Source organism: Stegastes partitus, unplaced genomic scaffold (genome assembly GCF_000690725.1).
Source record: "Stegastes partitus isolate 25-593 unplaced genomic scaffold, Stegastes_partitus-1.0.2 Scaffold224, whole genome shotgun sequence".
Classification (NCBI taxonomy): domain Eukaryota; kingdom Metazoa; phylum Chordata; class Actinopteri; family Pomacentridae; genus Stegastes; species Stegastes partitus.
Window position 1 is genome coordinate 305,053 of NW_007577955.1, and position 56,504 is coordinate 361,556.

At 40.3% G+C, this 56,504-nt stretch overlaps 2 protein-coding genes across 3 annotated transcripts in view; one reads left to right on the plus strand and one right to left on the minus strand.

Annotated features, from left to right (window-relative positions):
* The first annotated feature begins 17,266 nt into the window (after positions 1 to 17,266).
* On the plus strand, positions 17,267 to 50,046 carry LOC103356839 (chromodomain-helicase-DNA-binding protein 4-like). 2 transcript variants are annotated; one of them, XM_008281138.1, is made up of 41 exons: positions 17,267 to 17,597; positions 17,996 to 18,153; positions 21,399 to 21,508; positions 21,850 to 22,080; positions 26,221 to 26,339; positions 27,073 to 27,338; positions 27,471 to 27,601; positions 27,714 to 27,852; positions 29,477 to 29,646; positions 30,504 to 30,737; positions 32,502 to 32,705; positions 32,794 to 33,002; positions 34,140 to 34,271; positions 34,354 to 34,453; positions 34,952 to 35,143; positions 36,046 to 36,246; positions 36,368 to 36,505; positions 36,817 to 36,938; positions 37,639 to 37,812; positions 37,923 to 38,064; positions 38,379 to 38,510; positions 38,607 to 38,724; positions 38,902 to 39,026; positions 39,125 to 39,217; positions 39,824 to 39,962; positions 40,049 to 40,218; positions 40,315 to 40,492; positions 42,010 to 42,099; positions 42,457 to 42,548; positions 42,789 to 42,922; positions 43,164 to 43,308; positions 44,424 to 44,577; positions 44,722 to 44,828; positions 44,919 to 45,168; positions 46,041 to 46,106; positions 46,217 to 46,393; positions 46,479 to 46,587; positions 46,697 to 46,829; positions 47,577 to 47,772; positions 48,299 to 48,468; positions 49,707 to 50,046. In XM_008281138.1, the coding sequence occupies exons 2-41, from the start codon at positions 18,093 to 18,095 to the stop codon at positions 49,719 to 49,721; spliced, it is 5,868 nt and encodes a 1,955-aa protein (XP_008279360.1). In that variant the 5' UTR covers positions 17,267 to 17,597; positions 17,996 to 18,092; the 3' UTR covers positions 49,722 to 50,046. The 2 variants fall into 2 exon arrangements, with proteins under 2 accessions (XP_008279360.1, XP_008279361.1); XM_008281139.1 differs by having other exon boundaries at positions 29,480 to 29,646.
* Positions 50,047 to 53,561: 3,515 nt separating this feature from the next.
* Positions 53,562 to 56,504, minus strand: part of LOC103356840 (vesicle-associated membrane protein 2-like) — an 8,200-nt gene continuing 5,257 nt past the window's right edge. The window contains exons 4-5 of the mRNA XM_008281140.1: positions 55,637 to 55,688; positions 53,562 to 54,218 (exon numbers count right to left, since the gene is read on the minus strand). Coding sequence (XP_008279362.1) covers positions 54,202 to 54,218; positions 55,637 to 55,688 — 69 coding nt within the window. The 3' untranslated portion in view covers positions 53,562 to 54,201. The remainder of the gene's footprint in view (positions 54,219 to 55,636; positions 55,689 to 56,504) is intronic.

The window sequence follows — 56,504 nt, forward strand, 5'->3', positions numbered from 1 at the left end:
TTTTTTTTTCTTTTCCCCTGCTCTCGAAGGACACACACGTGCACAATTGCACATGTGTACACGTGCACACAAGCAGCGACACGTACACACACACACGCAGTTTGCCTAAACAAAGATATATTAGAGAGAAGGAGGAACAGCACGTCGGGCCTCTTGGCCATGAACAACACGTCTGTTTGTATCTGAATGTTAAAAAAAAAGCACAACAACAACATGCAGGCCCACACACTGGACAGTATTGTTCAAGAAAACCAACAGTGTGTGTGACACTGTGTGTTTATGTGTGGTAAAAGAGTTTGCAAGTTTGTCATTTTAACTATAAAAAATGTGCTAAAAAAAAATAGCTGAAACCAAATATAACAGAAATGAGTTTACCCCTGTGCAATGTCACTTAGAAGTCACATGATTCTAATTTGTATCACCTTACAGTAATCAGATTACTTCTAAGTTGAGCAGTAGAGTGTTTGCTCTGATGTGAAATTGAAAAAAAACCCCAAAAACATCAGTTTAGGTTTACTATGGTGAAAATACTGACACCACAAAAGTCAATACACCTTACTTTACTGAGATTCTAATCTTTCATTTTTTAAAACCCTTCATTAAAACCTTGTTTTTTGATGACAAACTCAATCCTCCCCATCATGGAGGATGCAAGTGTTGCACAAAGTTCTGGAAAAATGTTGTGCCAATTCCTCAGAGACTGTTTTTTCAGTTGCTCTTTACTGGAAGGGTTGTGTTGTTCTGCGTAATCCTAAAATACCCCAAAGGTTTTCAATTGGATTCAAATCAAGCGACAGACTTGTCCAGGTCGTATTTTGGATTTTGTTGTTCTTTAGAAACTCTTGTGTAATTTTGGCAGCGTATTTTGGGTCATTATCATGCTGAAATGTCCCTTTTCTGCCAAACTTCTGCAGACTGGGAGTCATCTTGTCTGCCAGTGTTTTGATCAATCAACATGCATTTATGGTGCCATCTGTAAATTCGATCTCCCTAACACTTTGTGTACTCATGCTACCTCGTATCATCACACTCCAACCTGTGGGCTTCACTGACAGGATTATGCATTCACTGTGGTAGCTCTGATCAGGTTTACACCAAACACACTGGACTTCATTTGAGCTCAACAACTTTATCTTGGTCTTGTTTGATCAAAGAATGTGCTCCAGTTCGTGTTCTTTACCAGTGTTTCATCTTACAGTTTTGTACTACAGGTATCATTCAAGCTAATTTGTGAGAGTAATCCATGGCATCATTTTAGGAGTGGTGTTTAGTGGTACTATGGCTCATTCTATACCTCCTGATAATGGCTGCAACTGTGTTTCCAGTGATTTTTTCCAACTTCCTGTGTCCTTTTCCATCTTTGGTAAGTCTCACTGTCAGATTTTTTCAGTTCCCCTGGCAGTTCTTTTCCGTGTGGAGACATGAAGTAAACATGCAGATCGGCACAGGCCATAGGTCTAATACAAGGAAAGTTCTGCTTTATTAGAAATCACAGGTGTACTCGGTTTAGTTTCAGTTTTCACAGATGTATTCACTGTTGTTGCATTTAGTACTTTGTGGCCTGGATTTTCAATTTAGCCTTACCAAAGTGTTTGTTTTTGACTGTTTTTAAGAGGAAATATTCTTCACCTCAGGAAAACTGCAGATATTAAGAGGTAATACAGTTTAGAACCGTTTGGCAATTAAGTGATATTCCACAGGGTTTTGCTCACTTCTGCTGTACTGTTTTTTTTTAAAATTCAGATGAAGTGTTTAAAGCAGTGCAAAAACACATATAAATGCACTGCTTAAATATATATACTGTGTTGTCCCAATTGTTGTGCTACTAATAAAATTTAAGTCTGCATTTGTGTTTTAAATTTTCTCATTTAAAGAGTTTAGCACAACATGGTGTGATTTTGTGTGTCCATAACAACCAAAAACATTTGTGGTACACTTTGTAACCGTGACAGATAGTTCAGAACACCTTGTCAGTTCTGTGTTGTGCGGTTGTAGCCACACAGTGTGTTTATGCAGGTCTGTGTGCTGGTTCATTTAGTGTATTCGTGTCATTAATGTTGTGTGTATGATTTGCTTAAGTCACTACGTTTCTGTCAGTGTATGTCTGTCTGTGTGTTCGTTGTTCATCCTTTAATTAAATGTAAATCAAATAAAGATAAGATGTTGCGGACCCCTGAGGGGAACTTTGTGTGTGTCTGTGTTTGCTCAGTTTAGTGTTGGAGTTTTATGTCCATATCATGAATGCTGTGTGTTTGTTTTGATGGTTATCTCGTGTGCGAATTGTGTTTTCTTTTGTCATTTTCTGTCCCCGCATTATCATGAGGCCATGTTTGTGTTAGAATTAGTTTGTGTTGTTGTGTGTTAAATTTAAAGTTCTGTGTCTTCCTCTGAGTGTGCGTTCATATTTTTTTAATGTGTTTGTTTTTATATTTCTGACAGTGTTGTGTTTTTGTTATTTTTCATTTTGTGGTTGTTGTGTGTCCATGCATCGGTCATACTGTATGTTGTAGTTTCCCCATGTTGTGTGTCAGAGACGTTTGTGTTTTCTTTCTTTCTTAAAATGACGTGTGTTTGATTTTGTGCACCCAACTCCCGTTGTTGTGTTTAATGTTTTAGTGCACTCGTGTAAATACAATATATTTCCAATTGTGTGTTTTCGTGTACTATTTCTGAGGTGTATACTTCAGTGTTTATATCTTTCCTCATGTCTGTGTGTTTACCTTTTTGCTCATGCAGTGTGTTTGCATTGTGTGTCTTTGTATGCATTATATTTGTCCCTTTTGTTGTGTGTGCTCGCTTCCCGTCTGTGTGTTTGCTTATGTGTTTATTTCCTGAATGGTAATGGTCTGGGGTTTTGTTTCTACTCATTTTATGTCTAATTTCTCCCTTTTTTTTTGCACTAGGTCTTGTGTCTCTCTTTGTGTGCGTTGTGCACTTTCTTCTGCCTCCATGTTCTTGTTCATGTGTGTCATTATTTATGCAGGGTGTACTTTTCTGTGTGTCTGAGTGTGTACGTGTGCGTGCACACTTGTGTTTGTCTGTGTGTGTGTGTGTGTGTGTGTATGTGCGTGCATGCCCGTTAGCCTGTAATTTTGTGCGTCTTGTAAGTTCTTGTGTATGTGGGAGTTGTATATATGTGGGCTTGTGGAATGTTTGTGTGTAATTTAGTGTGTTTATTTATGTATGAACTGAGCATTATCTGCAGTCACACAGCTGTATGTGTGTGGGTCTGTGTGTGTGTGTGTGTGTGTGTGTGTGTGTGTTCATATATACAGTGAAACACACAGTGCCTTCATCTCTGACATAACTGGTTACCATGCATACTGTGCGACTGACTATTATGGGGTGTTCTTTGTTTTGTCACGACGTGCCCTGGTATGGAATGGGAGGGGGGAGGGGAACAGGGTGTGTGTGTGTGTGTGCGCGTGAATGTTTGTGCGTGGAGGGGGGGTGCATACGTGTTTGAGGGGGAGGTATATGTGTGTTTTGGTGTGTGTGTCTGCGAGGGGGGGTACGGCTGCGCTGCAGGGAAAAGGGTGCATGTCTGTGTCGAGCAGGGGATTGGGTGGGGGTTGGGTGTGTGTGTCTGCGCGGACGTGCGAGCATATAATGTGTGCATGAGAGAGAGTGAGCGAAAGCATGCATGTGCGTGTTTTTTTTTTTTTTTTTTGAGGAGGTAAGATAAAATGGCGGCTGGTGTGTGCGTGCATACAGGCCTCTCAGGTTGATTGTAAAGTTTACTTTGGCTCTTTATTCACCAGCAGTGAACTCACACTGTCAGAATCACAATGTTCAAGACTTGATCTGCTCCTTTTGTCATTTTAACTCGCCATGACCACAGCTGGGAGGAATTATCGGTGTCATAATGGCAAAACTTTAAGGCCCTCAGAGCAAAATCTGCCGATGCTGCAATCTTGAAAGTGTTAAAAACATCATGTAGAGTAACTTCAGCCTGAGGCTCAAGTGATTCTTCGAGTCTACTGTCACTTCAAAAGGCCGTACTGGTGATTTTGCACTTTTATTAAAAGATATGAATACAGCACTGCTGACAGTCTTGTACCTGACGCTGTGGTGTTTTAGAGTTTAGACTCCTGAACATCAGCAGACTGTTGACGCTCGGTCTGGTTTTCTCCGTTATGAAAAATTACTGGAATTTCACCTTAATTAAAGACTGACCTGAAGTCAGAGCATCTCCTTGAAACTAATTATAGATAAAATTGTATTCATCATGCCTCACTTGCTAAACATCTGCTTATAAATAGACACTACAGATAGTCCCTGAACACCTCATATGCAGACTACAGTAGATGCTTTTAGGCAGCTGTGCAGTGAGAAGCCTCTAGTCTCCACCAGTTACTGCAGTGCAGCAGCACAGACAGCTCTGGGATGGAAAATAATTTTAAAAAGAGTATTGAAGCAAAGCGTTCTGATATCAGGTTTACTCGGTGATTTTAGCTACATGGACTGTTTTCAATGTGTGTGGCAATTTAAATGTCAATAACACAGTTGATTGTGTTCATTTAATTGGGAGACACTAAAATCCTGCCTGTGATTAATGCTCCATTACCTGTGCAGCCCTACGACTGATGCTTTGTCTCATTTTGAACCAAATCTTCCTTGTCAGTGTTTCTCTCCTGTTCTTCGCTCATTTTATTGTGCACATGTTGAGCCTGCATGGCAACAAATTTTGTCTTTTAAAGATAACAAAACACTGTATTCAACAACCCTTAAATTGGAGTAAATTCTGTTCTATTAGAGAGGATCATGTCATGGAAAATAAGAAGTATCTAAATTTTGTTTTTTCATTAGGCTGCAAAAAAAAGTTGCAGCATGATGTGTTTTGAGTTAATTAACACAAAATAATACATTTCGAAGTTCTAAACTGAACCAAGTGTCAAAAGTGTTCGCATTGATCTGTATACTGTATGAACATATTGCTACAAGGTAGCAGCAAAATTACTGAATCAGCTGCACATTGTAAAAACACAAGTCTGTTCTCTAAAGTTTAGAATCTGACATTAAGCTGCTGTTAATTGTTACAGCTTTGGCCCAGAAATAATAACATATAAAATAAAATGTATTTATTCAGGACATTTTCAAACAATAAGACTCATAAAACACAACAAACACATGCACAAATGTGAATAACAGTGACAGCACAACAAGAGATAAAGTCATGGCATCGAGCTCCAGCGAATATCAAAGAGAAGAGGTGGGTCTTTGGCTGTGCCTTAAAGGTTTCTAGGGTCTGTGCATTTCTTAAAATGAAAAGGTAAAGTGTTGCAGTGATTACGAGCAGCCACTGTGAAGACTCTATCACATCTATTTTGGTGCCTGGATATCAGAACATCAGGGGGTCTCTATAGATCTCTAACTGGGTGAGATGATGCAAAAGTTAAGCTAAATAAGGTGGCGCCGACCCGTTCAAAACCCGAAATACAAACAATAACGGAGAAAATCTTGTGAGTCAGTCACTACAAATCCCCCTTAAAAAAAAAAAATAATAAATTGGCCTGAGGCTAATATGTTCACAAAGTATAATGCACATGAAACTTTGCTGAACACTCAATAAAAAGCAGATGTATGAATTTGCTTCCTTTTTTAATACCACTCTGTCAACGTCCCTGCATTAACAACTTGGATGTCTGATCAATGATCTCCTACCTGTGCTTCTCGCTTGAACGATTATACTGATTTATTTCAACCTGCTGTATTAATCAATTAATATGGCTCCTGTGGCTTCATGGCTCATGCTAACTTCTTCCCCTCTATTGTAGACAAACGGCAGTATGTATGATTATGTCAGTGATTTGGTCATCTGACAAACATCCCTGGAGGTAGATACTTAATGGAGTTAGCAAAATGGCTGTTAAAGGCAGGTATTTTTTCTTTCAGTCAAAATTAAAATAAACCTTTATAATGATTCATTGAAGGACATGTTTTTTTTTTGTTTTGTTTTTTAAAACTGCAGGAAGCTTGTGCTTATCGCCCCAATATAAATCATTTGCACATTGTTTTGTTCAACTCCTTTGGTTTCCCTAAATCTCTACAAACGTCAGACTGAAATAAACTGGAGGGATCCTTTAAGGATGATGGTTTGCATAAAACAGGACTCTCTGGCAATGTCTTTATGCACTGCTAAACTGTATAAATATTGCAATACACTTCTAATGGATCTCTCTGAACTGGAATACATGTCTACACTCTCCAGCTGATGGACAGATGAGATTTAACCTCTTTGATACTTGACAACAGGAGTTTCCACAACTGGCAGGAGAGAAGCATCCAAATGGATTTTGGCTTTTTCCCTGCTGCCTCGGGTCGATTCATGTTCTGAGAAGTCACGTCTCTGTCAAACATGCTTCTTGCTTTGTCTGCAAACAGCAGAATTGGGATTCCGTCAAAACGGAAATTATAGTAGGTGATGTCCCTGCTTAGCGTAAAGGCTGCATGAGGCTTTAAAGCCAAAAATGTACATCAAGCCTTAAGTCTGAACAGACCTAAAACACTGCGAAACCTTGCTGCTGAAGCCAAAATGCATTTTTCCACCAACTAAAATGGAAATACATTGGATTGTTGTTGAGCTAACTGGCTGACTGCTGGGAAATAAAGCTGCATTTTTAAACACAAGCTGTAAGCTGGAGTTCCCTATAACCTAACTTAAGGAGGACTATTAAGGTTTTGTTTTCCAGTGCTTTTACAGTCGTGGAAGGATCTGACGTATACCATTATAAAAGGCAGGATAGATGTCATCATAAGAAACATCTTCTGTGCAGTAGGAGAACATTAGAATACCATAAATAATAAAACAGAAAAAAAGTTGGGTTACTTATTATACAAAAATTGAAAAAACAGGGACTCAACATGTACAAAATATGCAATAGATATTCAGCTATTTGCAATCTTTGCTTCCACACTTTGTCCTCTCCATTCATTGTAAACAGTTCAGCCATAAAAAACTGTCACAACTGTTCACAGCTGAGTCAGTCATACCTACAGTTCTACCGAAGATTGCAGAATTTTTTCTTTTTACAGTGTCTAGTGCAAAAGGCTAGTTTTTAAATGACACAAGTGATTTTGACTAAACATCACCATGTCACAGATGAGTACTTCAAGTACTATCAAAAGTTTTAAATCCAATAATTTCATTTGTTTTTAGAGTTTCTGGCTGATAAATGTAATTTTGTCAACTTTTATTTAAGATGACATGCTTTTTAAACCTGCTGATCTGTTTTGGAGTTTTGGAGGATTTAAAACAGTATGTTAGCAATTGAATTTTAAACAATATATCTCAGTGACAAGACATGTCAATGAGGTGACAGTTGAGGCTAATTATGCAGATGAGGCCCAGAAAATCAGAAAAAGAGTAAAAAAATGTGATTCCTGAATGACACAACAAATGATGCACAGTGGAATTCGATGCCTCACAGATGACAGGCTGTTGGATGAACACAGGCATTTGTGACAAACCAGTGGGACCAACATCCATTTGGCTGCGAGTGTGTAAGAATATGACTAAAGCATCACGTTCTCAGACGACACTACTCTTGGATTTAGAGCGAAGGAGGCCTTAACACTGGCTTGTCCTTCGGTTGTTGTGCACCATCACGTTTAAATACGCTCTGCCATCGACCTGCTCCGTGATCAGTGTGTACACCTCCGTATGTCCTTGCACCATGACTTTAATGTTTTGATGTAGCTGCAAACACATGATTGAGTCACAGAGTGTTTACTGCTCACGGACTATACATGCAGTTATCATCAAGTGAAGGATGGCCGTTTAATAGCTTATGGATGTCATGAATGTTTGCTTCCAAAAGGATCGCATGTGACAGAGGGCGGTTTGGTAAAGAAATAAGAACCACGGATGAGTCTGGAATGAAAATGTCTGAATGTTGAGGAATCTGCTTTTAGGTTTGGAGTTTATTGGAACTTTGACTCCTTCAGTGTGGTCTATTAGTGCGGTCTATTAGTGCAGATTGGGTTCTCCTCCACAATAAATGTACAAAAAGCATCTCATCTGAATGGATCATGGGTGGACACTTTGATGCAAATGTGCCTAACAGTAGCCGTGTTTCCGCTATGTATATTTATGTGTAATTTGAAGTATCGCGTTAGAAAAAGTTCACAGAAACGGCAAAATTTGAAAAACACTTCCCCAGTTTTTCTAAAATCTTTTTCCACACCCTTGAGTTGGTGGTGTTTTTTTTTTTTTCTAAAAAAAGTTAATGAGCTTCTTAGGAGATGGAAACACATTTTCTGAGTACGTTCTGACCGTTTAACTCACACAACGGATCAGCTGTCTCCACTTCTTTGTTGTTTTTGTCGGCGGACAGCATGAAACATGACTGATACTGTTGACGTGACAGATTAATTACAACTTTTCCGACTGAAAACAGTTCCTGAAGACTTGTCACTGTTTTTCTCGATAGATGGACAAAGTTTTGTTTCTTCTTGGTTTTCAGGAGTTTTTTTAGTGGCTGGTAAACATCTGTTTCCAGCTTGTTCTACTGTTACAGCTGCATTCTGGTAACACTGTGCAGGCTAATTTGTTCACTCCATGCAGCTAATAAGAACATAACTAATTTCCTTTTTCTTTGTTGTTTTTTCCCCACAACATTTAAAAAGTTTGCCGCAAATTCCAATTATATGAAAACACATGTCGGCATCCAATCAGGAAACCTATTTGTAATCAAGGCTTTCGTCATTTTAGCAATAACTGAGCTCATGAGACACAACTTTAATCAGCAGACTCTGGATCAGCTACATTGTGACAGTCTTCAAGGTCCTGAGTTCTGCATGCATCCATAATCAGAAACAATCTTTTTGTCATCCCTTAATTAGGATAATAGAATTCCCATTAGTCTAAAACAATAACTGTGGAACATTTACAGAGGTAGGCCTGAGCGTTGCATCTGCAGTGCCAAGTCAGACATTCATATGTAACTCCGCTGTGTGTTGTCATGAATGTTAAGGTTATGGTGTGGGGCTGATTGTTCTTGTTGCTCTATCTGCTGCAGTTGGTTTTTAGATTGTTCCTGTATATTATTGTGCTTCTACATGCAAAATATTAATTTGTTTTCCATCTTTAAAAGCAGTCAGACAGTACCTGCACAGCTGAGACCAAAACTTAGCACATCTGAACTTTGTGTGCAGTGTTGGTCTGCATGCTGATTAACTGAGCGCAGGACTGTCGCAACACATCACGTACGCAATAATAGAGGAGGCACATGTTTATATCATGTGAACACAGCTTAACACCATTGTTCCCAACTCCTTTGGCTGGTGGAAAACCCCAAGTGTTTTTTCCCCCTCCTTTAACCCTTTAAAGTCCAACCATGTCTAGTAGTAGAGCAACTTAAGAGCATCTTCTGTTTAGAATGACACAGCTAAAATGCCAAAATTCTTAACAATTAACGTACAATATTTTTACAAGTGTTCACATAAATAAGGGGACTCCACATGCTTTAGATATATAGAACAACCATTCACATTTTCAATTTGTTTCCCTTCTGCTCTATGCAAACACAACCTGCAGTTCAATCAAAAATCCCAAACCACATTACTGTTGGTTTGCTTGTCAGTTGTGCAGAGGAGTGCAGAAATGTATGTTTACCCGGTTTATTTATGCCAACTCTTTAAATGAGACATGTAGAATGAAGTGATTTTAAAGAAATATCCCAATTTTAAGCTTGGATTTGTTGGTTTTGCTAATGGAGTAGTTCAAGGACCTTAGGAAAGTTGTGAATCCAACAATTCTTTCTGTTTTTACAGCTTCAGGCTGATAAATGGTGGATACTTTTTGAAGATAACTTGCCTTTCAAACCAACCGGTTGGTTTAGGGGTTCAAAGGGATTAAGTTAATTATTTTAGGGATTTTTTAAAAGTTATTTTGCAAGAAAAAAAGACTTATTTAAAGGAAAGTCATTTTTTCTCATTTGACCCACTTCATGGCTGTCTTTTAGACTATACTAGATGATCCTTGTATTATTTTTTTGAGCATGTTGTCGGCTTAAATTGCTCAGAAAACTTGAAACTTTAACCACCTACACGCCAGAACTGAGCAAACCCCACGACTAACATGACAAAGATCCAACACAATCATAGATCTATCAAAAACAGGATGGTATGTTACCAACGTCAACAAAACACTGATGTGAGTCACTTTTTTTTGTTGTCTGATTTCAGTGAACTTTCCCCTCTGCGGTTTGGACCAGATAAACAGGCTGTTTGTGTGTTTATCTGTGATGATCTGCAGTGCTGTGGGAGAGAGAGGAACCCCGGTCTGACGGCGTGCAATGAGGACGTCACAGATGGGAAGGCTGGGTATTCTGAACCTCTGTGTAAGTGGCTGCTGCTTGCAAAGACATACTGTACTGTGCACTTGAGGAACCTATAAGACAGGAAGTGATGATGGTGGTGGCAGAGGAGGGAGGGAGGCGAATTAGCCGTGTGATTATTATGGAGTGGCAGGCCGAGCAGTGAAGAAAGGAGGAGGAGGAAGTGGTGGTGGTGGTGAGGGGGGGCAGGCAAATGCATATTATGGGATGTCTCTGTTGTCAGGTGGGGGGAGGGGGTATTATGGTCTGGCCTAGGCCTGTTTTTTTGTGTGCGGTGGTTACCCCCCCCACCCCGCCCCCGCCCCGCCCCCACCACCAGCAGCAGCAGCAGCAGCACCCCTCCACGTTGACATCACAGCCTGACGTGCACAGACTGAGCGTGTCGGTGGAAATAGTCTCTGTCTTCGCAAAGGTAGCGAGACCCGAGAGAGAAGGCAGCACAAAGGCAGTGAGGCAGACTGGCAGCTGGGAATTCATCAGAAACTTCACTGGCAAACTCTCTGAGCAGCACACTGAGCACAATACACCCCCTGTCCCCTGTAATGTAAATTACTAAGGCAGCCGTGGAGCCATCAGTGGGCTTGTGTGCAGTCGTTTGCCTTGTTTACTGCCCCGACTACTGTAGATCCTCTGCACTGTCCCTTTGAGCTTGAAATTCATTATATTCACCGCAGCTGGCCGTCAAACCTCTTCAGTTACACAGCGAGGACGTGATGTGTTGCTTTCTTGATCAGTATCGATTCAAAACTGCACAAAAAAAAATAAAAAATGAGTGGAAATTCATTTGTCACAGCTGGATTTTGGATTTCAGCCCAGCTGTTCCCACACTGGAAGCAGTCAGACTGTGACCAGCAGGGACAGGCGTGCTCCAGCCATCAACAGTAAAATATTACAACACACTGGTGAATAGGAAAATTTCTGTCTATGTGTAATTTGGCAACAAATGACAAATACCCGGAGAAGCAATCTGCAGATTTATAGGTTATAGTAAGCGGGAAAAGGTTTTGGCATTTGTAAGACTTTTCGGCGGGTTTGAATAGCATGTTATTTCTTTAAAAAGTGACTAAAATAGAAAAAAGAATCATTGAAATCGTGACACACTGAACAAAGTATTTGTGTCTCTACAACAGAACAGACATTATGAAACAACCAAGCACAGCTATTATGGGATAGATAATGGCCAGATGTAGGGTGGGGTCATAGACCAAGAGTCAGCAATGCGTCACACGTCTGCAATTTATAAAGCTAATGAGGTTGTTGATGCTGCTTGTGTTGTCCCACTCTTCTTGAAGGGCTCAGAGAAGTCGGTGGACATTTTGAGTGACTGGATCACGTTGACAGACATGTCCATGCAGAGTGTCCCACAGATGTGGGGTTGGTGACATGGTTGGAGAGTCTGTAGGCCGTGGTAGGACTTGAACACAGCTCCTGGAAGGACAGTGCAAAGACACAAGGATGAGTGTTGTTGAACCCTCAAGTCATGGTGGTGAACGAAGAAGATAACCATGGCTGTTAGGATTTCATCTCCATGTTGGTGGACATTGAAGTTGCCATAAGTAAAAGACAGACATTTTCGTCGTCTGTGGAAGTTCTAAATTCTCCAGAAGTCCTGTGCTATGTTTAGTCACTGTGCTCAACATCATCAGCACAGTTATACAGTCCAATTTGTAACCAGCTGTTGTATGCTGTAAAATGTAAAAAGTCAAAGCTGTTCAGAAACATCCATGAGCCCTGTGTGTTTTTCAGTGTTTCATACGAGAGGCAGAATATCTCCTACCTATCGTAGTATGAATAGAATGACATGTGCATCATTTTGTGCACACAGATGCAGAAAGCATGAATGATCCCTTCGTCTTATCTGATTAATCACTCGAGCAATTAAGCAATTATCAAAGTTATCTGTCAGTTTTCTGTCAACTGCTTGTTTAAGCAGCACACAAAGCAATATTGGAAAAATAACAGAAAGACACAAAGTTAAACTCCACACCGTCATTGTCACATTATCATTGAATAATCCATCTATATTATTATATATTAAAAATATATAAAAAATTCTGTTCTATGTTTGAAAACCAAAAATGGAAAAACTGCTTCAGATTTCAGAATCAGGACAACAAATGAACCAATCAATATGGCCCATTTTGATCGCTGACAAATCCTGTCTTCATTTCTCATTTGGAACCAAAAAAAAAGGTCACATGGCTTTGTTGTTTATTCTTTTTAAACCAAAAGTCACGTGGTTTATTTGTTTTTATTTTCCAGATGAGAAATGAAAGAAGGATTTGTCAAAGGTCAAAAATTGGCCGTGTTGATTGGTTTGCTCGTTCTGAAAATGTTCTGAAACGTGAAATGTTACAGATAGTTTTTTAGTTTTGTTTTTTTTCATGTTGACAAAATGGATTGCAAAAAAAAAACAAAATCAGAGCCATTTTTTAAGTCTAATTTTGATGTCATGTGACTTTTGGTTTTGATTTTCAAATAAAAGGGACAAAATGAACTGGTAAAAGACAAAAACTGACAGTTTTTGATTGATTTTTATTCCCTTCAATTGTTTTTTTTTTTTTTTTTGTCTTTGAATCACGAATTAATCCCGGATTTTCCAGTGATACTCAGATTCGGCACATCGGAGCCTCGTGGGACGTCCAGACGACCGTGATGCACCGGTATCTCGTGTCCACGTTTTGTTTTGTGCGTCCATCTGCCAGCCTCCCGCTGCTGTGCGTTATCTCATATGGCAGACATGTTGGGGCTGATCAGATCCATTTGCACTTTGTTATCTGGTGCAGCTTCACAGCGTGGACTGCAGGGCCGGATAGGTGGAGCAGAGCTGGGGGGGGGGGGGGCAGCCAAGAAGTATTATGGTATGCATTTTGACTTACATGGTAATCTGACCCCGCCTGTAACCCTCCTCCCTCCGCCGCCACCACCACTGCTGCCACCCCTCTGCTTATCTCCATGACGACCAGCAGCACAGGAGCACTATTATGGGCTGTAGTCTCCCCCTCCACCTCCCCTCCACCTCCCCCGCTCTCCTTTTTCTTTTTTTGCCTCAGAAATGATATTATTATCATTATGAGATATGCAACTCTGCGAGCGTGGTGGCGGTGCGGGGTGGGAGGGGCGTCAAGAGCCGTGCACGAGGTTTCTATGACAACTGCCCCCAGTTTCCTTCTGATTGGTGATTATGGGATGTTACCCCTACACCCTCATCACCCCCCCCACCCCCCACCTCCACCACCACCACCTCTCCTGTACACATGAACACTGTGTCCATAGTCAAGGAAAAGGAGTAGTGTGGGGGAGGGGGGAAAGATGCAAAAGCACAGGAGCGAGAGAGAGAGAGACAGAGAGAGAAAAGAGGCACAAATGGAAAAAGAAAAGAAAGACGAAGAAGTTGTTTATTCGCTCTTTGTGTAGGCCGGCGTATGAGGGAGTAAAGAGTACGGGGACAAAAGGAAAGACCGAGTCAAAACGAAGGTGTGCTGAGTCAGAGGAAAGAAAAGACACCGGAGGGGAGAGAGAGAGGCCTCTGGATAAAGAAGCAGAGGAGACGGACAGCTTGAAGAGGGTTAAAAGCCAAAGAGTCGGGGCGCTGCGACAATATGCCGACATGAATAATTTGTGAGACAATTCGTAAACCCTCCCCAGATTAAAGCAGCCTCATAATGGGGTTTGATTTTCCCATTTCAACCAAAAAAAAAAGAAAAAGAATGATGCAAGGATATTTGATGCGTTGCAACATTGTGATTAATCCTTTATCCCGCTGCAGTGGTCACCAGTGAACAACACACTCTTTTATTCCTGCACAATAAGTCATTCATTATGAGTGAATAATGCACACTCACCTAGGGAAATTACCACCAGCTGTCATCTTTGCTCGCCCGCAGGTTTCCCTCCAAACCAGTTTTTCTCCTCTATATTCTACAACTTAGGCTATATGATCAAAAGTATGTGGACACCAACGCTTTTATTTAAGTTCTGAGGCAGGTTGTCATGGTTTGGCCAAAATAATTTGGTTCTAACTAAGCAAAAATGGCAATGCTTTCTATGAAAAACTACATTTTCATTTGTGGTACAGAAAGGTCGCAAAGCCAGGATGGTGGTGAAATTTCTTGCATCAACTTTGTGCGTACAGGAATTCCTGGGCTCTTAGCAACTATCAGTTTTAAACTGTTGAGTCTTGGGTTGCAACAGTAAAACCTGAGACGTATTCACTAGTAAAGCTTCAGTTATGAGCAAAAGCGTTACAAAGTGAAATCTGCAGCACTCAGAAGGTGTTCAACAATGTAAACAAGTATGTCAACTGCAACATCATGCATTATCAAAAGATTTGAAAAGGCTTAATTTAAGGCCCCCTATGGTGAAAATCTGTTTTTATTGTGTTTTGTTCTTAAAAACTTGGAGGTGGAAATTAAAAACTGTAAGAAGATGAAGATGCCTACTGCTGCCTTCCTCTAAGCCCCTCAACTAATGGCCTCCCAGCTTTACAATCTGTTTAGAGTTTTGTTTCACTTTCTAGGAACTGAGAAAGCAATAGTTGTCCAGCTCCAACTTTGTTAAAAAGAAAACAATGTCCTGGGTAAAGTGTCTCGGGCATGAGCAAAACACACCAAATGTTCTGCTGTTTGCTGCAAGAGTGAACACAAGAGTCTTCATGCACTAACAGCATCTGAGAAGCAGATTTTTAATGGCAATGTCACCACAATAATAGTACAATACTTAGTGTTAGCATGTGCAGCTAAAGAGGCTAATGCTACTATTAGCTTTGATCGTATGCCCGCAGGTTGAAGCGCTGTGGAAACTGTGAAGCTGAGGGTCATTCAGAGATGGTGGAAACTTAAAAGAGCAATATGAAACCAATAAACAAGGACTGGGTGCATTACTGTTTTTTGTTCCTTGTTGTGCTTCAGAGCAACCTAAATTTAGCCTATTTACATCTGTTTACTTCTCTCCTGCCCTCTGTGCTCACACATGCTGCTTCCTTATTCAGCCAAGTTCTCGACAAAGCTGTTCTTATTTACATGTTTTTCTGTTTTTGTTGTCAGACAACAGAACGACTTTGAAACAGTAGCTGAAAGGCATCCTATTAGGACTCCATGTTAACCAGCAGCCTATGCAGAGCTATTTTCAAGCTGCTGCTCTGCACCAACAGACTACTAATTTTTAGAACCGCAATGCCATCAGACAAAGTCACCATTGCATGACTTAAAAACAATGGCTGTGCTGCACATTTTGCAATATTTCAGTGTAAGGTGACTGCTCAGGGAGAAAGTTTAAAATGATAGAAAGTCCAGATCTCACACACTCATTCATGTCAGCAGCCATTTGTTTAACTGTTTTGCTCCGTGCCGTCAATCACAGTCACAGGGAGAGTCTTCTTCTTGAAGTGGGCGTAGACAGCAGCAGGTCATAAAAAGCTGCAGACTCTAAAACAGTGGGTTTAGAACAATGCTCAAACCAGGAGCTACAGTTTCATGGTGAAATGAACTGAATATTTTGTGGAGAATACTAAATGACTCTCTCTGGAGATGTGAATTTATTATTCATTTGCTGAAAAGGGGCACAAAGAGGGACCTTTAATTCAGGAAATGACCAAAACATGTGCGTATGGTTCCAATTTGTGTGTGACAACAGGGACTTCTAGGGAAGTAAAATCACCTCCCTGGAACTGATTTTGGATCATCAGGCCTCTGGTGGTTACGCAGGTAGGGTTCATCCAAAAGGTTTTGGGAAAAAGAGCGATAGAGTGTCCACATATGTTTGTCCACATGTTGCATTATGGTTGGTAAAAAAGTTTTTCAGATTTTTTTTTCTTTGACAGACTTGTGGGTGACTAAAGTAGCATCTGCAGAGCAGACTTGTCCCACAGTCCTAGAATAACAACACGTAACTCATGCTGATGCTTCGCAGGCCCCCAAAACAGAATTCCCCGTTAGCTGGCGTGCACGCGGCGGGTTTTCCACATGGTGAAACGTCATTGAGAAGCTTCTCTGCCACAGTAAGCACAAACAGCTCTGCATTCTGCCCTACAGTCTAAATGGAATACAGTCAGTCAATGGTGGGAAAAAGCTGTCTAGGACCCAGACGTTTTTCCCACCATTGACTGCAATGCATTTCCAAGCAGCCTGTGGAGCGAGCCAGCGTGTATGTGTGCAGACAGCTTAACTCAGCTGCTGGCTTGCACTTCTGGGCTCTCTGCTCCAAGTTTTGAGGGGGGCTTAGAGCTGCACACTTGAAGGTTTTGACTACAGTTTGACCCCTGTGACCTTTTTCTGTTGAGGGGCCCAGCGTGACTTTTTAACCTCACTTTAACCTGCTAAGATTTGGTTTTTTTATTTTCAACTTTCTCGGGCCTCCACTGTGAGTTTACCCTCATGGTAGCGAGTCATGCATATGAAGAAGTGTTATATTTCAGCTCATCTTGCTTCATATTTTTTTTGGGGGGGGGTTGGGGTAACACCTGGGCTACCTGGTGTCGCCCCACTTTTAGTGCCCCCGGGGTGCTTTCGAGGTGCTCCTCGGCCTTGCATTGCATCTGCATCCTGTGCACAGTCTCCAGCAGCCGGGCTCATGTATAGTACAGTGCCTGCGCATACATGCAAACATGCACGCTCAACTTAAGCAGTCATGTGGCGCACACAGTTGCCATGTGACGCCTTTTCCTTTTTTTTTTTTTTCTTCCTATCTCTCTCTTTTTGGAGTTATGCTTATTGTGGGATGTCAGTGACTGCGCTCATTACTATTATGGGATGGCACACGGGGGTGGGAGGGGGGTCTCCATGGCAACCCCGGTTGCTAAGGGAGGGGTGGAGGTGTTTGTGAGTGTGTGTGAGTGTGTGCGTGTGTGCGGGGGGGGGGGGGGGTGTGCATGGAGGAATGGGGAAGAGACTGTAGAAGAGGGAGGGGGTGAGTTGACTATTATGGTCTGTACGTTGCAAGGTAACTATGCAGAGTGGGGGAGGGGTGAGTGAAGTGTGTGTGTATGTGTGTGTGGAGGGGGGGATATTATGGGATGCCTGCCCCCTGATCTCTTTGTGTGTGTGTGCGCGCGCGCGGGGTGTGTGTAGTGTGCGAGGAAGAGAAAGAGGAGACGGAGAGGAGTCGTGCGCACACGCTGCCCACAAAAAGACACGGAAATATATTTAAATTGTGTGTGTATACATCGTTGGCGCAACACAAAATTAAAAGAGCCGCCAAGAAGTGTTGACTTGACACACAAACTGAGGCCGGAGTTACTGGTTTTGGATGAATCAAGTTGTGAGTATATCAGTTCTTTTTTGTTTTCTTTTGTTTTTTTTATAGTTGGCCGGGGGTGAGGAGGGCTCGGATGCCGGTTTGTAACACCGCGTTTGTGGGTAGATAGCAGCGTGGTTCGGTTCTTTTTTTCTCAAATCTGAACCGGTCCAGCTCGGCTAGCACGCATGCTAATGAAACTAGTGGCAAGATGTCAGCTGAAGGCAGGGATGGAGTGAGAGAGTGAGAGCTAATCTTTGTGAACTTGCAGCCGGGTAAAGTTAGATTTATCGTCCATGCGGTGAGTGTTTATGCTGCTGTGTTTTCAATGCTGCTCGGTGCTGAATGTTCACTTCTGTTTTTGTTCTTATTTGTCTTGGTGAAACCTGGCCGGCTTACTCCAACAACACACTCTTGGACAGACTCAAGACTGGGTCACAACTCTGGATTATCCCACAAACTATTATTTAGTTGGCTGAACTGTTAGCTAACTAAATACAAAGTTTTCGGCTGTTCGCTATGTCTGGAAGCGAGGACGAAAGAGATGACTACGGAGCCCCGGAGGAGCGGTTAATGCACGGTAAGACAAGGCTCATTTGTTAGCCCGGGTTGCTAATGTTCACATTGGTTACATGCTAGCATGAGCAGATGTTTTTGACGTTCACATCAATCATGTTCTGTTAGCATAAGCTAGTCGATGCTAGTCGCGGCTAACTACCGGTTAGCAAAGCGGCTCTCTTTTCGATTGCGCTGCTGTTGAACACCTTTTTCAAAGCAATCGACGTTTTTTAGCCCCCAAATCCACTACCAGAGCGCTGATAGTTGCGTTGTAGTGAAGTCACGCCGACAGACCGGCATGTTCCCGGGGCCTACCGTTTGCCAGCTACCGGTATTATTTTACGTGTCGATGACAAGATGGAGGCAGCCAGTTAGCTTGAAAGCTGGCGGATGACGTTCCGTAGCATTCCCCTCCTCATGGCCGGCGCCTTCGGTTTGAGTGTGGAGAAAAAAAGTAAAAATAATACCCCGGAGTAAGGCTATTTTCAGCATCTTAACGAACCCTTTCCTATGTCATATCTCCGTTGTAATTTTCAGGCTGAGCGTCGCTTTGTTTACCGTTTGTTTGATACCGACGAGAACGCGCGGCGCTCACGGTGGAGCCATTGAGAACAAATAGTCCTGCAAGTTAGCTGCAAGTGCTAAAAATTAGCACAAAACCCGCATTTTCCCCCACCAAACAGCGCAAATGTCGCATAAATCTGGTGAGCAATGTTGCATAATGAAAATACTATGCCACAGAAACCGAACCTCGTGTGGAAAACTGTTTCCTGATTGTTTTTTTGCACAGTCCATGATTATTCTTTATCTTATGATAATACCTACTGCAACTGGAAAATGCATATGAGTCTTTGTTTGAAACAACTGCAACCAAGCAGTATTCTCATTGTCAACCAATCTGATTATTTCCCGGATGTATCGATTCATTGTTTATTCTATAAAATTTCAGGAAATGATGAAAAATGGAGATTATTTCCCAAATCCCAGCATGACAAATATGTACTTTTGTCCACTACAAGATATTCCATTTTCTGTCACAGAGGAGGAAATAAACCAGAAAATACTCACATTTAAGAGGCTGCAATCAGACAATTAAGATTTTTTTTTCTTCTCTTGAAAATGACTCAAAACGATTGATTATCAAAATAGTTGATGATTCATTTATCAGTTTGCACCTAATCGATTAGTTGTTGCAGCTCCAAACCTAGAAGTGTTGTTAATATTCACTGATCTTCCCAATTATTTTCCTGTTTTCTCAATTAATCATGCAGTTTACAAGATGCAGAGCTGCAGTAATTAGTCTGTTAATTGAGTAGCTGATCTGCAGGACACTAATTGACAACTGTTTTGATAATTAGCTTATTATTTCAGTTGCTATTAGGGCAAAGATGCCTGAAGACAGTACTGGACAAAATGGAGACATTCTAGTGGTCTCTGAGAAATTGTGGATGTAATTGTTTAGCTTTTAATGTTTCGTTTATTTACGTAACAAGAAAATAATTATAATTGTAGTCATAGAAAATGAGAAAAGAGACAAAACACAATGATGTAAATAAGTAACATTTGCATTTTGCTTTTTAATTAGGACATTTCCTTTATTACTTTTAGCTCTACTCACATTTTTTAAACAAATGCAAATCTGTTGTTCTGGTGTCCAAATATTGACCAATAAGATTACAAAGTATTTGAGCATTTGCCTTTTGTTGCTTTGTTCATTTCCTTTTTTTTTTAACGCACAGCTCAGAATAAAGGCAGGTTTTATTTTTTCTCCAGGATTTATTTTGCTAGAAACTTCAAACTTGAACATTATGTGCATTAAAAGCTCAGATCTCAAGCTGCTAAAACCCCAGAGCACCTACTATTAGTCTAAATCCCTTTTTATTGTGAGATGCACTCCTTTCCATTAATCTGATGGCATCTGAATGTGTTGGCCTCTTGTCTGAATCAGCACCCTGCTAAGTTTTCTATAAAAGTCGCGACGACAGTCTAACAAGGTCTGATCTTGTAATATTTATGTTTCACCTTCAACATGGCACAAGCCTGAACTTCATGCAGTCACACGAACACGCACAAGGTTACACAGTACTGACACGGGACTTTGTTATACATTGTGGGTGACACAACAGTCTAAGAGGTACTGTCCAATCTAATTCTGTGGACACACTGTGTCTGAATGAAGCTGGGATCAACATTAAAAGTGACCTATGTCTGAACAACAGAATGCCGTCACTTTAACAGACTGATGAAGCAGCAGTGTTGCATATCCCATGTCTGTGATGGCTTAAGTGAAGGTGCAAGTACATGTTTTTGTTGCTTAAGCATGACTAGGCTATCTCAAGTCTACAGCTCTAGGCCACATTTCCCAAAAGCATCTCTAAATCCATCCACAAAGATCATCTTAGTCTTAAGATGCTGCTGGAAAACTAACCATTGCTTTTGTACACAACACTCTCCATGCTCAGAATTTGCCTCAAGTAGAAAATGCTGCCACAGTGTTTACAAGGATGCGTGTGTGGATTTTTTTGCATCTGCCTGCGTACACACAGCCTAGTCTCCTTTATATGACCTAAAAAACCCATCACATTAATCCCGCTTCCTTACCAGGTGCATCTTAATGGCGGCTTGCCATTTTCTTTTTTACCATAGTCAATTACATTAATAGGGTCTGAGTGGCAGAGAGGCAGTGCCAGATACTGGACTGAGATCCTCTCTGTCATAAGGCCTGCAAGAGTGAGCTAAATCATAATGACTGTATGTTACTGCTTTAACCAACAGAGCTGAACTTGTGGATCAGCTCCCCTTAGAGTAACTCGTAAAATGTGGTAGTAAGTCTGACCACTAGCTTATTCTTTACCAGTCCTGGTTCTCAACACTCCTGCTGGTTTTTATTTCGTCATCTAATCGTGATACTGTTTAAAACCAGGTGAGTGTGGTTTCTGTTTGGCAGCAGTAAATTGAGCGCTAAATGATCCCACCCTGGTAGAAGTTTTGTGGACAAAAAAAGGGAAATGTAGTAGCCTGATGTTAATTACTTGTATTTGAACTTTCCCTCTTTAAGTGATGGGATTCCAATGATTCATTAAATGGTAAACAGGGGTGATAAACGTAGTCTACCAGCCATTTCACTGATTGAAGAAGCAAGCTTGGTGTTTTGTTTCTAGCCGGATCTGCATGCTATCTTCACAGCTTGCTGTAAAGCACTGTTATCAAACAGTCACAACTCTGTGAACCTCAACCATTAAATGTCCCGTCTGGCTTGATTTGCAGATGACGAGGAAGAGGAGATCTCTGAGAATGAGACTCCGAAGGTAAAGAAGAAGAAGAAGGCCAAGAAGAGCAGAGAGAGCAAAGGCAGCAAGAGGCGGTCGCGCAGAGAGGTAAGAAAGCAGGGTATTGTATATACGTGATTATTTACTGTAAATCCACTTCTGGTAACATAGGAGCAAGTTTCTTGGGTGGCTTAGAAAATAGAAACAACACAACTTGATGCTGGAAATAAAGCAAGAAAAGAAGCATGTTAAAAGTTGTCATTAGTTTAATTTTCAACTTGAGAGCTCTGTTTTATCATTACCAGATTCATTCACAAATGTGCTCTAACTTCACGAATAGTGTAGCCAAATTCCAGGGAGAAATTAGTTTCTCTGTCTTGTTTCCTTGTATTTCTTTGACATTTTGGTCTCCATTTGCTGACCACCATCCCTTCTCCTCCTTGTTCTAGGAGTTAGCCATCAGCTCCCCAGAGCCCATGGACATGGGTGGAGCGGAAGAGGCAGAAGACGGTGGCCCTGCCCAGCGCTCTGACAGTGAGGGCAGCGACTACACTCCAGGACGCAAGAAGAAGAAGAGGGCCAGCACCGGCAAAGAAAAGAAGAGGAGCAGTGCTGGAGCATCTAAAAAGAAAGATCCGGAGCCAGAGGAGGATGAGGACGACGATGATGATGATATGTCGGTAAGGATGGATTTTTGAGGAGGTGAAAGTGATTTAGTGAGGCTTCTCTCAAAGAATCAGATGGGAAGTATTCATGTATTGCTTGTCGGGGCTGAAGGGTAAAGAGCAGTTAAATCCTAATCAGACAGAAAAGTGCCTGCTTAACCCCAGAAAAATATAGCATTTTAATAACATTCATTTTAAAATTTGCATGCAGTTGTGAAATTTAATCACACTGTTGCATTAAAAATGACTTGAGTTCAAGTTGAGGGTCTGCCATAAGCAGCTTGTGTGTTGATCTATGTTCAGTTGGTCAAACTTGATCATGTCAGATAATTGAATAGAAGAAGTTTCATTCCAAAATGAGATAGGTGGTAAAAATCACTAAGTTTTATTTGATGCCGTTTTTCAAAACACCCAAGCACCATACAATACATCAGGCATAATAAGACACGATGTCCATTATGTTTATCACACAATAAAATGTAGTTTGGTGCTTTTCTAAGAGCAGTTGGTAAATCTCCTACTAACTGATCTGCAAATGTTGTTTTTCTGTCGCTGCACAGGTGTGATTCTGTGTGTGTAGGTGTGAAAAATCTTGAACGGTGCTTTTTAGAAACCACAAGTGTATTTCCAATTTGCAGGTTTTATATCTAAAAATATAAATTGTGCATGGATTTGTGGTCAAAATTTTTGATGTTTGGATTTTCCTGCATAGAGGCATTTTTATAATAGACATTTTTGTTCCGAAATGTTCACAAAAGACGAGAAAAAGGACAGATTTCTCTCAAATCCAGTAGTACAGACTCATTGCCTGTACTGCAGGGGAACTGATAATGCTTACTGTTGGGCATAGTCACCCCCAAAAGACCACTTTGAGCCAGGAAAAACCCTGGATGCTATGCAGTTCAAGATTTGTGATGTGCTTTTCCCCAGTTGCTCTATAGATAATCTAACTTTACCACAGAGGAACACTGTGTTGATGTTCTCTGTGATGGATTGCACAACTACAGCATGGATCTGCTAATAAATCTTATAATGTGCAGAAATGAATGCACTCCACTATGCTGACTGAATTATTTAAAATTGCGTAGATTCAATTTTCTTGCATTATTTGCAGGTGTATTTATATTCATGGCTCATGTTAAGTATGTGCTAGTTGAAGTAAAGGGGCCAAAGCATTAAAAAAACACTTGCACAGTTGTTTGTAAAGTGTGCACAAACGTAGGAACTGTAGAGATATGGTGGGGTGCAGCGCTAATGTTACTGAAAGTAGGGTACATGCACCTTTTTTTGTTGTTTGTTTGAAATGTCAAGCATCTAGCATGTGGTCCAATTCCAGAAGCTGCTCTTTTGTTGGAAAATAACTTTTGTAACAGCCCTTTCTTTGCACCGGGATGAGCACCTATTGACTGCGTACCTGTAATGGAGTTGGCCGTGGTTTGACAAAACAGAGACGTGATATGAGAGATGGTTAAACAAAGAGCTGCGTCTGGTGGAGTCGCAGCCCGTCGGCCAATAGGGGGCCTTGTAGTTAATGAGACTTGCGCAAGGGGGGTGGGTGGTGGTGGGGGTGTGTGTGTGTTTGTGTGTCTGGGACGGGTGTGCAAGGCATATATGCTGTTACCATGGCAACCCCGCACTGCACTGCGCACTTGACCCTTTTCTTTTTGGTTAGATAAACACATTTTGATTCATTGGCAGAGCCGCCCTCAATCCGGTCTGCAGGCCGCTCTGCGAGGCGACGAGATGGGAAGCAGAGGAAGGTGCAGGGTGGCACAGTGCAGGAAACCAGGTGTCTTTATCAAACTGATAGGAGCTGAAATAAACTCCTCTCTGCTCACCCTCTGAAGGGAATTTAGCCTTTGGAGACGGGGGGGAAAGCTGCAGTTCAAAAGAAACTTTTAATTTTTTGCCAAGAGAAAAATGGCAGTTTAGACTGTATGAAGGCAGCCACTCTGAAGCAAGTTTGGTACAGAGCTAAAAGGAAATACCTGATAGAAATGTTTGATAAATAAACCTAATTGTTGAAGTGATTTTTCAGGCAAAGATGATAAATAGTTATCGGTTCAAGTTATTTAATTGTGAAGATTTGGTGCTTTTCTTTGTCTAATGTTACAGTGAACTGAAAGCGTTTTGTGTTTTGGACAGTTAGTCGTCATTATGTAGGCGTTAACTTGTTGTGTTTTCACTATATTCTGGCATTTTGTATACCAAATGAATAATTATTTACTCATAATTAGTAATCGACTGAAAATAATTGCTAGTTGTAGTGTGCTTTGATATAAATTGGCTTGTGGTCAGAGGTGAGAGTTGGACAGCAGGGACGAAGGTTTGACAGAGTTAGGCGGTTTACAAATGACTATTTATACTGTCAGTTAATTGGTTTTTTTAAATGTATCATTAAATATTAGAACAAATTTCTGTTCGAATGTCAGCATTTTGATCAAGGAAAATGAAAGCTTACCAGGGTCATGCCTTCATCACAACGGGCCTTTGGGACGTGACTATGCATGATCGCTCTGCATACAGTAAAGACATTGAGTCTGTATTACGTTATTTGACAAAAATCTTTACAATTTCCTGTTATTTCTGGATTTTTAATTAATAGCTGAGATTAACATTCTTGAGTAAACAAACCCCCAATTAAACCTAGTTTTTAGTCTTATCATTTTAGTGCTGGTGATTTTCTATTGGCGCTGCCTAAAACCTCTTTGAAAAGCACCAAAAATGTCTGTGTGTGCTGGAGAAATACTGCTTACAATTAGCAGAGACACAAATTGAGGCCATCGTCAAATCTTCACCATGTAAAAACCAGATGCTCCTGATAAATGACTAATCATTCATATTAATTATCAATAACAAATCAACTCTACTGGCACTAAATTAGTAACTGTATCACCAAGCAATCTAATGCAATTATCTCTAGAAACACAGTGGTCAGTGTCAATTTGCTTCGCTGCAGGATGCTAATTTTAGAGCCTCTTCACTCGCCACTCAAACCTCTCAACCGTGCAAACGTGGTCTGCTGGTGTAGTTATGTCAAATGAAATCCAGTTGTTAGGAAACGCTGTAATTCCACTGATAAGGTAAGCGTCCGCGGCTAAGTAATTTTGTTTATTGTGAGGTAAAAATAAGGCCACTGTAGGAGGCTCCTGCTGATGTGCACAGAGGGAACAAAAGTGTTTTTGTAAGAAGTGGCTTTTTTGCTGCACAGGGACACAGCAACACTTTATTAAAAAAAAAAAATAAAAAAATCACAATGAAAAGATGCAGTGTGGTTTTATGCCACAGATTCACATGAAAAGTCACAGCTTGTCCCACGTGTTGGTCACTTAGTTTGTGTATGATCAGTCAGTGGTGTAATCATGCAGCCAGAGTGTGTTACGTATACCTCTTGAGCTGATTTTGAATTATGGCAGAGTGGCTTTGCACCTGTTGGGTCACGTTTGCTTAACCAGGTTCTCCATCACTCCATTTTGTGGTCATCCAATCAATTGATAACACCTCAAAGAGAAAAACAACAAAAAACAAAACTGCCAGTTGAGTGTTTTTTAGACACTTTAGATGTGAATCGTTTTGCGCTCCATGACCTGACGCTGGGGACATGTTTTTTGTGTCTTCTTAATGTCTTTTTTTTTTCCCAGTAGTTGATAAAGATATACATCTAAGCACTGTTTTTTTACGATAAAGAATAATTCAGTCTTGGTTAGGGCCGGACGGTTCATCGAAATATTATTGCAATATGGCTATGTGCAATATCCATAAAATGGAAAACATATCTGAGACATGCTGCCTTATAAATCATATCCCCACACATAAGGAAACATGCTTGTTTGGGGCAGACTGCGGTAAAAATCATATAAATCTTTATTATTAAATTAATTTTTGGTCTAAAAGAAAGAAAGAAAACAAAATTATCACTCTCACTAAAATCCGTATATCACAATTGCAAATATCTGTCAACATGGTGTTTTTTTGTATATCCTTAGGCCCTTTACGTGTACAGAGTGACTAACAGCACAGATGCACCTAAACCCAGGCCTTTGGTGGCTTTTTATGGATTTCTTGCAGTGTTCATGTTTTATCTATGAAACCATTGTTGCACATTTTTAGAGTTTTTTGCTGATATTAATAATTGTGAATATATATTTCCTGTAGGAGCCAAAGTCGTCATCTCAGCTGCTGGATGACTGGGGCATGGAGGACATCGACCACGTCTTCAGTGAGGAAGACTACCGGTCTCTGACCAACTACAAGGCCTTCAGCCAGTTTGTCAGGTAGATACACACATTTGCAATAATCTTCTGGAAAATCCATGTTTAACATTGCCACCTCTGGCAAGTGATACCATGGAAGCATTTACGAGGCCATAAAAATTGGGAATGTTGTTTTGGTTTTGAAAGGCTCTTTTAAGCTCTGACCTCCAATCAGTTATTGGGTGTGTTTTTTTAAATTGGTTGGTTTGGTTTTGGTTTTTTACTCCTGCCACATTTTGCCTCACAGAGCAGAGAGAATCCTGCATTTTTGCCCAGTTCAGCCAAAAGTTTCAGAATTTTGTTAAGGGACTATAGGTCACAGCTGGGTTACAAATGGCTTCAATGTTGCCCCAAGGAGTGCTGAATTGTTTTGTTTTTACAGAATCTGGTTCGAGGAAATGGTTAATTTTTGGAAATGTTTTAAAAGACATGTAGAATAAAGTGATTTCAGTGAAATATTATGATTTCCAAATTAGATTTAAGTTTTCCGACAGAACGACATGTCACCGATGAGTAGTTCAAGGACTGTAGGTTAAAAATCTAAAGATTACTTCTGTCTTGATAGTTTCTGGCTAGTATTTTTTTAAACAGAAATTTCATTTGTTGTACTTTTGTAAGTAAAATTTCTCTTGACACAACCTACAGTCACCCAAATGTGTTAAACATTAACTACAACCATGTTTGGTGATACTGAAAGTCTGTTTAAAAAATTAACTCAGACCACATTTAAAACGTTTATTTTCCTCACCACCAGGCCTCTCATCGCAGCCAAAAACCCCAAGATCGCTGTGTCTAAGATGATGATGGTTTTGGGCGCCAAGTGGCGTGAGTTCAGCACCAATAACCCCCTGAGGGGAGCTGCCGCTGCCAACGCCGCTCTGGCTACCGCCAACGTACCGGCCGCTGTGGACACCATGGTGGCAGAGGTCGCTCCAGCTGCTCCTGCCCCACCGCCACCAGCAGTGCCACAGCAGGCCGCTGCACCACCACTCCGGAAGGCCAAGACCAAGGAAGGCAAAGGTACAGCCAACAGGAGAGTCAAATGAAACAGCACTTCTTCTACAGAACAGCTATTTGAATGTCAGGTTCAGTTCTCTGTTATTACCTTTTGGGTCTCTGTGTGACTGACCTGCTTGTCTGTTGTTGTTGCAGGGCCCAATGCCCGCAAGAAGTCAAAACCTGCTCCGAAGCCACAGGAGAAGAAGAATAACGCCAAGACAAAGAAAGTGGCTCCTCTCAAAATCAAATTGGGAGGCTTCAACAGCAAGAGGAAACGCTCATCTGTATGAACTGCCTCTTGTACTTTTACTGAACCCACCATTGTGCTCATACACTGCATGTACAGGACAGTGTGCTTAACACAGCTGGATTTTTTTGTATTTGTGGTGTTCACAGAGCGAGGAGGACGAGCCTGATGTAGACAGTGATTTTGAAGACGGCAGCATGAACAGTGTCTCCGTCTCAGAGGGATCAAACAGTCGCAGCAGCCGCAGCAAAAAGAAGCCGTCCAAGAGCAAACCCAAGAAAAAGAAAGGTATGTCTTCATGCCCACACTGCATGAGACTTTCAGTTAACCCTCCAAGCAGTTTCCAGGCATTTTTCTTCGCTGTGGGCTCATTTTTCACAGCGATATAAAGTCTTGCACCTCTATGAAAAGAGCACAACAATGGATAATAGTACAGACAACTCAAAAATGTTGTCTGTGCAGCATGACAGTTAGAATCCCTCATAATAGATGAAACAGAAAACAGTTGGTTTTCTTAGATTATTCATCTTACAAAAACTTAAAAAACATGGAATCTCGTGTACAATATTTTTCCAAGTGTCCACAGATGTTACCAATTCTGAAAACAATCGAGAAACTTTAAATATTATCAGTTTCCATCCTGTCACACATGTTTGAACACAGCCTGCTGTTCAGCCTAAAAGTCGCTGAATTTCTTTCACGTGACAGTTGGTCACAGCGGTGTTGGTCATGGCTTCTTCATGGTTGTGTTAAGGAGTGCAGATTTTTTTTCACATTTTACAGAATCTGGTTAGCGAAGATGTTTATTTTTGGCACATTTTTGAATGAGAAAATAAAGAACTTTTCAATAAAATAGCATGAGTTTAAGCTTAGATTTGGTTCATTTCCCTTTAGAAAATTACATATTACAGATGAGTAGTTCAATGGCAGTTGGAAAGTTGAAATCCAATGTGTCTGTTTTTACATTTCTGGCTGATACCTAATGTCATTTAGGTGATTTTTTCTTTTTATAGGTAATATGCCTTACGAACCTACCAGATTTTTGTGATATTTTATCTGCTGACTCAGTTACTGCTCAATAGGTGTCAATACAGACCGAAGATTGCAGGTTAAGTGTTCAGTGGCAAATGGTAATAACTGCTTTCAGGGTAAAGTCTGTGGAATGCACAACAGCATGAGGAGGTGTACTCACTCACACACACACACACACACACACACACATTAGTCACTGAGACTGAGTCAGCAGTGTTTGGTATATTTAGAAGACAACATCTTCGTCTCGTTTGTCGCCTACTGACGCATCCTCTGTAGCTGCTGTCACAAGATCGAAGCAGCGTTCACGCAACGTCACGGATGGATTCAGATTGGGAACTGAAAGAGGTCAGAGTCCTCGCAGAGATGCTGCTGCTGCTGGATGGAAATCTTTACAGCTGTGGTGTTTTGTTCAGTTTTGGATTACTCGGAGTGAAAGTTTAGGGTTTGTTGCTAAACATCTTGACCTTAAATCTGCTAAAATATGCACACGTTCTTTCAGACATGTCAGATGCAGCCTTAAATGCTGCAGCCGCCCTGGCAGAATGTAAATACACATGTCTCTTAAGCCCTGTATTAACTCTAGATGAAAAGTTGTGAGGTTTTAGCAAAAGCTGAAGAAATTAGCTTTGAGAATCTGTTTTCAATGTTGCTATTTTTATCTGTGCAGTGAAACCCTTGAGTTTCAGTCTGTTGGTGTTATTGAGAAAATCCATACCTTAGGGGAAAGGGTGACTCACTGAGTGGGTTTTCCTCTCACAAACAACAAAACACACATTGCAGTGTTGTAAACGCTGAGACCAGATCACAGCATGTATTACATCCTGTATTTCTACATGGAAGAGCTGTTTTTCTAAAACTGCTTTGCCCTTTTTATCAGAAGCAGAGGATGGCGACGGCTACGAGACAGACCACCAGGACTACTGTGAGGTTTGCCAGCAGGGTGGAGAGATCATCCTGTGCGACACCTGTCCCAGAGCGTACCACATGGTCTGCCTGGACCCCGACATGGAAAAGGCCCCTGAGGGCACCTGGAGCTGCCCACACTGTGTAAGAGACATACTTGTATCTTCCTGGTCCTGGCCACTTAAAGCAATATCCCGCCTTTAAGTTTTTTTTTCCCCATGGCAAGTCATGGGAGAAAAAGCAACTTCAGCTGTCATCTGATCTACTTTTTTGAAGTTGATCCATATGTTCAGTTTAATAGAAAACATCTTTTAACCTGATATTCAAACAACACTATGTTGGTCCTCTTGTGAAGGCTGCCTTCCAGACCACCACTGGAAACAATTATATGTAAATACTTTTGGTTTACAACATTGTCAGACAAACCTTGCTCTATTTTAGGATAAACCAACACTTCGTGTCAGATATTCAGAAGACAGTGAGGGCCAGAATGATAGGCAGCTCGGACAGGTGTGGGACCAAGATTTTTTACAAAAAGAGTGACAAAAGGAGTTATGTCAAATGACACCAAGTGCATTGGCTGTTCTACAATTTGGGCACTTAACTTCTCAGAACTTCAATTTTTTCCTCACTGACCGCTTATTTGCTGCAATATAAAATCCTTGATCATGTTCATTTAAATGTGGGAAGCAAAAATTGTGATCATGATTAACATTTGCTATATCATGCAGCTTAACTTTCAGTGTAATATTTCTTTAAGGAAGGTGCAAAAGCTGGAAACCCCGTGTAGAGAATACCAACATTGTCAGCAGGTGGTCTCAATATTGAAACATTTTAAAGGCAGTTATTACAGCATGTTTTTTTTTTTTGTTTTGTTTTTTTAAATCTTGTTAAGCATGGATCATAACCCTCAAATCAAGATTTGTTTTAAGTTTAACAGAAGGGCAAACAAGCTTGAAGTATAAAACCTGAACTTCCATTTCGTACTACTTCTGTCTCAGGAGAAGGAGGGCATCCAGTGGGAAGCCCGGGAAGAAGGCTCAGATGCTGAGGAGGACAACGGCGAGGCGGGAGAGATGGAGGAGGACGACCACCACATGGAGTTCTGCAGGGTTTGTAAAGACGGAGGAGAGCTGCTCTGCTGCGACTCGTGCCCCTCGTCCTACCACATCCACTGCCTCAACCCACCGCTCCCCGAGATCCCCAACGGAGAGTGGATCTGCCCCCGCTGCACGGTGAGTTGGCCAACAGCCAGGGTCAGATGAGGTGACTGCTGGGGGGATGGACGCAGTGTTTGATCTGTCAGAGGAGTAGAGGTTTCTCTCTGATCCAGGTTTTTTTTTTTTTTTTTTTTGTGCTGGATTAGTAGTTTAAAAATACTGTTATGGTTTCATCCCACAACCAACTCCACAGAGGAGAAACATGAAGCAGATCTGATAGCGTTTAGCACATATTTTAGTGCATGTTTGGCAAGAGTTACATATATATCTGATGAATTTAGAGGTTGTTTTGAGAATCGAGTTTTGAGAATTGTTTGTACATAAAGCTGCAGCTGAAAATAATTATTGGAGCTGTAAAAATTGGGCCATTTCTCAGTTGGTTAACAGACAATTACTTTACAACTATTTCATTGAATTTAAAGGGGTGTTTAACACACAATTACTGAAGAATGTTAGCAGCAGATTACACAGTTATCAAAATAATTCATTGCAGCTATGACAGTATTTTTTATTATCAAATAATCTACTGATTGTTTTCTTAATGTTTTGCTTCATCTCTAAAATGTCAGAAAATGATGTGTCACCATTTCTGCTGCTCATAAATATCGACTTTTGCTGCAGGTTTTTAATACTTACAGCAAATCCACACATTTTTTGGTTGTTTTTCTGAGAAAATTGACAAAAAAATGGATTTTTAAAATAGCAGCTGATAAACTCATAGTTGTTTACTAATTATTTTAACTCACATGCACATATTCTGAAGTGTTCTGACATACAGTTGGTCGGGAAAATCATCAACCAGATGGGAGCTTTGTCATGTCTCATCACCACAACCTTCTTTCTTCTCATCTGTGATTACCCTTCAGAACCTCAAGCAATTTCTGTGTGTTTATTGATTCTGGTCACACTGTTTTCGTCACTGGGGGCTTATTTTTCGCTGCAATATAAAGTCCTCTCTGTCTCCCCTCTGCTCTGTGAAAGCATAGCCTGCAGTTCAGCCCAGTTCATCACTAAAAGAATTTGAGTCTTTGTCAGTCAGTCATGGCTTGACTGAGCGCATCATTTTTTTTGTTTTTTTCCTGAGTTTGAGTAGATGCAACATAGTTTTTGGCATTGTTTGTTTTGATAGAATATGTACAGTAAAATGATTTTGATGAGTATAACGATTTAGAGCTTTTGAGATTTGGTTATTAATTTTCCAGATTTTCTCTTTAATGTGGTTAAACTTCATGACATCAAAAAAAACATTGGTAGGCAGGCAGCTTGATTTGTATGGCACCTTATCATATACATGGGGTTATTCAAACTGATTGTACAGGCAAAATTGAAAAAAATAGACATAAAAGAGGTGAAATACAAAATACATCAGAGTAAAATTAAATTATTTAGATTTTTAAAAATTATTTGAAAAATATACAGACGATGTTGAAGTTGAATAAATTGCATGCAAATGGTATGGAATCATTAAAATCAACTTAGTAAAACAGCAGTAAAGACAAAATTTACCAATACATAATGTTGAAGATGAAGTTTAAAAGTACTGGCAGTTTAAACCAGACTTTATAATATAACTGATTAATGAAAAACAGTGGAATATATCTTAGCTTACTTTTAGCAATGGCTACAGGGAGCTTGTTCCAGCAGCGGCCAGCAAAATAACTAAACTCCCAAACCTTGTTTGGTCCTTTATGCTGTGGGCCCAGGCCATTGAGATACTTGAGAGATTAAGTGGGAATAAAACAATAAACTAATAATTTACCCTCTCTGCCTCCCCTCCAGTGTCCACCCATGAAAGGGAAGGTTCAGAAGATCTTGACCTGGCGATGGGGAGACCCTCCTCCTCCCACACCGGTGCCCCGCCCTCCAGACCTCGCGCCCGATGCCCCCGACCCCGCCCCGCTGGCCGGGCGCCCCGAGAGGGAGTTCTTCGCCAAATGGTCCAACATGTCGTACTGGCACTGCTCCTGGGTCACAGAGCTCCAGGTGTGTACAGCTCATAGACAAACCTGAAAAACTGTCTGCTCTCCTGCAAATATCCTCCTTAAGCCTTTTCCTTCATTGTCCCGCGTAGCTGGAGCTGCACTGCCAGGTGATGTTCAGGAACTACCAGAGGAAGAACGACATGGATGAGCCACCGCCCATCGACTTTGGCGACGGAGAGGAGGACAAGAGCGTAAAGAGGAAGAACAAGGACCCCATGTATGCTCAGCTGGAGGAGAAATACCTCCGCTTTGGAATCAAGATGGAGTGGCTGATGATCCACCGCATCCTCAACCACAGGTCAGCACAGACAACTTTACATGCTAAGGGAGAATGTATTTTTAATTAAAATACTGCATCAAGTCCTGTATTTTATGAAAAATAAAGCAGAACCCCAATAAAAATAAACATGCCGCATGATCTTTATCAGAGTAAAAAAAGATTTTTTTAGTATGAAAAATGTCTGTTGTCATGATAATTAAACTCCTGCTTATGAGATGTTCTCACAAGGTAAAACTCCACTCAACCTGAATTTTCTGTCCCTCCTTTAAATGTAGTAGTTATTTAACCTTTTATTTTGCAAGGATAGTCTCTCGAGCTTGGCCTGTTACAGGAACCCTTTACCACACCTGGCCAGTTTTTTGCAGTGTCATGTCTTTCCTGTGGGACCCATCTGTCATTAAGTTACATAAACTTGTTTTTAATTACATCTTTCTAACAAATGTTTCTTACATATCGGCAAGCGGTTCCATTTTGAGTTACGACAATGCAGGAATTTTTTATTTTTTTGGTTGTTTTTTTTAAATTTCTACTCACTGTGGGTTCATTTTTCACTGCGATATAAACTTCTTTATAGAAATTAAAAAATGTTTTGTCAATTGCTCACTGACATACCAATACTGGAAAAATAGTGGCTCCACATGCTCTGGATATTTGACTATTTATATATTATAGTAAGTATTTTTATTTTTTAGTTGGGTCTTCTCTGTTCCATCATATTTTTAGTTTTTTACAGACCCTGTTTGACCAATTGTTTTATTTTTGGTGAATTCTTAAATGAATTTTGGGATTTTGATTAACAATAAATCTAAATCTAACCAAATAGCACATTACTAGATTAGTAGTTCAAGGAACATTCAATCTCTGACAGTTCTTTCTGTTTTTGCAGTTTCTGGCTATGACAAATGCTCCAATTTTGGTGATTCATGCCTGTCAACTCACTGGCAGTTTTTGGAGTTCAGAGGTTTAAACAAGACATAAATTTTAGCACATGCTTTTATCCAAATTCCGTTACAGTTCAACAGAAGTCCTGTTGGACGTTTTTTTTGTACTATTTTACATGTTTGTCTCAGGCTTACTGTTCCAGAGTGAATCATCTACCAAGCCTGAAAATGAAAGTGAAATTTCCCCATTCTCTCTCTTTGCCATGTTTTCCAGTGTGGACAGGAAGAATAACGTCCACTACCTGATCAAGTGGAGAGAGCTGCCGTACGACCAGGCCACCTGGGAGGCCGAGGACATGGACGTACCTGAGTTTGACCCCTACAAAGTGCAGTATTGGAACCACAGGTGAGACGAGTTCAGCTCAACAGTGTTAACAGCCAGTGCAGCCTCAAACACACTGCTTTACTAACACTGTTGTTTGTTTCAGAGAGCTAATGATGGGAGAGGAGGGCAAACCTGGGAAGAAGATCAAGGTGAAAGGAAGGGTGAAGCGGCCGGACAGACCTCCTGAGAACCCAGTGATAGATGTAAGTCAAAACTGATGACTCTTAATCTTTATATGTAACCTGAATAAATCAGCAACTGCCACTTTGTTCCACTGTCTTAACAATTTATCAAAGATGTAAACAATAATGCATAAGCTTTAAAAGTGTGAAACATCCTTTAAAACATTTTTCAGAGCTTAACTGGACCCTTAAACTCAGTATTAAATCCAAGAATAAAACTACAGGATTTTTAACTGCAATATAGGAAAGTATCCTACAACAGAAAATATGGATTAATTTTTCCAGCAGATTTTTTAAATGATGTGGTCAGGGAGGAGCTATTAGTATATGAAAGTACTTTTAAGACCGACATCGATGCAGTTCTGTTGCCTTTGCTGAACTTTGGATTATTTTGACTTTGAAATCCCTGCTGAAAAGTTAGATGTTCAGATTTTCCCTTTTTTTTTTTATAAACAAAGTTGCTTTATAAGTTACTTCAGGTTGATCTGTCTTTGTTTAACTCTGTGTTTCTGTTTCTAGCCGACAATAAAGTTTGAGCGTCAGCCTGAGTACTTGGACAGCACTGGGGGGACGCTGCATCCCTACCAGCTGGAGGGACTCAACTGGCTCCGGTTCTCCTGGGCTCAGGGCACCGACACCATCTTGGCCGACGAGATGGGTTTGGGAAAGACGGTCCAGACCGCCGTCTTCCTCTACTCACTGTATAAAGAGGTGCATAGCTGCGAGATGCTGTGTTGAGTGTGTCTGTTGTGAAGATGTGTTACACTCCCTCAGGGGCCAAACACAATGAAACTGTATACACTGGTTTGGTGGAATAAAGCCATGGAAGTGCTTATTCTTAACCGGTTTGTTGGAAATCTGAGCTTTTACATGAACTCAACACATAATGGAGACTTGAATTAGGAATTTAAAGTTTGTCCTTGTTGTGATCTTAATTAAATTAAATTAATTTTATATTCAGTTTAAAATTAGTTAATTTGACCTTTTTTATCCAGTCATTAGCTCACAGCTGTTGTTGAAACTTTTTTTTGTGTGTGGCTGCAGGTGGCTGTCATCCTATTGGTCAGGAGCCATCCAGCCATTTTGTATAAGTCAGGTGAAATCTGACGACATTAAGTTGGATCCCAGACAGTAAACATTCAGACACTTCTCATATGTGCAGCTGCTGCCACCTAAAGGTGGGAGGCCAGAATACACTTCCTGCCAGAGCCACAAGAGCTCCTCCAACTTAGTGTAGTAATTTTTAACTTTTTACGCCCCATATTTTTATGTTTTCAAGTCAGGATTTACCAGCGTCTCCGTTTGTGTTGACCTTTATACGTGTTTTAAATTTGTTTAGTGCTGAACTCCAACCACTTTCTGGCCGTTTTCTGATGTTGCCGCTTTTTTACCCCCTGTGGCTTCAATTTTTATTGCAATGTGAACTCAAAATGTCTTCTGTGCTGTGTGGCACAGTTATGTTTTAGATCATATAACCTCTTTTTTTTTTTTTAAAAAAAAGGCTGAAATTCTATGATCATTTACTTTACAAAAATTGAGAAACCTCCAATCATCATTTCCAACATTTTTCCAGGTGTAGGACATGTCATACTGATTTCCTCTCTTCACTTCAGGGTCACTCCAAAGGGCCGTTCCTGGTCAGTGCCCCGCTGTCCACCATCATCAACTGGGAGAGAGAATTTGAGATGTGGGCACCCGACATGTATGTGGTGACGTATGTTGGAGACAAGGACAGCAGAGCTGTCATCAGAGAAAATGAGTTCTCCTTTGAGGATAATGCCATCCGAGGAGGGAAGAAGGCCTCCAGGATGAAGGTGAGAGGACGCAATGGTTAAAGAAGGCGGGAATGGAAATGTCAGGAAGTTCTGTATATATGCGAGAACATTTAGGTCGAAGCGAGACTTAAAGGTCTTTGGTGTCGATTCCCTCTGACAGAAAGATTCGTCCATCAAATTCCACGTTCTGCTGACGTCCTACGAGCTGATCACAATCGACATGGCCATCCTGGGCTCCATAGACTGGGCTTGTCTGGTGGTGGACGAGGCACACAGGCTGAAAAACAACCAGTCCAAGGTATACCAACTCACATGCCAATGCTTTAGAATAGCAGACACAGAAATTTTCAAACCACCCACCATGCAATCTTTCTGTGCTGTTGTATGAATGAAACAGGCAATAAATGTATTTAACTATAAAAACCCACCTAATGCTTTATTACATGATTGAATCATAAGCTTTATTATCTCAATCATTTCTCTGTTTGTCTACAAGGTTATTTCTTGTAAACTACTGTATTAAAACTGCAGTAAATATGTGCAACTGTTTTTCAAGTCACACTGGACAATAAGATGTAAACATGTTGTTCTTTGTGTCCTCTGCTTTAGTTTTTCAGGGTGTTGAACAACTATCCTCTGCAGCACAAACTGCTGCTGACTGGAACTCCACTACAGAACAACCTGGAGGAGCTTTTCCACTTGCTCAACTTCCTCACACCTGAAAGATTCAGGTAAGTCATGGCTGGCTAGAAGCGGTGAAATTATCCTGAAAATAGCCTCATAGAGCTCATAGGATTATAGATTAGTTTGAAAACTTTCATGAAACTAATATTTTCAACATACAAAATCCTTGTTGGACATGGATACATAAACATCATCTTCTTTTCTTGTAAAGCAGAATTTTCTTCAACCTTTTTTTTGTTGTGAACCCTTAAAACAACTATTATACAGGTTGCACATCTATTTCATCTCAGTTTTTTATTTAAGCGTTGTAAGTCTTGCAGGGTTTAACTTGCCCAGCGACTTAAGCAAAAAAGCAAAACGCCGTAGGTTTGTGTTGCAGAAATGTGCTTTGTGTTACTCCATTCTTTTCAACTTCTCATGAACCCCAAGATTGTATGTTGTGACCCTTTTATAATATAATGTCGGTCGTTTTAGCTGTAGCCACCGAAAACTATAATGATGCTGCATTAAACTGACTGTGAAAAATACTGTGGCTGGTACTGTTCAGTCATAAAATGCCAGGACAGGCTACTAGAACAGAAGCAATTTATTATGAAGTAATAAATTCAGCACTAAGGAACAGAGAGTCCACATAAGACAGGTGACACAAAAAAGAAACATTCACAGCAGCTGCATTCTGTACTTAAAGTCATAATAAAATAAAATCCCACTGCACGGTAACTTACTTGTCTGTGTCTCCATCTGCAGCAAGTTGGAGGTCTTTCTGGAGGAGTTTGCCGACATCGCTAAGGAGGACCAGATTAAGAAGCTACACGACATGCTGGGTCCACACATGCTCAGGAGGCTGAAGGCCGACGTCTTCAAGCACATGCCCTCCAAGACCGAGCTCATTGTCAGGGTAGAGCTCAGTCCAATGCAGAAGTGAGTCAAGAGGGCAGAAGGAGCACTACACGGGTCTATGTAGATGATACTGATCCTTGTGAGAGTCTAGTATGGGAAAACGCTGAGGCTAAATATTTGTATCGTTGCAGGAAATACTACAAATTCATCCTGACGAAAAACTTTGAGGCCCTGAACACCAAAGGAGGCGGAAATCAGGTTTCTTTGCTCAACGTCGTCATGGATCTTAAGAAATGCTGCAACCACCCCTACCTCTTCCCTGCAGCTGCAATGGTACGACCCAAATGCCAGCGAGAGGCCATCAGCTGATTCATTTTGTAATACAGAAAAAGATCTAATTTAATTTGTCAGGAAAAATTTTGACAGGACACTAAAGAAATGACCATGATTTAAGGATGTGTTAGATTTCCACTCTGGTAAATATTCATCAAACAAGGGTGTTTACTGTATGTGATTTAACTGGAGTCAGTTTTCATTTTAGAAAAGATATGTCTAAATATTCTTTTTAGATCTACCGTTGACAAAATTTGTCTGCAGTCATTTCAGAGTTTACAAAACCTTGCCATTTGATTGGTCGTTTCAAACAGGAAGCTCCAAAGATGCCCAATGGGATGTACGACGGAGCCGCTCTCACAAAGGCTGCTGGGAAACTGCTGTTACTGCAGAAGATGATGAGGAAGCTGAAGGAGGGGGGACACAGAGTGCTCGTTTTCTCCCAGGTATGAGATGCTTCATAAACACTCTGATGCTAAAGCTACTTTTGCTTGATCATCTGTAAAAATACATTAACAAACTTTCTTTTCTTTATTTTTCAGATGACCAAGATGTTGGACTTGCTGGAGGACTTCCTGGAGAATGAGGGCTACAAATACGAGAGGATTGACGGAGGAATCACAGGAGGGATGAGACAGGAAGCTATTGATCGTTTCAATGGTGAGACTGAAAACACAAACTACAATCTACCCCTTTCCCCTTTTGTCATTCTTCTGTAATCTTTACTTCACTTTTTATTGAGTTTCTTGTTACTCTTCTCTACACATCAGCTCACATTCTTTTACAGACTTTTCTTTTTTGAGCTTTTTCTGAGTCTTCACCATCTTCGTCCCTCAGCTCCTGGCGCCCAGCAGTTTGCCTTCCTGCTGTCGACGAGGGCAGGAGGTTTGGGTATCAACCTGGCCACCGCCGACACCGTCATCATCTACGACTCAGACTGGAATCCTCACAATGATATCCAGGTACAGCACGGTCACCCTTTAATTTCACATTGTAAATTAGTTAAAACTGCTTCTTTCCTTTATTGAAATGTGCATCTTTGTTTCCTCTTTGTGTTCAGGCTTTCAGCAGAGCTCATCGTATCGGTCAAAACAAGAAAGTGATGATTTATCGCTTCGTTACAAAGGCATCAGTGGAAGAGAGGATTACACAGGTAAACGCGACAGGTGTAGCACACAAAATTTAAGGACTTTTGAATGTCTTTAGGCTTTGGCAGTTAGCAAGTATTGCCTTACAAATGAGTAGATAAGAAGATTTAAGAAGATTTGAACTGAAGCTTTGAACTAAATTTTGAAACATAACAATATTGCCGTGCAACTGGTACAAAACCTGAGTGGTCCTGGCATCACAGTTGCAACAAGGCGCAAAAAATTGTTAGTTTTTTACAGAATCTGGTTCGAGCAAACAATTTATCTTTGGCAAAGTCTGGTGACTTTTTAAATGAGGCATGTAGAAAAAGTGATTTTGATGAAGTATCACTATTTTAAGCTTAGATGCAGTACATTTTCAGATGACATCAAAGTCAGACATGGTAAGTGATAAGACAGTCAGAAAGTTACAAATCTGAATTATTATTTCTATTTTCAGTTTCTTGATGATAAATGGTGTAATGTGATACTTTTTTTTTTTTGTAGTATCATGCCTTTTAAACCTGCCAGCAGATTTAGGGGTTCAGAGGGTTAGAATATAACATTTTGTAGTAACACAATTTTCATCTGTGCTTCCTTCATCTTTCCTTCCTCGCTGCCTCTCTGTCCAGGTTGCCAAGAAAAAGATGATGCTGACTCACCTGGTGGTCCGACCTGGTCTCGGATCCAAGACCGGCTCCATGTCCAAACAGGAACTGGACGACATCCTCAAGTTTGGAACAGAGGAGCTCTTCAAGGACGAGGGAGAAGGTGAGGATGGATTAAAGTGCAGATATACATGGACTGATGAATTGGAGGGGGCAAAGTGAGTTACATCAGCTCATGTTTGTCTTCAGGGGAGAACAAAGAGGAGGACAGCAGCATCATTCACTACGACGACAAGGCCATTGACCGATTGCTGGACAGGAACCAGGACGCCACAGACGACACGGAGCTGCAGAGCATGAACGAATACCTGAGCTCCTTCAAAGTGGCTCAATATGTGGTCAAAGACGAGGAGGAGGAGGTGAGCACCTGCTGACATGGATGCAATATGACATTTCATCCACATAGCCGTGTTCTTTTTCTCAACTTGTTTTTCCATCTTCACCCCGTCGCTCAGGAAGAGGAGGTGCAGCGGGAGATTATCAAGCAGGAGGAAAGTGTGGATCCAGACTACTGGGAGAAGCTGCTGCGTCACCATTACGAGCAGCAGCAGGAGGATCTGGCCCGAAACCTGGGAAAAGGCAAACGTATCCGCAAGCAGGTCAACTACAATGACGGCTCACAAGAAGACAGAGGTACGAGATTATTTCTATTTTTTCAGCGCTTCTGGGTTTTTTGAAGGAGTTCTTAACCTAAAGTGCAATCAGTCAGAGTTTGAGACATTCACATTTCAGGAATTTATCTATGGGAGCTATGAAAGTACTACTCAAGCTTAAGTTAAGGCTTCTCATAATGCTTCAATCATGGGGTTGTGTTTGAGTGGGGCATTGTTTTAAATGATCAGTTGTCAGTGCTAATAATCTGGAACAATACTGATATTTCTTTTGATATCTTACTTTAAGGGAGAAAAAAATAAATGTTTGTGAAAATATTATTCAGCAAATTGCGTGAAAGTTCTTAAAATCATCAGTATTTTGTGTCCTAAAACACAAGCAGCTTGACGAGAATGATCTAAATACAATAAACTAAACTCAGCACAGTTGCATCTAGGCTCAAAATGTACGAGGTTTGATGGCAGATAATAGCTGCACAATGGAAGTCGAAAAGAACTGGCTCTCAGACACTTTAAAGGTTTGTGTGAGTTTTCACACAGCAATGCTGACCACAACTTGGGGGAACTACAGCTTAGCTCCTCCTGCAGGTGGAGATGACATGGGCTTAAAATGATTAGTTCTGTCACTGCGTGTAGTTGTTGGTTACAGTGTTTCAGAAAACTAACTAACCTTCATAACTAGGTGAAATCACAGGTGACTTTCTGTCAGTTAATTATTGTACTTGGTTAATTGGTGAATCCCTAGTTGATCTACTGTAATCAGGGCTACCACTAAAGACAGTTTTTCATTGAATTTACAGATCTAAACTGTTACTTGTCCTCCAAAAAGATTGATTCAGTTAAGTTCATTTTATTTTTGAGTTTCGAGCTTTATGAGTGTATTTAGGAGCAATATGATCCAAAGGTATTAACCATCTGTACTCGAAACAGCTTATGGATATTTAACTGGTAATATTTTTAATTTGTTTGCATCCTTGTCAATCTCCTCTCTGTAAACACAGCCTGCAGTTCAGCTGAAAAGTCCCAAAATTTTTGTCATATTGATCCCAGCGAAGTCCTTCTAATCACTGATTTTCAGTAGAATGCAGTTATTGTGGCAATAAGTCACAGAGACTCATAGTATCATATTTATTATTATTTTAAAAAGTATAAAATTACAAAAAGAGACTTTAGAGAGAGTACTTAACTTTGAATTTTGATGGTGAGTTTACTTAGCTTTTACTGTTTGGTGCTTGGAGTAATACAAAAACATGATACAGAGTTGTTTAGCCGCCCTCAACTATTCCATGAAGGTCAGGTGGATGTCACCAACAAATTTGTGCAAGTACATTACCCACAATGCCTAGCACAGAACTTCCATGATCTCAGCATTTAGCAAAAAGGAGGAAAATGTTGGACCAACCATAAGTGCACGTATGTTCTGTAATACCAGACTGTAGTTACAGTTCATGACACATTAGCTGTGTTTCTTTACATATAAAAAGAGAATGACAGCTCACTGAAGTCCTGTAAAATCTTTCTCTTGTGTTTGTCTTAAAGCTGATTGGCAGGACGACCAGTCGGACGGCCAGTCAGATTACTCCGTGGCTTCAGAGGAGGGAGACGAGGACTTTGACGAAAGAACAGAAGGTAAAAATCGATATTTGTGTTTGTTGAGCTGATGCTGAAGATGTGCGCAATGCCTGTAGGATGTTATTGATTTATAAAACATGAATTGGTTTTGAATTGGAAGCCTTCGATTTCCATTTACACCAACTGAACCTCCAGTCTGAACCCTAAATCATTTGTAGTCCAGTGTTTGTCTTTCAGAAATGTGTTATCTTGATTATTACAGGATATAATGACAACATTTAGGTTTCTCTTGATGCTCAAAAACCCTAAAAACAGCCAACAAAGAAAAAATGCATTTAAAGCATGTAATATAATAAGCTTTAAGCAGGACTTTGCACACAGCATAGACTCACAACAGCTGTTTCTTCTTGGCAGCCAACTCTCGCAGGCCGAACAGGAAGGGCCTGAGGAATGACAAAGACAAGCCGCTGCCCCCCCTGCTGGCCAGGGTGGGAGGCAACATCGAGGTGAGCAGTTCAGCTCTTGTCTGGGCCCGTTTGGTATCCCTCTGTTAAAGATCTGCATCGGATATCCAGGACTCATACTGACATCAGTATTGATCCGCAGACAGATTGACAGTTTATAGACATATAAAGTGTTTTTATTGTGTGTTTCTACAACTGTGAAGGGTGGTAACCTTTCCCCCTGAGGCTTGACTGCATGTTCTGCATGTGAACACTGAAGTTTTATCTCCTGCTGTTTCCTAGGTGTTGGGTTTCAACTCCCGGCAGAGGAAGGCCTTCCTGAACGCCGTGATGCGTTATGGCATGCCTCCTCAAGATGCCTTCACCACCCAGTGGCTGGTTCGAGACCTGCGAGGGAAGTCTGAGAAAGAGTTCAAGTAAGAATCGCTGCTACTCCTGTGATTTAAACTGTTTACACTAAGTGAAGTTTTCAAATACGGTTACTCAATTGTTTTCTCTTTTTTGCACAATATTATGACCATCAGCCCTCCAACAAAGCTCACTATTCCCACTCCATGAAAGAAAAATCACAGTTCAGTCATTTTCATGTTGCATCATATTGTTTCTCCGATATTGTATGAAATTAACTTTTTATTTTGTACTTCTTCTACCTCTCAGAGCCTACGTCTCTCTGTTTATGCGTCACCTGTGTGAGCCTGGAGCCGACGGGGCCGAGACCTTTGCTGACGGTGTCCCCAGAGAAGGGTTGTCACGGCAACACGTCCTCACCCGCATCGGTGTTATGTCCCTTATTCGCAAAAAGGTAAGAAGAAACTTCCGTTTTCCTCTTCATTTGTCTTAACTCAGCTTAACTAATTTAACATGACTTTCAAACCAGCTGGCAGGTTTTTTAGTTCAGAGGGTTGAAGTATTAACATTTAGTCCTAAATCTCATCTCTCTTTTGGTTCAGGCAGTAATGTTATAAAAGTTGTCTCTCTGTGATCACAGGGTGTCAGGAAAAATTACGCACCTCTGCACTAAAAGTCTTATTGTTGTGACAGTGTGTTATGCTGCGGAATCTCTTTTATGGAGAACCTGCTGTAAAAAGTCAGCAAACGGTAGCTCAGAAATGACATAACCATTTTTACCGGGTTTGTCCTGTCCGCTTGTCTAGGTCGCATTAACCCTCTGGACAGTCTAAAACTTTTTGTTATGGCAGATTTTTTTTTGTCTTTTACAGAATCTGCTTTAAACTAGCCAATCTTTACATGAGATGAGTATAATAAAGTGATTTTTAAGAAAATGTCATGATTTTTAGCTTGGTTAGGCTTGCCTGATGGAACAGCATACATATGTTAAGGGCTTTTTAGAAGTTGAAAATCTAATGATTCCTACAGATTTTAGTTTCTGGCTGATAAATAGGTGACATTTTGCTGTTTTTTTTTTTTGTTTGTTTTTTTTCCTTTAAAGATAACATGCCTGTCTGACGAGCTGGTGGGTTTGAAGGGTTCAGAGGATTAATGTCATGCAGCAGGGATGTGCTGAAAATGTGACTTTATGATAGATAACGCTTTTTCATGTTGTCCCTGCTGGTTTTCAGTCATAGTTTGGATTTTGTGGTTATGAAACAGGAGTTCAAGTAACCTGGTCTTAAAATGGTCTTTAGAAAGTTCCGATGAACCGTTTAGAAACAGCGATTTACAGTAATTCACTGCTGTGTTTAAAAAAAAAAAAAAAAACTGAATTGAAGAAGCGGCTAGAACATTGAGGATGTTCTTCATTTGTTGACATTACACAGCAGTTAATTAAACGGAAAAATATTACAGAAGAAAATAAACATTTGGAACTATAGTGTGGTGTCGCAGTGTTTGGTTTGGCTCCGTTCTCCAGATGAGCAGTGATATTAAACTGCATGAAATCAATGCTGTGCTTTCCAGGTTCAGGAGTTCGAGCACGTGAACGGTCAGTGGTCAATGCCCTGGATGGCCGAGTTGGAGGAAAACAAGAGGGCTGCAGCTCAGCCTGACTCTCCAGGAAAAACCCCGTCCACCGGCACCCCCGCCGACACACAACCCAACACACCCGCTCCAGGTAGCACACACAACTTCTTATTTAGTTAAACAAACAAGCACACATTATTTCCGAGTTGGTTACTACAAATCATGTGTTTATGGTAAAATGTCCCATTTAAGCCCATAGAAAAACTATTTAATGAATGAATGAATGTGTTTACAGTTGATGACTCCTCAAAGAATGACGAGGCAGCAAAGGACGGAGAGAAGGAGGTGAAGAAAGAAGGCGAGGCAGAGAAGAATGGCAAAGAGCCGGTAAAATCCAGCGAGGTAAAGATTCAGTGCGTTAAAGCAACATGAATAACAATTGTATCTTTAGAATGAGAAGAGAGACAAATGTTCCTCCTCATCTCCAAACAGGTAATCGCCATCCCAGATGACGACGAGAAGAGTCCGACAGAGGAGCAGGAAAAGAAGAACGGGGAGGAGCCGATGGAGACGGACAAACCAAGCAACGGCGAAGCAGAAGCAGTCAAAGAGAAGGAAGGCGAGAAGGAGACTGAGGGAGAGGCAGAGAAGAAGAGTGAAGAGGCAGCAGAAGAAACTAAGTCGCCCTCAGAGGCAAAGACTGAGGGGTCAGAGGTCAAACCTGAGGACCCAGAAGTCAAAGGTAAAGCTGATGAATCACTATTCCTCCTGTTTACAGTGTTGTTTCTTGTTTGTATTTTTTCTTTTTTAATTTTTACAAATACCAAATTAATTCCCTCTTGGATGGTGTGCATCACTCGAGAGGAAACTTGGTTTGTTTTGATTTTATCCTCAAAGGCACAGTCAATTCTGTAGAATATGAAAGCACAAGGTCATCACAAGAGGCGCTGCAATAATTGAAAAGCTGTCAACTTGAGCCTTCGACTTTTCATGCACACAATAAGCTCACACTCTGTCAATGAGTCAGCATTATTACAAGGACAGTTTGTTACATTTTAATCCTTCTGGACAAGTGGTTTCTTTTTCTTCTGTCACATTTTTACTCACTACGGGCTCATTTTTCACTGTAATATAAATGGAAACAGCACAACCATTGGTAAAAGAAGACATAACCCAAACATGTCTTCTGTGCAGGATGACAGTTATATTGCTATTAATCATGAATAAGAAAAAGAGTTGAGTTTCCTTGAATACTTAAAATAAATAAATAAAAAATCCACACTTGCCTCCTCTCTGTTCTGTGTGAACACAGCCTGCAGTTCACCTGAACTCTTTGAATTTTTGTTTCATGACTGTTGGTCATTGTTGAGCCAGTCATGGCGTCACAGTTGTGTCAAGGAGCACATTATTTTTTACAGAATCTGGTTGGAGCGAATAACAATTGGCACATTTTTAACTGAGACAGGAAGAATAAATCGAAAAGAGGTTATTTCTGAAATTTTGCTAAAACCCTCGCCTACAGTGAAAAATGTATCGGTGTAAATGTCTGTTATGATCTCTAAAGCTCTGGTTGTCTTTATGTCCTCTTTAATATTTGTTATTTCTGTGATGCAGCAGAAGAAAAGAAGGAAGACAAGACAGAGAAAATGGACACCACTCCTCCTGCAGATGAAAAGAAAGGTACCCAAACCTTTTCTTCCTTAGTGTTTTCACACTGTATATCTCAGCCAACTCTCTCCTGAGGTCTGTTGTTGTTCCGATGTTAATCGCTGCTACTCTCTGTCCTGCAGATCTGAAGGAGGAGAAGGAGGTTCAGAAGCCAGAGGAGGCGACCAAACTGCAGAATGGAGACAGCAGCAAGGAGAGTGCGGCACCAGCCGCTGCTGCCACAGCGAGCGGACCCAGCGAGGAAAAGAAGAAGGCCAAGACCCGGTTCATGTTTAACATCGCTGACGGTGGATTCACAGGTAGTAACACCTGCCCACACAGACAGAAACACAAACCAGCTTTTAAGGTTCGTTTTATCACTGACTGATTTCACCTCTCCCTCAGAGCTCCACTCTTTGTGGCAGAACGAGGAGCGTGCTGCCACGGTTACCAAGAAAACCAATGAGATCTGGCACCGTCGCCATGACTACTGGCTGCTGGCTGGCATCATACAGTATCCTTTTCCCACCTGATTGATTGGTTCATTTGGCTTGTTTTCCTCAAAGGATGTAGCAGTGAATTGATTCGAATAAGTTGTTCCCCTTGACCGCTGCTTCCTTCAGACACGGTTACGCCCGCTGGCAGGACATCCAGAACGATGTGAAGTTCGCCATCCTCAACGAGCCTTTTAAAGGAGAGATGAACAGAGGCAACTTCCTGGAAATCAAGAACAAGTTCCTCGCCAGAAGATTCAAGGTATGAATGTAAATGGTCCAGACAGAACAATTATTAGATAAATAAGGTGTAACTGGTCGTTAGTTAAACAACGGATTTAACATTAACCACATTGGAAAGTTAATGTTAAATCCCTTTTGTGTTGCAGCTCTCCTTTTTCTGATCATTTCTAATATATTTTATAGCCATTCTTCAAGGAATATATTCTCATTTTGTAGCAAAAAGGTGGACTTTATAAGGTTGTTGGAATTTAAAAGTAGTCTATAGCACTGCCACAAACATTTTAGTTGGACAACGTGTAATTTTAGTTTTGCAGAGCGATAAAGCTGCATCATTAACGTCTAATTTGTATTTTTGAGTTTGTTTTTGCTTTTGTAAGCTGACTGCAGCTGTAAGCATTTTTGGATGTGTTGTGGCTTAAAAGTTTGATTCAGAATAACACAGATGCTCTGTAAACTATGTGTGAATACATTGTGGAATTTCTGCTGTGCCGTAAGGTCTTCCTCCAAACATCTGTTGGTAGTAATCTCAGTAAAAAATAAATAGATGAGTCTGTGTTTTTGTGTAAAATACAGGGAAGCAGTTGGCATTGCTTAGAATTGCTTAGCAAGGTACATTTTAGACACTTTAGTCTGCTAAAAAAAAAAAAGTTTGTAAACTTGCACAGAACCAGTGTTCTTTAAAATATCTGTTGCACAACAAACTGCCAAAGAGAAAGATGTCAGAAGAACCTCAGAGTGTTGACATGTGTTTTTCTCTCCACTCCAGCTGTTGGAACAGGCACTTGTGATCGAGGAGCAGCTGCGTCGTGCCGCCTACCTCAACATGTCGGAGGACCCTTCCCACCCTTCCATGGCCCTCAACACCCGCTTCAGCGAGGTCGAGTGTCTGGCCGAATCCCACCAGCACCTCAGCAAAGAGTCCATGTCGGGCAACAAACCGGCCAACGCCGTCCTGCACAAAGGTAGTGACCAATGATCGACCCTCTGTCGGCACGGAATAGATCAGCTGAACCGGTTGTTAAGTATTTAAAAAAACAAACAAACAACCAGAATGGTTATAACCTCATGATTTAGTATCCATGATGCTTTCAGAGTGCTTGGAGATACTTTACTCAATTCAAATAAATGTGCTTAACAAGGACTTCATGGTGTTGCAAACAGGTAAATTGCAGCACAAGATGTTGGACTTGAGTAACAGCTCATCTTTTTTGCTTTGTTGTTTGTTTCCTGGTGCTGCCAGTCATTTATTACTTATCAATTATTCACTAATTTCTTTGTTCTTTAGTTTAATGCATGTACAGTGCTTCATAAAGCAGTTCTCAGAATGTTTCTGGGTTATCGATCACCCCCACTGCAGAAAAGAGTATGGATTTGAGTTGATAAAAAATCATCTTCAGAATTCAAATTGTGATGTAAAATGACTCTGAACTACTGTAACGTACAGTGAGGAAAAAACTAAAGGTCCTTATTACTCTCTCTCTCTGTCAGTGCTGAAGCAGTTGGAGGAGCTGCTGAGTGACATGAAGGCAGATGTCACCCGCCTCCCGGCAACCATCGCCCGGATACCGCCGGTTGCCGTGCGACTCCAGATGTCTGAGAGGAACATCCTGAGCCGCCTGGCAAGCCGAGGACCCGACACACAGGCACAGACACAACAGGTAGCACACATCGGAGATCATTACCCTGACTCACATCAGTTTCCTGCAGAATTAGACTTAATTATACTCCTGTGAACCACTGTTGGGAGCATTTAGACTTTTTGCACTGGTTGCTAGTTAGCAGCAGTGTTTCTAAGCACTGCGTTGAGTTTCTTTGTATACGACAATCACAATGGCTGAAATTAAACTGATCATCTTAGAGTTGGACCTAATAATTGATCGAGTCTATATATGAATTGGACCAGAAAACAACATGCATAGGCAGAAAGCAAACAAGATATAAGAGTTGATCAAAAAGGTTCAAACAATGTGCCTTAAGAATCAAAAGTCACAGCTGATTTAAATTTGACATCCATCCCTGTTGAAGTAGTCTCCTTGTGCAGGGATCCTCTGCTCCCAGTGCTCCTGCAACACTTGTAACGCTCACTGGAAGTCCTGTTCTTTAATCATATCGAGCACCATTAGCCATGAGCTAAATCTCCTAAACTGTATCAAAAGGACAAACCTTGAACTTAAACTTTGTCTTGGGGACACTGGAGGAAGTCGCGCTGAAAAGACATGCTCTGTTTGCCGCAAACACCCTCAAAACATTTGGATCAACCCTTTATACAGCTTGTCACACAATATGGTTTGTTTTGCAGAAGCATTACATTAGTGCAAATCAATTTGCCATTTGAACACATGTATCCACATTACTACCAAGCAATTACAGTTAATGTGCTCTGCGCTGCTGCAACTTGAAGCTAAGTGGCTACACTGCACCGCCGTATATTCAATGCAGTTGTATGAATTAAGCGATATTCTGAAACTTAACTGAGTGCTGATGCTGAGATACGTCAGCGGCATTGGTGCCTTTAGGTTAAGACTCTGGGTGACTGATCAGAAAGTTGGAGGTGAGGGTTAGCACACCACTCCGCCTCTATTGGGCCCATGAGCGAGACCATTAACCCCGTCTTCTCCAGAGGCACCGTATCATGGCTCGCACTGCTTTCTGACTCCTAACAAGCTGTAGAAAAATAAAATTTAATGTACTGTGATGTATATGTTCAGAATAAAGGCTTCATCTTATTGATTTGTTTCCAAGAGGGAGATGTTTTCCAACAATATGACAATGATGTATAAACACATTCATGTCCCCACAACATGAGTAACACAAATGTAGAATGCTCAGGTAAAAAAAATTCCACTTTTAAGAGCTGCTTGAAAACAGCCGTCTTCTTCTTCTTCTCCTCCGTCAGATGTCGCAGCAGTAGACTGAAACTCGGCTCTTTACCTCGTCAACCACCCCCTGCCTCACCTCGACATTCCTGATTGGTGCACAGCAGAATGACGGACAGCGCGCCCAAGCTTGAAGCCACGCCCAGTTCACTTTTTACCCCCCTTCCCTCCCCCCCCAAAAACAGACTTTACAGTTTTTCTGGAGGAGCAAATCCCCTCCTGACTCCCCCGAGAATGAGGCTGTGGACAGAAAAGCTATTTTATTTTTTTTCCTCCTTTTTTCAATTTCTGTATTAATATTATTGATATAATGTTATTATGATGGTTTTTTGGGACCTAAATAAAAAAATGTAATAAAGAGTTTGTGTCTTTTGTCTTTTTCGAGGTGAGGGGGGCTACAAAGAAAAAATTAATCTAAAATCTACTTAAATAACAGCCAGAGAAATAAAAACTGAGATTAGCACTGTTCTACTGTTTAACTTTAATATCGTCTGTCTTGGTGTTTTTAGTTTCCATTATGACATTTAAAAAAAAAACAAACTATTTTTCACTGAAATCACTCTGTGACCTGATGATTTTAATTTCAGGTCCTGCTGTGTCTTTGCACGTTGAATGATGTGTGACACAGATTCCTGACTGACGCATGGTGGCAGCATCGCTTAAAAAACAGCCCTCAGAGGCAGCAGAGAAAACTGCAGGCTGCATGAATGCTGCTTATATTTTGTGTATTAATATTGTACAACATGTGAACTGTGCAACTAGTACAGAAGAATTTTCAGCTGAATCTGCTGCGCCGCTCTGCTACACAACTTTCCAGTGGGTCTCATCTCGTCACTCCATCACTGTTGGGGTTCATTCCAGTCCAGATAATTTCTTGAGGTAAAAGTTCCTCCATCTCATTGTGATTTCTTTCCACAGCAAAGCCTTGGGAAGATCTGAATTAGTAATTACTAAAACAAAGCTACAAGACAAGTGAGGTGTTTGTAACTGCAGGTTTTTTTTTTAAATGCTGTGTGGATACTAGTGATGTAGAAAATGTCAGCACACTCGACCAATCGGCTTGATAAAATCCCCCCAAAGTTACTTAATGTTGATGATTACTGCCCCCGGAGCAGCTCATGGCTTCTGTGGTGGAAAAGCAGATGTAGATAGAAAGAAATCAATCACATGTTCATACAGCAAACGGTGGTCAAAGTTGGTCTTTTAGCATCTTTTATGAAACTTCAATATGGCAGAGCAATCTTGAAAATGTCTTTTGTGCAGTATGGTGTGGTTAGAATTTCATAAATGATTAAAAAAAGAAAAGTTGAATTTCTTAGATTTTATTTTTGTTTGTGTTACTGAAAAAATGGAAAAGGCTATAGCCCTAACCCTAACCCTAACTCAATATATCAATAACATTGGGGCTTCATATGCTATAAATATTTAATTAGCTACTTTTTTTTGTTCTTTTTTTACAAGATATTTCACCATGCATACTCATGTTTTCAATTTTCTAAATGAAACATGTAGAATAAATTGATTTTGATGAAATGTCATGATTTCAAATTTAGATTTGGTTCATTTTCCCAACAGAACAGCATGTCGCAGATGAAAATTTTAAGGACCATCTGAGAGGTGAAAGTGGGACGATTCTTTCCGTTTTTATAGTTTCTAGCAGATAAATGGTGTCATCTTGGTGATGTTTTTTAGTTAACATACTTTCGATATTCAGGAGCTCCTTTAATTCAATAGATGCACTTAAACAGTTCACATTTTGATTCACAAACTAGAACAAATCTGCACTGATGCAAATGTCCCTTGAGTTCCTCTAAAGGTTCTTGAAACCTTACCTTTACAATGCTTTTCAGTCTCGACACGCAGATGTTTTACGAGTAAAAAGTCCTTAAAAAGGGCTGCAGGGTGGCGCAGTTGGTAGCACTGTTGCCTCGCAGCAAGAAGGTTGCCGGTTCACGTCCCAGTGGGGAATCTTTCTGCGTGGAGTTTGCACGTTCCCGTGCAGCGTGGGTTCTCTCTGGGTTCTCCGGCTTCCTCCCACACAGTCCAAAAACATGTTGAGGTTAATTGGTGATTCTAAATTGTCCGTAGGTGTGAATGTGAGTGTGCTTGGCTGTCTGTCTCTAAGTGTAGCCCTGTGATAGACTGGCGACCTGTCCAGGGTGTCCCCTGCCTTCGCCCTAAGTCAGCTGGGATAGGCTCCAGCCCCCCCGCGACCCTAATGAGGATTAAGCGGTGTATAGATAATGGATGGAAGTCCTTAAAAATCCTCTGCACACTACTTATACAGCAGCAAACAGCAGACAAGTACTAGAGACCAGTTGATCAACATGTAGCACTTTAACGAGCCTGATAACAACCTCAGGAGCTGTTGGAGACCAACATGGAGCTAAAAGAGTGAATAGGTGAGCACAAATACAACTCCAGTAAATGATAATGTTGTTACTGGATGTGTAAATGCAATGAAATGTTAAATAAAAGCTCTTTTCTGTCAATTTCCAGATATTAATCTAAAAGGTTAACATTTGTGATGATGTTTCAGTATTTTACGTCGAACAAAGGACTCGTGTTTCAACCTTTACTTTAGATGCTGCTAAATGAAATTGTTATTTATGCTAGAGAATACTGATGACATTAAACAAACCAGAGCTCAAACACTACATGTCTGTTGCAAACATGAATTTATTTGAGATCCCAGGCCACTCTCAACATCAGCACCTCTAAGAACATCCAGCAGTACAGAAGCAGCACTGATCCTGATTTCCAGTACTTCAATCATTCACTCCTAAATGTAACAATTTATTCCTTCAGGTTCAACAACGATTCTTTATATATCTACAGTCTCACAACCCACATTCTGCATTTTCAATCATGAAAACATTCCCTAATGTAAAGAGGAATCAAAAAGAACAAAAAGACATGTTGCACATTCAAACCACGGAAAACACAAGTCAGGTCGGTTCACAACACAACAAAAATACACACTGTATCATAGTTTAAACTGAAGCTGGACAGACAAACAGATATTTAAAAAGAAATATCTAAATTATTCCAGTTGTAGTTATCCAGGTGAATTTTCTGCTCAAAGTGGACTTAAAGCAGCAGCAGCAGCAGCAGCAGCAACACTGACAGTTAAACACCGAGGCCAGTAGAGCACAGTGGAGGCTGATGGAGGAGAGAGACTGACAAAGCAGGAAGTAATGAACCAGGTTTAAAACACAGAACAGAGAAGACACATGCTCACTGTGAGTCCATTTACAGGCAGATTACAGACTGAATAACACAGAAAACTCAGGATATTTTGTTATAATCATTTACATATCATAACTGTGAGCATATTCAAATTTTTTGTGCATCTGTAACTAACAGAGAAAGTTTGTTTTCTAACTGTGACATTTGTGATGGACAGTCATTAGGCATGTAGTCTTCAACTCTTTATCTATCATATGCAGACACCTAAACAAACCCTGCAAAATGTTAATTTCTTATGAACTTGTGTATACACCTCGCCTAAAACACAACTTTTCTGTAATTGTATACAAATATTTTTCATTTTATTTCATTAAAATAAGTTTGAGACAAAAAGTTACTCATTACAATTTTTGGTGTGGTGACTTTTCTCTATAAATTCTATAAGAAAATAACCTTTATGCTCTTTTAAACCACCTGTCTGATCGCCTGTTTGCAGTTCTGTCCTCTTTAAATCTAAAGATGTAGGCGAAAGTTCCCTGAATAAATGAAATAATACGATTTTAAACTACATCCAGTGGTTTTGTTGGTGGACTCATGACACATTTTCTACACGTTTTCTAGATGTTTTATGCACAGCTGCTGTAAATGAATAAAACAGATTTTTTTTTTATTTTTTATTGCTGCAGAGCACAAAATGATGTGGGGATGACAATTTAACTGATAAATGTCACAGATTTACCAGATTCTGAGATTTGTGGTGACTGTGTAGGAACACTAAGCAGAAAATGGTCATAGCCTAGTTTTAAAACCCAAACAGCAAGAATGAAAAGATGTACCTTGATGAAGCTACTTGTGTATTCTGACATTTTGTCACAGACTAACCAGCCTGGAAGTGGTTTTAATTTCTCTTAAATGCCCTTTTTCTCTCTTGTAACAGCAGCAGGAGGTTTTTATTCATGTTCCGCTTCCAGTTTACATTGAACAAATGCGGGACAACAGATTTTTACACCTGCAGCGAGTTTGTGTTTGAGAGAAAAAGTCTGTTTCGGCCACTTTTCTGCAAACTGCCCCGATGAAGTTAAACCCCACCGACTCCCAGCAAACACAAAAGTATCACGGCTGCTATTGAAAGTCAGGAAACCTGCCTGGTGCAGCGGAGGGAGGAGGCTGTGGAGCACATATACACATCATGCGTGGAGGGCTCTGAGGAAGGCGTCGCGGAGGAAGAGGAGGATGAAGAGCAGCTGAGGAGAGGCTGGATTTGTGTCGGCGGTTTGTTGGTGCAGAGTCGTCCTGTGACTTGTGCGTCCGTCCCTGAAGAGCTGCTCAGTAGAAGAAATACACTGAGGACAGAGAACACAGATAATCGCTTTGAGTTAGTTTTTTCTTTAAAGCACTTTTTTTTTTAAAGTTATTTTTTGGCTTTTTGCTGTTATTGCATAGGACAGTCGAAGGAGAGACAGGAAAGTGGGGGAGAAGAATGGGGGAAGGGGTTGCAGCAAAGGGCCATGAGCGGGATTTGAGCCCATGGCTGCTGCATCCGGGACTATAGCCCCTGTACGTGGGTCACCACCTCAACCAGGTGAGCTAAAGCAGCCGCCCTTCTTTAAAGCACTTTTGATGCTTTATTTATGAAACATTTGAGTGATTGTACTCAGCCCTTGAGGACAGAACTTGGGTTTACACTACAACGTAAAAAAAAAAAATCTGTAATGCAACCAAATTTTTTACTTTTTATTTTACTTTTTTGTCTTTATTTTTGATATAGCAAAAATATCAACAAAGTTATAAAAAACAGACTGTGAGTTGATGTGACTGATATGAATATAAAATAACATTAAAAGCGTCTCGCTGTCAATAGTGATTAAATTTACATTTTTTAAAAGAAACTTTTTTCACAGTCCAACTGTCCAATTTGCAAATTAAAAAAAATAAAAAATTCACACTCTTTCGAATAGAATAGAATAGAACTTTATTGATCCCTTTGGTGGAAACCTCAGGGAAATTGTTGTAATTCTTTTTTTTCCTATGTAATAGATGATACAGTTAAATTTTAATTTAATACTGTAAATATATTTTGAAATCAGATACAGTTATTGAGAATTACGAGAAAAATAAGCATGGTTCTGTAATTTTGCATTGATTTCAAAAATGTTGAATTATTTTGATGTCATCGATGCATAATATCACAAGCATTGGTAATCTGTCAAAAATACAGTTTTGATCATTTTATATATATCAGTTATAATTGTATCTGTCAATCTGTTATTATTATTATTATTATTATTATTATTATTATTATTATTATTATTATACAATTCATGTAATGTCATTGTTTTTACATGTAAATATACTTCTTTAACAATTAAATCTACAAAATTTAATCCACAAAAATACATATGATCTAATGTAAAATGAAACTAGAAAATTGGATCCATTAGAAAACATCGCCCCGGCTGTGTCAACACAGTTTAGTTTAAAAAATACAAAGCATTTTAACATTTTCTTTTTTGTTTTACAGTGTATGTTCTCACAGCTGAAACAAAAGAAAAAAGACAATAAAAACATCAAAACATGCAATACATGAATTGAATTAATATTAATGCAGCATTATATACACATATACATATAAAAAATAGCAGCATATGAAAAGTAGCAAAATGTGATGAAAATGTATTCCTATATTAGTTTAGACACTACAGATTATAGTTAAAGTGCCCTTTAAAAAAATAATTAAAAACAAAAGTGATATTTTACTTACAGAAAATGACGCCCATAAATATAACCCCTATAATTGCCATCATGATCATCATCTGGAAGAAAGACAAATATCGAAATGTCAGAAGAAAACCAGCATCTGATCAGGTGAAACAGCCCTTTAATATCACCTAGAAAAGGAAGTAGAGTTTATTTGTGTTTGTCTTTTCACAAGTTTCACCTCAAGTGAGCAAATGTTGAAGGAAGTTAGAACAAAATTAACTAAACTGTGAAATCAAATTACCAAAGATATTTTAGCATCAAACCATTCAGTCCACACATGTCCTCTGTAGTAATGAACGACTTGTACAATAAAGTTCACTTTATTTTAAATTAACTTGAAATTTGAGGGTAATTGAATTTGAAATATCTTTTCAAGGCCAAACTTAAGGCCATAAAGTGGAGTCCAAAACTCTCAGGCTAATAAAACCATCTGCTATATTCTGTTATAAACCTGGAAATAATCAGAGGCTTCAGAAAAGAAGAAATATTTCAGATTGTTTTCTGTTTCTGGGTCAAAAATGAAACTCTACTTGAGTATTTTAATTTAACTCTGCTGTATACTTTTTGTCAGGCGTAGTGACAGTATGCTTTTACTTTAATACTGTAGAGTACATTTATCTCATTATAATAAAGTACAAATACTTGGAATGGAGTATTTTTAGAGAGCAGAATAAGTACTTTTCACTTATATTAGGAATCTGAAGAGTTCCTTAGGTGCTTAATTTTGTTCTTTTTAATTTTTAATTTTTTAAAAAATATTTATGCAGCACTCTGATCCTGGTTTTTATAAATCTATGACATATACACAACACACAATGTGTGTGTGTGTGTGTGTGTGTGTGTGTGTGTGTGTGTGTGTGTGTGTGTGT

What these genes read in the sequence shown, in the direction of transcription:
- LOC103356839 (XM_008281138.1), top strand. Translation starts at nt 18,093, where the DNA reads ATGTCTGGAAGCGAGGACGAAAGAGATGACTACGGAGCCCCGGAGGAG. An exon ending in CCTGGGTCACAGAGCTCCAG is followed by an intron (nt 32,706 to 32,793) that starts GTGTGTACAGCT and finishes TGTCCCGCGTAG; the next exon opens with CTGGAGCTGCACTGCCAGGT. An exon ending in CTCACACCTGAAAGATTCAG is followed by an intron (nt 36,939 to 37,638) that starts GTAAGTCATGGC and finishes CTCCATCTGCAG; the next exon opens with CAAGTTGGAGGTCTTTCTGG.